General features: G+C 40.1%; 1 pseudogene; it reads left to right on the forward strand.

The window, feature by feature from the left end:
• The first annotated feature begins 19,086 nt into the window (after nt 1-19,086).
• On the forward strand, nt 19,087-23,727 carry LOC122723080 (annotated as a pseudogene).
• Nucleotides 23,728-72,089: the final 48,362 nt, after the last annotated feature.

The raw sequence follows: 72,089 nt of genomic DNA on the forward strand, positions 1-72,089 counted from the left end.
AATTAGATAGACTAGAAGAAAAAATAGATAGAAATCATGAAGAAATTACAAATATAGAACACATAGAGACACCACAGGCACCATCTCCTGTAATACCAAAACCAAATACTATCTACTTATCTCAAAGATACAGTAATCCAAAACCATATGATATAATAGATCCAGCAATAAAACCCATTAAACAACCTTTCACAAAAATGATACCTCCATCACAAAATCCCATAGAAATAGTAACTCTAAAACCAAAGACAGAATTAAACGACATGTCAAAATACTTGCAGAAAATTATAAGTGAACAAAGTACTGCCCAAAAACCCAGCATGACAGGAGGCATTAAAATAAAAGAACCTACACAAAGTAAGATATCAAGTGAGAGTACTAACAAAGATAAAAATAAAATAACAATTTTAACTGAATATAATGAAACCTCTTCATCCGAAGATGACATTATAAACAATCCTTTAGAAGCATCAGACTCTGACCAAAACAATGATATTCCTTTAAATACTATAGGCAAAAGACAATATGAAACTAGACCAGATGATTTAAAAATATTAGATAGAAAACAAAAACATTATAATGCAAAAAGTATTTATGAATGGAATATAGATGATCTATCAGAAATAGAAATAATATAAATAACCAAAGAAATGGTCATAGTAGGAAATATTTATAAACAAAGAGTCGGCATTACAGAAAAAGATGCCGCTGAAAATATAATACTAGGATTTACAGGAGAGTTAAGGACATGGTGGGACAAATTATTAAGTAATGAAATAAAAACAAATATACTAAATGCACGAAGAATAGATAGCACTACTGGAGAACCCGTTATTGACCCAACAACAGGACAACCGCAAGAATTTGTATTAGCTTACCTTGTCTATAATCTTATATCTCATTTTATAGGAGACTTAGATTTATATACAGAACGTAATAGTGAAATTTTACAAAACCTAAAGTGTAGAAAGTTAGAAAATTTTAGATGGTATAAAGACAATTTTCTAAAACGTGTATATGCATTAGCAGAACCAAATGCCTATCATTGGAAAGAGAAATTTTTAACAGGATTACCAAGATTATTTACTACCAAAGTCAAAGAAACAATTGAACAAAAATTTGGTCAAATATCATATGATGATTTAACATATGGCGATTTAATAACATGTGTCAATTTAACAGGAATAAGATTATGTAGAGATATGAAACTACAACAAAAATTAAAAATGGAAAATAGACAATCTCGGAAAGAATTAGGAAATTGGTGTGAACAATTTGGATTTGGAACCATACAAAAACAAAAACATAAAAGATATAAACCTTTTAAAAATAAAATATATAAGCAATACAAGTACCCTAGGAAATCATATAATAAATATAATAAACAGATGACGAAAAAACCTTTTACAAAGCGACCCTTTAAAAGAAATAATTATAAGAAAAACAATTTTAAAAGATCCAATGATAAATCCAATATCACTTGTTATTTATGTAATCAAAAAGGACATTATGCAAAAGAGTGTCCTGCAAGAAGAAAAATACATGAATTAGGTTTAGAATTAAAAATAGATAATATAGAACAATTGCTAGAAAAAATTGACCAAAGTAAATTATCTTCCTCAGAATTAGATGATGAATATAATAGTGATACTTCAATAGACACAATAAGTAGTTCAGATAGTAACCATGATTGTCAAGGAGAACTTTGTACTTGCAACAATAAAATAAACGTTTTAACAGAATATAAACAAGTATTAGAACAAATAGAACAAGTACAAGATTCCAATATTAAACGAAAAATGTTTAAAAAATTAACAAAATTAATGAATGAAGAAATAAGACAAGAAACTGCACCACCAACTAAGTTTGAAGATATGGAACAATTATTTAAACAGAAAAAATCCATAAAAACAATTTCTTCTATGGATCTACAATCAGAAATAAAACAATTAAAATCAGAAGTTAGACAATTAAAATTAAGATGTGATTATTTAGAACAAAATCAAAAATTAACACAACCTGTAGAAAAAGAAAAAGGACAAACATCAGGGAAAAATAAAATAAACGAAGAACAAAAACCCCTAGTCATAACCTCCGACAGTGAAGGAGAAACAGCATTAAAATTTAATGATATTACAAGAATAAAATATCAAAAATGGTATGTAAAAATAAATTTAATAATAAAAGATTTTACATTAGAAACCATAGCTATGTTAGATTCAGGTGCAGATATGAACTGCATAGATCAAGGAATAATACCAAGCAAATACTTTCATAAAACTAAACAAACTTTATCTGCAGCTAATTCAACTAAAGTAAAAATAAATTACAAAATACCTAGTGCACATATTTGTAACAATGGAATATGTTTCAAAACCAGTTTCATGTTAATTGAAAATCTCAATACACAAATTATTCTAGGAAATCCATTTTTACAAATGTTATACCCTTTTAAAGTCACACAATTAGGATTAGAAACCAATGTATTAGGACAAGATATTATATTTAAATTCTTAACACCTATTAATTACCATGATGTTAATTCAGTCCAACAAGAAAACATAAGTAAAATCAATAATTTAGAAAATCAAATAAAATTTTTAAAGAAAGACTTACATTCTATTAGAATAGAAGAACAGTTAGAAAATCCAAATATTAAACAGCAAATTAAAACACTCCAAGACCAATTTGAAAAAGACCTATGTTCCGAATTACCAACAGCATTTTGGAATAGAAAACAACACATAGTAACTTTACCATATGAACCAGACTTTAAAGAACAAGATATACCAACAAAAGCAAGACCTATACAGATGAACCAAGAAATGTTAGAATTCTGCAAAAAAAAAATTCAAGATCTATTAGCAAAAAAGTTAATTAGACCAAGTAAATCACCATGGTCATGTGCAGCCTTTTATGTAAATAAAAATGCTGAAATAGAAAGAGGTGCACCACGATTAGTAATTAATTATAAACCATTAAACAAGGTTTTAAGATGGATTCGATACCCCATACCAAATAAACAAGATCTCTTAAATAGATTATATAAAGCAGAAATCTTTTCAAAATTTGATATGAAATCAGGTTTCTGGCAAGTACAAATAGATGAAACAGATAAATACAAGACAGCATTTACCGTACCCTTTGGACAATATGAATGGAACATTATGCCATTTGGCTTAAAAAATGCACCAAGTGAATTTCAAAAGATCATGAATGACATTTTTACACCATATAATTTTATAATAACATATATTGACGATGTTTTAGTATTCAGTGAAAACCTTAACCAACATATGAAACATCTACATATATTTTATAAAATCATAAAAAGAAATGGTTTAGTATTATCCAAACCAAAAATGAAATTATTTCAAACAAAAATTCGATTTCTGGGTCATGAAATTTATCAAAATACTATAGTACCAATCCAGAGAAGTATAGAATTTGCTGACAAATTTCCAGATATAATTAAAGATAAAAATCAATTACAAAGATTTTTAGGATCTTTAAACTATATTGCTGACTTCTTACCTAACTTAAGAATATTATGTAAACTTTTATACAATCGATTGAAAAAGAATCCTAAACCATGGACAGAAGACCATACAAAAATAATACAAGAAATCAAAAAACATGTAAAAACATTACCATGTTTAAATATCTGTAATCCTAATATTCCCAAGATTGTAGAAACAGATGCATCTGACCAAGGTTTTGGTGGCATATTAAAACAAAAGATAAATAATAAAGATCATATTATAAGATATTATTCAGGTGTTTGGAATCCAACACAAGAAAAATATTCTACCATAAAAAAGGAAATTTTATCAATTGTTTTATGTGTTACAAAATTCCAAAGTGATTTACTAAATCAGAAATTTACTATTCGAGTTGATTGTAAAGCTGCTAAAGATGTTTTGACCAAAGATGTAAAAAATCTCGCAGCCAAACATATATTTGCTAGATGGCAAGCATTTTTGTCTATTTTTGAGTTTGATATTGAACATATTAAAGGAACTGATAATTCCATAGCTGATTTTCTAACAAGAGAATTTTTGCAGGGAACACCATGAATAAAGGCAAGAATACAGATGAGGCACCCAAGATTTCATTAAGACAAAAGACCAATGAGACACAAAAAATAAATGTCAATTTATTTTCAGGACAAAGTCCTAGACCAAATGTAAATGCATCATCTTCAGGACTAAGTCCTAGACAAAATACATACATGCATAGGCCCATGTTTACTAGCAGTACTAGTATAATAAATAGGCCTCTTAGCCCAATGTCCAGTGCTCTCATCACCAGACCAAGTTCACCCCAATCCAGCTCACAATTTACCTTGTTAAATAAATTTTCTCCTTTACAACCTCAAAAATTAATTACTCCTTCGACCTTTAAACAAGCTGTTATTGGCCAAAGCTCAAGCCCAACATATTCACCAACACAAGCATTGCAAATAACCCAACCTGAATATAGTTACAAAACCATTGAAGATGTTATTTTAACCATTGAACCAGAATACTGGTTACAAAATCCAAACCTTAATGTTTATCAACTTTGTGAGTCCATATTTCCAAAAACCCATTTTTATATCCCTGATAATTTTGCCAAAAACCAATCCTTTTATGAAACCATACTTGTTCAAACAAATTCTATTATTATGTATAATAATTTTGATCCTCATATTAAACATAAAATCAGATATTGTAAAGTACGAATAATCAGAGTATTGACTATTTCTGATTGGGGCCAAGAACCCCATAAAAGTAAAGATATTTCTTTATCTCATGGACAAGTGACCAAATTTAATTATTATGATTACCAAACTGCTTGGGAACGCACGTTCCTAAAACAAAATGATCAATTATCAATTTCATTTTTCTTTTACATTTCTGATGATTTTTCCTACCCTATACCATATTGGTTCCACCAATGGTGGAATAAGTTTGGCCTTGACCTAATCATTGTACCAGAACCAATTGTATCAGCCCAAGACCAATTTTTTGAAAATTCGCAACTACCAGAAAATATCCTTCTATCTCCTAAATGGCTGATTTATTCTCACCTTTTCCACATTCCATGGATTTACATGGCCGAATACCAGATTAAAGACTATACCCTAAACAATTTCCAAATACCCAATTTAGTTCGCAAACACAAGATTAAATGGTGGCCTAAAACAGATCTCGCCAATTGCGGACCAAAAGCTGTTGACCATTTCTTTGACTTACAACCCCAATATGCCAAAAAATTAAGTCCAATTCAAGTTACCAAACAGGAAACATTTTTTGCCAGAAAATAACAGATAATGGCCCAAATGGCTAAATGTGTCTCCGAAGAAGAATATGACAAATTACTCGAAGAAATAAAAGAAACAAGAAGCTCTGTCTCCTCTCCAGTGGATTTATCCACCGACAATGATGATTTTTTCACGCAAGCAGAACCATAGGACCCATATTGACCAAGAAAGGAATACAAGATGAATCAGCAAAGAGACAAAAATGGCCGACAACATGGCCCACCATGACTCAGCAAAGCATTCAGACAAAAGCTCAGACGTAAGCAATGACGTCACAAGGCACTCACCAATAATGCGGCAGACAAAAGACAAATCATGGGACCCACACCAACACAATGGCAGACCAAGTGGCAGACAAAACAAAATGGTGGACCCCACAACGCACTTACCCAGACAAATGGCAGACAAGATTACTGTGGAATGACTCAGTGTTCACACTACTGTTCACATTACTGTGGATGACCGCTGAATTCCATTTAATAAATTTTGAAGTCCGATGCCTATAAAAGCAGACGTCCAGACCAGTTGAAGGACACACCAAAATTTCTATCACAGAAATTTATTCTCAAATTCTCTCATGTATTCTAAGATAGTTGTATTCTCAATTTGTAAGGACACTGTTGTTTACTACAACACAGTGGTAGCAGTTTATTTTTAAATATTTATTGTACAAAGTAAGTTGTATTATTTTCAGTCTTTAATACAATTTGTATTATACCAACTGTTACTTTGTAAGACCGTGTTGACGGCAACTATTTCTCTCTCTCTTCGATCATCACTCTGAGTTATTTCTGGGAACTCCAGGATAACGTTGCAGGAACCTTAACCAATTAAAATCAATTGCATTCATGATAAGTATGCTCTGTGGTTGCGGTTTATACTGATCTTCCACATCAGAAATTGTGTTGTTCATTTGACATGATTAATCAAATATTAATTAATTTTTATTTAGCAGATTATTATTTAATGACAGGATATTATTATATAATTATAAACCAATATTCTTTAGCAATCATTTATTTAAATTTAGCTAATTATTTTCTTAATTTAGCCAATTATTATTTAGATCTATAAAAATGAGATTTATAAAATCAGCATTAGAAAATCATACCTGGGAACGTAAAATGGTATCAGAGCCAGTGAAGGCTCTATGGATCTTAAACAATTCAAATTAAAGTTTTAGGGTTGAAACTGTGTCACGAAAACCATAAGTCAGGCAGAGAGTGGTAAGACCTGCAGTGTGAGTAGAGAAGGAAGTGTATGTGCCAACCCTAGAAATTTAAGATGAATATGTTTAGGAGAAATAGATCTTTGAGGTCTAGGAGACCAGACGACGAACTCATAAATGATTTAAATATTAATATAGATCATAATCAGACAATATTATCAAGAGAACATGTATGGAATGACTATCAATTAACAAATTGGAAACCTCCAAAGACACCAGTAGATACAATTTATAAAACAGGTATATTAGATTTGAAATCAATTAGAGCAATTAAAACAAAAGAAAAAGTTATACCCTTATATGCTGATAAACAATCTATGAGCTTATTAAGTCAAAAAACAATAATAAAATATTTAAACCAAGGTTATAAATTTATGCACATAGGATTAGTACAAATTGCTATAAAACCATTAACTGTTGAAGGATTGAATACCAGTATGCATGTAGCTCTACGCGACTGTAGACATATAAATTATAAAGATTCACTATTAGGATTATTTGAAACCAGTCTAACAAATGGACCAATTTATTCAAATTGTTTTCCAAATTTTACCATATCATTAACAGACCCTCATATAATGAAAATTTTAACATTAGATATTCTAACTTATAATTATAATATGTTAAAAGGATCTCACATATATGAAATATTTTATAGATTGAATTATAAAATAATGAATACAGGATTATGTCCTAATGCTATAAACCATAAAAGGATAGATGGAGAAACAATATTTTGGGAAATTGATCAATCCAAAGCAAATATAACCATCCCCAGAACTATCCAATGGAAAGATGTAACTTTACCAGAAAGCTGGAAATATCCAGTCAAGACAATTCCTAATCAACCTTTTAAAGAAAATAAAGAAATAGATTATATTATACAAAATGATGATGGATCATTAGAATTAAAATATAAGAGATCAAACTCTTTTAGACAAACAACTCCGAGTATATACCAACCCTCTCGACATTCTTTAGATACATCTCGTAGAAGACATAGTATAGAAATACAACCAGATAATAGTATATCAGAAGACTCTACTATTCATTATCAAGGACCTTTTGTTGGAGAAACTTCTGGAACTAAACCATTAGAAGAAACATTTGACCAACATACCAAACCACAACATACTACGCAAGGTATTAAAATACAAGAAGGTGTATTTCGACAAGGACAATTTAGCCAACCTTATGAAGATAGTACTTTTTCTATTAATACCTTAACTCAAACCTTTGAAATTGATAAAGACCAAATTCAAGCTGACTATATGTCAGATCAAAACCGGGGGAAAAGGGACCTCTTTTTGCAAACCTATTCCCGCAAAGAACAAAGTTTAATTAAAAAACAATTCTTTACATTCTGTAATCAAGTAGAGAAAACTATACCATTCTTTACATATTTAAAATATTTCCATGACAAAAAATTAAATGTATTAGAAAAGAAAATACATAAATGGCACAAAGTAAATAATGAAGGAGGAGTTAGTGATCTAGCTCATGAATGTGAAAGACCACCATTAGACAGAGTATTTTTTAAAAAGAACCAAATAGCTCATGGCATGCAACCAATAGTAAAAACTGACAATATTGAGGAAAACAATATAAGAGAAATTAGCCTACAAAACAATTGGACCAATGTATCATTACATATCATAGGCCAACAATTAGATAGACTAGAAGAAAAAATAGATAGAAATCATGAAGAAATTACAAATATAGAACACATAGAGACACCTCAGGCACCATCTCCCATAACTCCAAAACCAAACACTATATATTTATCTCAGAAATATAGCAATCCAAAACCATATGATATAGATCCAGCGAAAAAACCCATTAATAAATCTTTTACAAAAATGATACCTCCATCACAAAATCCCATAGAAATAGTAACTTTAAAGCCAAAAACAGAATTAGAAGACATGTCAAAATACTTGCAGAAAATTATAAGTGAACAAAGTACTGTCCAAAAACCTAGTATGACAGGAGGCATCAAAATAAAAGAACCTACACAGAGTAAGATATCAAGTGAAAGTACTAACAAAGATAAAAATAAAATAACTATTTTAACTGAATACAATGAAACCTCTTCATCAGAAGATGACACTATAGACAATCCCTTAGAAGTATCATACTCTGACCAAAGTAATGATATTCCTGTAAATGCCATAGGAAGACAATACGAAAAAAGACCAGATGATTTAAAAATTTTAGATAGAAAACAAAAACATTATAATGCAAAGAGTATTTATGAATGGAATATAGATGACTTATCCGAAATAGAAATAATACAAATAACCAAAGAAATGGTCATTGTCGGTAATATTTATAAACAAAGAGTTGGCATTACAGAAAAAGATGCTGCTGAAAATATTATATTAGGATTTACTGGTGAACTAAGAACTTGGTGGGACAAATTATTAAGCAATGAAATAAAAACAAATATACTAAATGCACGAAGAATAGATAGCACTACTGGAGAACCCGTTATTGACCCAACAACAGGACAACCGCAAGAATTTGTATTAGCTTACCTTGTCTATAATCTTATATCTCATTTTATAGGAGACTTAGATTTATATACAGAACGTAATAGTGAAATTTTACAAAACCTAAAGTGTAGAAAGTTAGAAAATTTTAGATGGTATAAAGACAATTTTCTAAAACGTGTATATGCATTAGCAGAACCAAATGCCTATCATTGGAAAAAGAAATTTTTAACAGGATTACCAAGATTATTTGCTACCAAAGTCAAAGAAACAATTGAACAAAAATTTGGTCAAATATCATATGATGATTTAACATATGGCGATTTAATAACATGTGTCAATTTAACAGGAATAAGATTATGTAGAGATATGAAACTACAACAAAAATTAAAAATGGAAAATAGACAATCTCGGAAAGAATTAGGAAATTGGTGTGAACAATTTGGATTTGGAACCATACAAAAACAGAAGCATAAAAGATATAAACCTTTTAAACCTAAAATTTATAAACAATACAAGTATCCTAGGAAGCCATATAATAAGCAAATTACGAAAAAACCTTTTACAAAGCGACCCTTTAAAAGAAATAATTATAAGAAAAACAATTTTAAAAGGTCTAATGATAAAACCAACATAACCTGTTATTTATGTAATCAAAAAGGACATTATGCAAAAGAGTGTCCTGCAAGAAGAAAAATACATGAATTAGGCGTAGAATTAAAAATAGATAATATAGAACAATTGCTAGAAAAAATTGACCAAAGTAAGTTATCTTCCTCCGAATTAGATGATGAATATAATAGTGATACTTCAATAGATACAATAAGTAGTTCAGATAGTAACCATGATTGTCAAGGAGAACTTTGTAATTGCAATAATAAAATAAATGTTTTAACAGAATATAAACAAGTTTTAGAACAAATAGAACAAGTACAAGATTCCAATATTAAACGAAAAATGTTTAAAAAATTAACAAAATTAATGAATGAAGAAATAAGATAAGAAACTGCACCACCAACTAAGTTTGAAGATATTGAACAATTATTTAAACAGAAAAAATCCATAAAGACAATTTCTTCTATGGATCTACAATCAGAAATAAAACAATTAAAATCAGAAGTTAGACAATTAAAATTAAGATGTAATTATTTAGAACAAAATCAAAAATTAACACAACCTGTAGAAAAAGAAAAAGGACAAACATCGGGGAAAGATAAAATAAACGAAGAACAAAAACCCCTAGTCATAACTTCCGACAGTGAAGGAGAAACAACATTAAAATTTAATGATATTACAAGAATAAAATATCAAAAATGGTATGTAAAAATAAATTTAATAATAAAAGATTTTACATTAGAAACCATAGCCATGTTAGATTCAGGTGCAGATATGAACTGCATAGATCAAGGTATCATACCAAGTAAGTACTTTCATAAAACTAAACAAACTTTATCTGCAGCTAATTCAACTAAAGTCAAAATAAATTACAAAATACCTAGTGCACATATTTGTAACAATGGAATATGTTTCAAAACCAGTTTCATGCTAATTAAAAATCTCAATACACAAATTATCCTAGGCAATCCATTTTTACAAATGTTATATCCCTTTCAAGTAACACAATTAGGATTAGAAACTAATATATTAGGACAAGATATTATATTTAAATTTTTAACACCTATTAATTACCATGATGTTAATTCAGTTCAACAAGAAAACATAAGTAAAATTAATAATTTAGAAAATCAAATAAAATTTTTAAAGAAAGATTTACATTCTATTAGAATAGAAGAACAATTAGAACAGTCAGACATTAAACAACAAATTAAAAACCTTCAGGAACAATTTGAAAAAGACCTATGTTCAGATTTACCAACAGCATTTTGGGATCGGAAACAGCACATAGTAACTTTACCATATGAACCAGACTTTAAAGAACAAGATATACCAACTAAAGCCAGGCCTATTCAAATGAACCAAGAAATGTTAGAATTTTGTAAAAAAGAAATTCAAGATTTATTAAACAAAAATTTAATTAGACCAAGTAAATCACCATGGTCATGTGCCGCTTTTTATGTCAATAAAAATGCTGAAATAGAAAGAGGAGCACCTAGATTAGTTATCAATTATAAACCTTTAAATAAAGCTTTACAATGGATTAGATACCCCATACCCAATAAACAAGATTTATTAAACCGATTATATAAGGCACAAATATTTTCAAAATTTGACATGAAATCTGGATTTTGGCAAATCTAGATAGCTGAACAAGACAAATATAAAACTGCTTTTACAGTACCATTCGGACAATATGAATGGAACATTATGCCTTTTGGATTAAAAAATGCACCAAGTGAATTTCAAAAAATAATGAATGACATATTTAATCCTTATAATTTTATAATTACTTACATTGATGATGTTTTAATTTTTAGTGAAAACATATACCAACATATTAAACATTTATACATTTTTTATAAAGCTGTAAAGAGAAATGGTTTAGTATTATCCAAACCAAAGATGAAGTTATTTCAAACAAAAATTAGATTTTTGGGTCATGAAATTTATCAAAATACCATTATACCCATACAAAGAAGTATTGAATTTGCAGACAAATTTCCAGACATAATTAAAGATAAAAATCAATTACAAAGATTTTTAGGATCTTTAAACTATATTGCTGACTTCTTACCTAACTTACGAATATTATGTAAACCTTTATACAATAGATTGAAAAAGAATCCTAAACCATGGACAGAAGAACATACAAAAATAATACAAGAAATCAAAAAACATGTAAAAACATTACCCTGTTTAAATATCTGTAATCCTAATATTCCCAAGATTGTAGAAACAGATGCCTCTGATCAAGGCTTTGGTGGCATATTAAAACAAAAAATAAATAATAAAGACCATATTATAAGATATTATTCGGGTGTTTGGAATCCAACACAAGAAAAATATTCTACTATTAAAAAGGAAATTTTATCAATCGTTTTGTGTGTAACAAAATTTCAAAGTGACTTATTAAATCAAAAATTTACTATTCGAGTTGATTGTAAAGCTGCTAAAGATGTGTGACATGTCGTTTAATTCTGTCTTTGGTTTTAGAGTTACTATTTCTATGGGATTTTGTGATGGAGGTATCATTTTTGTGAAAGGTTGTTTAATGGGTTTTATTGCTGGATCTATTATATCATATGGTTTTGGATTACTGTATCTTTGAGATAAGTAGATAGTATTTGGTTTTGGTATTACAGGAGATGGTGCCTGTGGTGTCTCTATGTGTTCTATATTTGTAATTTCTTCATGATTTCTATCTATTTTTTCTTCTAGTCTATCTAATTGTTGGCCTATGATATGTAATGATACATTGGTCCAATTGTTTTGTAGGCTGATTTCTCTTATATTGTTTTCCTCAATATTGTCAGTTTTTACTATTGGTTGCATGCCATGAGCTATTTGGTTCTTTTTGAAAAATACTCTGTCTAATGGTGGTCTTTCACATTCATGAGCTAGATCACTAACTCCTCCTTCATTATTTACTTTGTGCCATTTATGTATTTTCTTTTCTAATACATTTAATTTCTTTTCATGAAAATATTTTAAATATGTAAAAAATGGTATAGTCTTTTCGACTTGTTCACAAAATGTAAAGAATTATTTTTTAATGAGACTTTGTTTTTTTTTAATTTTCTATTTTAATTTTTGATATTTCAATTTCAAGTATACTAATATTTTTTAAAAAATATATTTATAATCTAAGTTATTCATATTTATTTTTTATAATAACTTTTTAATAATAATTAATAATAATTATTTTTATTTATTTTTATTTATGCGATTAAAATTATATATTAAATTATTTAAATTTATGAAAAATAAATTTTAAAATTTTTTTTTAAAAAAGAGTACTCTGAATAATGGTTAGATTATTTAATATTTCATAAATTATTTATATATAAAAAAATCTAAAAAAGAATGAGTTTAATAAATTATGAGTTACATTAACTTTATTTAAAAAATAAATCATAAATATATATAAAATTAAATAGTATTTATGTGGGTAATAAGTTAAATTATTCAAAATAAAAAAATAAAAAAGATTATAAATATATATAAAATTAAATAGTATTTATGTGAATAATAAATTATATTATTCAAACTAAAAAAAATTAAATGGAAAAATTTTATTAACAAATAATATAATAAATTATACTTATTATATTAAAATGTAAAAAATCAAAAAGTCATACATTAAGTGATAATGTTATTGTTTTATATAAAAATAAAATTATAAATATATAAAAAATTATAAATTTGTGCTATATAAGACAAGCAACCTTTTAACATAAGGAATAAAAAACATGTAATATTAATTATAATTTTTTTAATTTATTTTTTAATAAAAAATATATATATATATATTAAAATTTTTATTTTATTGTGATTAATATATTATATTAAAAGGCTATATAGAATTAAAAGGTGTAATAATGAAAAATTAAAAAGTTATATATAAATTATAATAATAAAAATAATAAATTACATTTACTATAATCTATTTTAGACTCCAATTATATATATAGATAGATAAATTAAACATAAATAAGGCTGAATAGGATTTGAAAGGTGGTGAATTTAGTCTCTTAAAGAACATGTGGTATTAAGCATAATTTTAAAGAAATTTGAGGAGGAGGATGATTAAATAAATCTTCATGTTTTGATATGACAACTTAACTATAGATCTTAAAATCTTCATGTTTTTAATAGAATTTATTTTCTACGCCTTTTATTTGTTTTAATTACGTAATAATGTTTAAAAAATAAAATTTGATAATTATTGCTCTAACATGGAAGCTCAAGGAAATCCAAATAAAGGAACGCAGCTAAGAATATGGATTGGACCATGTTCCAGCCTCTTCTCCCCGCATTTCCAAAAGCCAAATTAAGGTCGGTCAGTGCTCTCAAAGCCCAATAACTCTAACCATAATAGATTTAAGAAATGAGTTTCAAAATAATTTAACATATATAATTCATTTTGTAAATGGAAAGTTAACTACATGGAATTACCTTAAATAAGATTTAATTTATCTATTAAAAAAAAATGAAATTCTAGATAAATTCTAGATAAATTAAAAAAAATAAGATTTAATAGATTTATCTTATTAAAAAAAATAAGATTTAATTTAATTTATCTATTTAGATGAAACCTTTTTCCATGACCTCCTGAATGGAAGCATGTTAGACATGTCCTAATGTTATTAACATACGGTTATTACTAAACCTATGTACCAAGAACCATTTCCAAAACTTAAATAATTGTTAAGGCTCTTCAAGTCAACTAGAGTAAATTATTTCATTAATTTACTCAAACTACACTTTATTTTTTATTTTTTTAATAAATCAAGTTGCTCCATGAGCTTAAATATATATATTTATACACTCCATGCATTCTATTTGGAGGTCTTAAATAATTTAAATTCAATATATTATAATAATTATCAATTTCCAAGTCATTGCCCTTCCTTAGCTCTTACTCCAGGTAGACTTTAATTCACAATTCTTTCCAAGTAATCTAACATTCCAAGTTTATTCCCATTTTTAAAAATACTGTCAAAAGAAGTCTCTAATTTAATAACCCAAGAAATAAAGGAAATCAACTGTCTCCACCATGTCCTTCCAACAACAAGTTTTTCGCCAAAAGAGAATATATGCTATATTCCTAGTCATATCAATTTAATTTATTTACATTAATAAGTAAAAATTTCATCTACTTCTAATAAATTAATTTTTTAAGAGATTAAATTGAATTAAAATTAATACTCATGACAATTTATCCCCCACATGAAATTTCAATTTTTTTTGGAGACCCAAAAAACAAAACTAATTAACAGAACAGTTCTTAGGCAAGAAAAGCCCTGTTAATCCCATTTGAAGACCGCAAGCACCTCACTATGATACGGACCAACAAATATAATCACATGAGAATCAAAGAAATAATAATATATTGGTGCTTCCTAATGGAGCAGTAATAAGGAGTAAAGTTAAGAAGCTTGAAACAGTTATGAACTTACACATATAAGAACGAGTAACATAAGAATTGACTGAGCTTGCTACCGGAAAATGCCTCGTGGAGCTTAAAAATACAACTAAGTAACTCACCTTACTTGAGGTGTGTAATAGAGATGGCGCTGCTTAATTTATTTAGCATTGTTATGATAGACTTGCTATGTTTTATTATTTAAACACTTGTTTTATTTAGACTTGTATTCTGGCCATATTTTTTTTTTAAGTTTTAGAGTGTTGGGCTATGTTTTGGACTTATGTTTTAATACTTATAAGTTTGATGTGTTATTTTAGTGTATGGTTGAGTTTGGACCTTATGTGTGGTTCGGCCAAATCTAAGAAGAGTGTCTTAGAATTTTTTTTTTCTCTCCTTACTATATAAGGATAAGAAATACTTGTAATGCCTTTAGCGTGTATTGCTTTGAGCGAGAGTGAGGATTTACTTTCATCAATTGCATCAAGAATTTTAGCTAATTTATCAACTATTTATTGCGGTGTTTGTTAGATTCTAATCTAAATCCTTTTATCATCGGTGTTTCAACTTCTCTAAGTGTGGGGTGCCATAGATGGGTTTATCAAATCTTTGGATTTCATATCTACTTGTGCGTATAGGTTTCCTAACTTGGGATGAGCAACAATCGGAGAAGAGAGGAGAGAGATAGAAGCCAAAGAATCTTTTCTCTTTTCAAATCATACAGAAAAATAGAAAAAATGAAAATCATGCATAACCAAAATTTATTTTCGAATTCAGAATGGGTGGAAGCATGTTTGACATTTTGAGTGATTAACAAGCATGTTGTTAGACACAGTTTGTTGACATGACACAGTTATTTGACACTTAAAAGTGTCTACCAAGCATGTTATTAAACACAGCTTGTTGATGTGGCATAGTGTCGAACAACTCTACCACATTAGTAAACTGGCCATTTCAGCAGTGATGTGGTACTTTTTTTAACATTAAATTTATATAATACTTTTTTATTAAATTTAGTTATTAAAAAATAAATATTTAATATTAAATTCTTTTATTCTCGTTAATTGAAAAATTATTGTCCTTATATAAATCACTGGATAGTTTTTTCAACAAGTTCGATCAACGAAATGAAACCTTCTAATTTTTAGAATAAAAAATTTTAATGTTAAAAAAAATTTAAAGTCTAACAAAACTTAGTATGGAACAAGTATGCCCCATCAGTACAAAGTCATTTCAGCATAAGTGTCAAATAAGTCTCTCTTATTCATAAAAACTTCTTGCTTCAACTATAATTAAAGAAGAACATCGGTAAGTTTCATTATGTTTTTTTTTTAACATTCAATTTATTTTATATATTTTTTGTATTAAGCTTAGTTATTAAAAAATAAATATTTAATATTAAACTTCTTTTATTCTCAGAAATTAGAAGATTTCATTTCGTTGATCGAATTTGTTGAAAAAAACTATACAGTGGTTTATATAACAAAAATAGTTTTTCAATTTCTGAAAATAAAAAAATTAATGTTAAATATTTATTTTTTAATAACTAAGTTAATATAAATTTAATGTTAAAAAAAAAATACCACGTCACTCCTGAAATGGCCAGCTTGCTGAGATGGACACTTATTCGACACTATAAGTGTCGAACAAGTGTGTTACATTAGTAAGTCGATTGTTAGACATTTGAACAACATGTTTGTTTGATACTCAAAATGTCAAACATGCTTATTTGATAGTATGACTATTGAACAAGCATGCCATCAACCTAAATCCGAAAATAAATTTCTATGATGCATGATTTTCAATTTTTTTTGTTTTTCTACATGGTTTGAAGAAAAAAAAACTCCAATGAATCAAGCTCCAATATCAACTTGGGACAACCCATACTCCAAGAAAAACAGAGGCCATATAAAAAAGCACATAACTCAGCGCGCCTCCATAGACCTACAAATTCCTAAATGATAATATGCATAATTATGCAGCTTTATTATTACAAATTATCTAGACATTGAGTTTGATTTCATTTAAAATAGATTGATTTGTTTAAATTTCATTATCTTGGTAGGATTGGAGGATAACAGAGAAATATCCAATTGGGAACCCACGTTCCGAGATAAAAGGTGGCCACAATCAAATTCATAAAAGAATACTCTAGATAAGCTGTGTTATGGACTGCGTTATGGGCACAAGCATACTTGACAAACAAAGCCAGCTTCAAAGCCGGGAACCACCAAACAGATAATTCTTATCTGCCAAACTGTACTCAATTTTGATTTTAGATCCTTATATTGGGTTAGGACTCTTAGCACTATAAAAAGGGGGGCATTCTGATGTATCGATCATCTCATCTTATCTTTCATCTCCTATTTTTAGCCATGAACTTGTGTGGCTAAATTTCTCCTTTCAGTTAGAGGATAATTAAAAGTTCCAGTTAAACGGGTTGTGAGATTGATGTAATTTTATAGTTTTCTCAATTATTAGTATTTATATTATTCCTGTGTTTATTGCTTAATATCATTCTGTGGGTTGTTGCATTAAGGCGCCATTGCTCAATTGATAGAATGGTAGACTGCTATTCAGGTTAGTTAAATCCGTAATTGTTTAACTAAACTGAGATAAGTAGTGAATTAGGTTGCGTAAGGCCTTCCTAAGGAATAATATAATCTAACCTAAATGAACCGAGCGTCTCGCGTTTGTTAGTTAGAATCAGGTTCTTTTAATTCTTAATGCAATAATTGGATTAAATTCTAGGAGCGTCTCCTACGGTTGTCCGAGAGTTAGGGCTAGTTAACGAGCGTCTCTTAATTAGTTTAAAATTAAGAAAGGATTGGATACCTGAAGCGTCTTCAATATCTATAACTGGTTTACTAATTAATTCGAGATTATTTTGTATCCGTGATCAACCCATAAAAACTGGAACTAAAATTATTCCTTTAACTGAATCTGTCTTATCTTGATTCTCTCTTTTAAAATTGGTTCTTCCTTTAAATTGATTTTATTTATTCCTTTATATTCAAAACCCCTCCCCATTTTATTTTATTCTATTTTATTTTATTTTATTTTATTCAATAGAATTAATCTATTTAACCAGTCTCTGTGGGATCGACCCTGCTTACCATTATCACAAATTTTATTTTAAAGCAGGAATTTATTTTTGGTGGTTTTGACGCCCATCAAATTTTGGCGCCGTTGCCGGGGATTGGTTCTAAATTGTTTTATTAATTCTTTTTGAATGACACGTTCTAATCTTGCAGGTAGCCTCGAGTTCAACCCAGAAATTGAGAAAACCGCAAGGAAACTGAGAAAAGAGGCTAACCAGGGAAACAAAGATCTCTCATCATCCAGCATTGAGGAACAACTCCCTATTGAAGCACAGGTTGCTGCAGTTGAAGAGGAGGTCACAGTTGAAGAACAGGTTGTTGTCGACGAACAGGTCGTGGGCACGGAGGAAACAGCATCTGACTCGGACGATACCTCTGGTGAGTCTGACGTGGAAGAGCAAATGGCTGAAGAACAACCAATACAGGATGTTGACAATGTGGATGACCCTCAACCCCTTTGCATCGTGTATCCTGCACTAAATGCACCACTTGAGCTGAAATCAAGATTAATTCACCTCCTTCCCATCTTTAGAGGAATTGAAAGGGAAGATCCTCATAGACATTTGAAAGAGTTCCATGTGGTATGCTCCAGCATGAGACCACAAGGAGTTACAGAAGAACAAATCAAGCTAAGGGCATTTCCTTTTTCTTTAGCTGACAATGCAAAAGACTGGTTGTACTACCTACCTCCGGGTTCAGTCACTACATGGGGAGAAATGGTAAAATTATTTTTAGATCGATTCTTCCCCATTTCTAGAGCATCTGCAATAAGAAGAGAAATATCAGGAATTAAGCAAAAGGAAACAGAAACTCTCCATGACTATTAAGAGAGATTTAAACGTCTATGTGCTAGCAGTCCTAGGCATGAAATCTCAGATAAACAACTTATGCTTCATTTTTATGAGGGACTCACAACCATGGAAAGACGTATGATAGATGCTGCAAGTGCCGGAGCGATACGCAAAAGAACACCCCGAGAAGTTAGGGAATTGATATCTACGATGGCTGCAAATTCACAACAATTTGTACCTGTACAAGACTCTCATAAGAGAGTTTCTGAGGTAAGCAATTATTCTGTTGAGTCTAAACTTTCTCATCTAACCAATTTAGTTGAAAATCTTGTTGCAGAGAGGGTACAACAAGCCAAAGCTTGTGGAATTTGTGCTAATACGGGTCATCCCACTGATATGTGCCCATCACTTCAAGAGGACGACCAGCATGTGGATGCTGTCAACGGGTTTCCAGGTCCTCCACAAAGAAAGTACGATCCTTTTTCAAATACGTACAACCCAGGATGGCGAAATCACCCGAACTTTAGCTATAAACAACAAAATTCTCAAAGTTATCAGCCTAAACAGTTCCAGCAGCAAGCATCTTCATCTAATTTAGGTATGTCCTTGGAAGATATTGTTAAAAGTTTGGCCATTAACACTCAACAATTTCAACAGGACACTCAGACGAGTATTCGCAATCTGGAAACACAACTCAGTCAATTGGCGGTATCGGTGAACAAATTGGAAAATCAAGGTAAATTGCCTTCTCAGACTATAGTGAACCCCAAGCAGAATGCAAGTGTCGTTACACTCAGAAACGGAAAAGAATTGCAGGATAATCCTCGACAGGTAAGTCGTGGGCACGACCGCAGTAGCTTAGAAGCTGAGGTGACGGTACCTGAACAAGACAAATTAGCTTCAGCTCCCATACAACCTGAACCTCTAATCATTAAACCTCCTTTTCCTGAGAGATTGGCCAAGTCCAAACGAGAGAAAGAAGAAAAGGAGATCCTTGAGACATTTCGTAAGGTAGAAGTTAATATACCTTTACTTGATGCAATTAAACAGGTACCTCGCTATGCGAAGTTCTTAAAGGAGTTATGCACAAATAAGAGGAAGCTGGTGGGCTACCAAAAGGTTTGTATGGATGAAAAGGTGTCTGCTGTTTTTCAAAGTAAAATGCCTACCAAATGCAAGGACCAAGGTATGTTTGCTATATCTATCAAAATTGGCAAAGTTGGGGTTAAAAAAGCAATGTGTGACTTGGGTGCATCCATAAATGTAATGCCATTGTCCATTTATCAATCTTTAAATGTTGGCCCTTTGAAAGAAACTGGAGTAGTGATACAATTAGTTGATAGGTCTGTTATATATCCCGAGGGAGTTTTAGAGGATGTGCTGGTACAAGTTGGTAATTTAGTATTCCCTGCTGATTTTTACATAGTCCATATGGATGATGATAGGACCTCTAATACATCTGATCTTTTGTTAGGTAGACCTTTCTTAACAACTGCTAGAACAAAAATAGATGTTTTTGATGGCACACTTACCATGGAGTTTGATGGGGAAATTATAAAATTTAATGTATATGACAGCATGAAATACCCAAATGACCTTTCTAATGTGTGTGGTGTGGATATCATCGAACCTTTAGTCCAGAAAGTATTTGAGTTGCAAGGTGAGGATGAACTACAAACTGTATTGTGTGAAAACCTGAGTAAAGCTAAATTGGCAGCCATGAGTACTGATTTTGTCTTACACGGAAGGTTGGAAGATGTGGTCCATGAACTTGAAGCTAACAAAATTAAAAGTAATGTCTCTTCTTTAGGATTGCCCACTGCTCATTCTAAACTTTTACCATCTGTTGTGCAGGCCCCACAGTTAGAGCTGAAACCGTTGCCGACTCACCTGAAGTATGCATACCTTGGGGCAGGAAGTTCTCTACCCGTAATTATCTCCAACAAGCTGACACCATATGAAGAAGAGGAGCTGATTCGAGTTCTAAAAGAAAATAAAGGTGCAATTGGCTGGACTATAGCTGATATAAAAGGGATTAGTCCTTCCATTTGTATGCACAAGATTTTACTGGAAGACGATAGCAAGCCCACCAGGGAAGCTCAACGTCGTCTGAATCCTCCTATGATGGAAGTGGTAAAAAAAGAAATCCTGAAATTACTTGATGCAGGTGTGATCTACCCCATTTCCGATAGCAAGTGGGTGAGCCCAGTCCAGGTTGTCCCTAAGAAAACAGGCATTACTGTGGTGAAAAATGAAGATGGAGAATCAATACCCACCCGCGTCCAAAACGGGTGGAGGGTTTGTATGGATTATCGTAAATTAAATACGTCTACAAGAAAAGATCATTTTCCACTTCCTTTTATTGATCAGATGCTTGAGCGTCTAGCTGGAAAATCTCATTATTGTTGTCTTGATGGATATTCAGGCTTCCATCAGATTCCTGTGGCACCCGAAGACCAAGAGAAGACTACCTTCACCTGTCCATTTGGCACCTTTGCCTATCGACGAATGCCATTTGGGCTTTGCAATGCACCAACCACGTTTCAGCGATGTATGGTTAGTATATTTTCAGATTTTGTAGAAGACATCATAGAAGTTTTTATGGACGATTTCACCGTATATGGTAACTCCTTTGATACATGCTTAGCTAACCTTGAAAAAGTCCTTAAAAGATGTTTAGAGTCTGATTTGGTGTTAAACTATGAGAAATGTCATTTTATGGTAGATCAAGGGCTAATATTGGGGCACATTGTGTCAAAAAGGGGAATTGAGGTTGACAAAAGTAAGATAGATATTATTAAGTCACTGCCCTATCCCGTTAATGTGCGCGAAATTCGTTCTTTCCTTGGACATGCAGGTTTTTATCGACGATTTATTAAGAATTTCTCAAAAATAGCTTAGCCACTTTGCAGGTTATTGCAACAGGATGTTGAGTTTACTTTTGATAATTCTTGCAAGGAAGCTTTTGATGCACTCAAAGAGGTATTAATCACTGCGCCCATAATACAGCCCCCTGATTGGAGTCAACCTTTTGAAATTATGTGCGACGCGAGTAACCGGGCTGTGGGCGCGGTCTTAGGCCAAAGGAAGGAAAAAGATCCTCATGTTATTTACTATGCGTCCAGAACACTTGATAATGCCCAATGCAATTACTCAACCACAGAGAAAGAACTGTTAGCTATAGTTTTTGCTTTAGAAAAATTCCGTTCATATCTACTTGGTACTAAAGTAATTGTTTACTCTGACCATGCAGCTCTAAAATACCTTTTCAAGAAGAAAGATGCAAAGCCCAGATTGATTCGATGGATTCTTTTGCTTCAAGAGTTCGATGTTGAGATCCGGGACAAGAAGGGATCTGAGAACTTAGTTGCTGATCATCTTAGCCGACTGCCATTGTTGGTTGAAGACACTGTACCACTTAATGATGACTTCCCGGATGAACACCTGTTCTCCGCATCAGAGCAAGTTCCATGGTACACAGATATAGTTAATTATTTGGTCTCTAAAGCCTTACCCGATGACTTAACCAGAGCTGAACGGGAAAAGATCAAACATGATTCCAAGTATTATACTTGGGATGAACCTTATTTATGGCGCATATGCTCAGACCAGATTATTAGGAGATGTGTCGCGGGTCATGAAATCCATTCCATTATGAATTTCTGTCATGCCCACGCATGTGGAGGCCACTTTGGTCCAAAAAGAACAGCTCGTAAGATCCTTGAGAGTGGATTTTATTGGCCTTATATATATCATGATTCCTACATATTCTGTAAGTCTTGTGCTAATTGTCAAAAAACTGGAAATTTAAGTCGTCGTGACCAGATGCCCCAACAACCCATCCTTATCTGTGAAATATTCGATGTTTGGGGTATAGATTTCATGGGGCCATTCCCATCTTCTTTTGGTCATACATACATACTGTTAGCAGTTGATTATGTTTCTAAATGGGTGGAAGCAAAAGCTACCCATACTAACAATGCTAAAGTTGTTGTGGGTTTTGTCAAGTCATATATCTTTAACAGGTATGGAGTCCCAAAGGCCGTAATTAGTGATCGTGGAACTCATTTCTGCAATAAGATAGTTGCAGCACTTTTTAAGAAGTATGGTGTCCATCATCGAACTTCCACCGCCTATCATCCACAAACAAACGGGCAAGCAGAGGTGTCCAACAGAGAAATTAAGTCTATTCTTGAAAAGACTATCAGTCCTAATCGCAAAGATTGGAGTCTCAGGTTGGAAGACGCCTTATGGGCATATCGCACAGCTTTTAAAACACCCATTGGCATGTCTCCTTACCGCCTCATCTATGGCAAGCCCTGTCACTTACCCGTAGAGATTGAACATAGGGCTTTTTGGGCAGTGAAGCACTGCAATATGAGTATGGATAAAGCTGGTGTGCATCGTAAGTTGCAACTACAAGAGCTGGAAGAAATTCGAAATGATGCTTATGATAATTCTAGAATATACAAAGCAAGAACCAAGGCATTGCATGATCAATTCATTTCTAGGAAGCAATTTTCAGTTGGTCAAAAAGTTTTGCTATATGATTCTAGACTGAAATTATTTCCTGGTAAGTTACGAACTAGATGGATTGGTCCTTTTATTGTTACTAATATTTTTTCTCACGGTGCTATAGAGATAAGGAGTATGGACACCACCAAGTCATTCAAGGTCAATGGTCATCGTTTGAAACATTTTTATGAGAATTTTGAGCCACAACAGGTTGAGGAAGTTAATCTCAGTGGTTTTCCTCCATTTCCTTAACTAACTTGCAGAGAAGTGAAGTCTAGCTAAGACTTTAAATTAGAACTACTCTTTTTATTCTCTAGATTTAATTCTGTTTTCTTTTTCTTTAAATAATATAACAAAAAAAAATTTTTTTTTTCTTTGTTGGACCTTTCATTTCATTCAATTTTATTGTGTTTTATTTATTTATTTTATTTATTTATTTATTTATTTTTCTTATTATTATTATTTATTTTATTTATTTTTATTTTCAATCATCTTCTCCGGCGGTAAGTGTTTATTTTTCCAGAACAGAGCATTCTACAGATAGGTAATCTTATATTTATGGGTGTGTTTTGGAAACACGAGGTGGAATTAGGGTTAAATTTATTTATTTATTCTTTTCCCTTTTTACCCTTTATTTTACCCTTTTTACATCTACTTTCCCTTTTGTCTCTTCTCTCTTATAGCCGCAAATCACCCATGGCTCCCAAACGACGCTCCACTGCCACCGCTGACAGCCGGCGAGTTCGTACCTTCACCGGTCGCAACCCGCCAACACCCACTATCGCCACCACCTCTCCATCGCTGACGTCCGCCACCGTCCGCGTGCAAGCTCCACTCGATTCCATTGCCGCCGCTCATTCTCCGCCGTCTCGCGTCGTGCAATCTGCCTTGAATAAAATACACGCGCCCATCGTGGACACCAACCCACGTGCCAAGCCACCACCTCGCGCTAGTCCACAACCCTCAGCCACCACCAACGGTGAACCACATTCTGACTTGCATCACTCCACTTCCACCTCTTCAGCAGACCAGTCTCCTACCGATAATCCGACTGTGGTAAATACTTCTGTTGCTGGTACCCGGACATGACTTGGGAGGGGCAGACATCACTTACCTCCGGCTCCATCACGATTGAACGCTAATCTTCAATTTACAAATGCAAACGAAAGAGCCAGGTATGCCTTTGTTTCGACTCTCCCTATTGTACAAGGTAAAATCCTTCATGCTCCTACTGTACAGATATTAAATTTAAATGTGGATGTGTTGATCGCGGGTATTGGTTGGAATAATTTTTTTGCCATTACTTGTCCAATATATTATGAACTTGTTTGGGAATTTTATTCCACCTTCTCTGCTGATTCACTAACAGATTGCACATTAGATACAGCTGGGATTGTTCAATTCAGATTAATGGGACAACGATTTGCATATTCACTCACTGAATTTAACAGGGTACTTGGGTTAATTGATAATGAATCTGTCCACTCAGAACTCTATTTATATGCTTACACTGATATATGTGATGCTTTTAACCCATAAATAGTACATGAGCAACTCACACACCGACCACCAGCATCTTTTAATCCTGCCAAATCTAGTGATTCCTATTTACATTCACCGGCATTGGTTTATTTACATCGTCTGCTTGCATATTCTTTCTCAGGAAGAAAGGATTCCCTTGGAATCCTATCTAAAACTGAATTATTTTTTCTCTGGTGCATGACTGAGGGCATAAGGGTCAATCTGGGTTGTTTTATTGCTTCACAAATACGCATTGCTGTTAGTCGTCGCAGACCTTTAATTCTCGGACACATAGTCACCCACATTGCTGTGCAAGAAGGCTTAATTGACTTACAAAATATTCATTTGCACAAAGCTTGTGACATGGTACCTTTAGATTTAATGAGTCTTGATGACATGGGTTTACTATGCAAAACTGGTGCTATATTTTCTATTTGTCCTCCAGGTCCCATCATCCCGCGATCCGATCGAGTCTTCAAAAAAGGAAGTGCTTTACGTACAGCTCCTGTTGCCTCAACCATGGCTAATCCTCCATTTGACGCTCAACAAGCTTTTCAGGCCCTCGACACCAGAATTGATCAGATGGAGAGTCGATTCGAAAACATCTTGGAGCGTGTTGCCACTCATCTAGCACGCTTAGCAAACAACATCAACGACATGCGGGTTACAATTCGATCTCAACACCGACAGTAGCAGTAGGCATCCTGACATCTCTCCGGGTCATATTCTAAACTCTCTCTTTATTTAATTATTTATTTATTTTTGTTGTGACCCAAGTGTGGGGGATTAGCTGCATTTATATCTGCTTTGGTTGTCTTGTTCTTTTATCACATTGAGGACATTGTGGTTCAAGTGTGGGGGAGAGTTTGTCCACTTGTTTTAGTTTTAATTGACCTTTTTGTTTTATTTGATTTGTTTATCAACTTAAAAAAAAATAATAATAATAATAAAATAAAAAAAAACAAAAAAAAATATAATAAATAAAAGTTGACTTTCAGAGTTAAATTGAATTATTTTAGGTAGCTGGCATAAATATCATTTTCTTATCTTTTTATGCAGATCATTAAGAGATTCTAGCATTTTCTTTATGGTTTGAAATGTGCAAACTTATATTTAAGTGAATTAATATTGCTTAATAAAAGACCAATAGTGCATTCTGAAATTCTACTTTAACCTACTGCAGTGAGTCTTGATACTACTATCCAGGAAACTAAGTTAACAAAAAAAAATAACAAAAAAAAAATTATTAATTTTTTTTTTGAGTGGTTTACCAACATTAACTGGTTCAAATGGTACGGCATTTGATCCCCTTAAGCAAGGGATGTCTCTTGTGGATGGAAAAAGTTAGTGGTTGGGAGAATTATACCCCGTAGGGGCCGTCAATAATTCGAAACATACCACTAATAATATGGTTTACCATCACTGGTTGGTTTGGGTGGGTCGGACCCATTCCCCTTAAGTAAGGGATGTCCCTTGTGAATGGAGAAAATCAGTGTTGGGAGAGTATACCCTCATAGGAGCCGAAAAAATCTCGAACCAAAACCATAGGAAGGAAAAAAAAAATATAAAATAAATAAAACTGGATTCCTGGGTTCCCTGGTGAAAAATTATAATTTTAAAAGACTTTCTTGGTTGGTTGGGTATATGTTTCTTTATGCACTAATTTAAGAATTTCATGGAACTTAATTGCATGATCACATATTGAGTTTGCTACATTTCAGCTTTTGAGGATTGTGTTGGTATTTCTTTTATGATTTGTATACATTGATGAGATTTTGCTATGAAATGCAGGTTGTTTGAAATAAGTTGAGTTAACTTTGTGAGCCATTTGATTATGGGTAGCTTTTGTGGGTTAATGAGTACATACTTGAGGGCAAGTCTGATCTAAGTGTGGGGGATTTGATAATATGCATAATTATGCAGCTTTATTATTACAAATTATCTAGACATTGAGTTTGATTTCATTTAAAATAGATTGATTTGTTTAAATTTCATTATCTTGGTAGGATTGGAGGATAACAAAGAAATATCCAATTGGGAACCCACGTTCCGAGATAAAAGGTGGCCACAATCAAATTTATAAAATAATACTCTAGATAAGCTGTGTTATGGACTGCGTTATGGGCACAAGCATACTTGACAAACAAAGCCAGCTTCAAAGCCGGGAACCACCAAACAGATAATTCTTATCTGCCAAACTGTACTCAATTTTGATTTTAGATCCTTATATTGGGTTAGGACTCTTAGCACTATAAAAAGGGGGGCATTCTGATGTATCGATCATCTCATCTTATCTTTCATCTCCTATTTTTAGCCATGAACTTGTGTGGCTAAATTTCTCCTTTCAGTTAGAGTATAATTAAAAGTTCCAGTTAAACGGGTTGTGAGATTGATGTAATTTTATAGTTTTCTCAATTATTAGTATTTATATTATTCCTGTGTTTATTGCTTAATATCATTCTGTGGGTTGTTGCATTAAGGCGCCATTGCTCAATTGATAGAATGGTAGACTGCTATTCAGGTTAGTTAAATCCGTAATTGTTTAACTAAACTGAGATAAGTAGTGAATTAGGTTGCGTAAGGCCTTCCTAAGGAATAATATAATCTAACCTAAATGAACCGAGCGTCTCGCGTTTGTTAGTTAGAATCAGGTTCTTTTAATTCTTAATGCAATAATTGGATTAAATTCTAGGAGCGTCTCCTACGGTTGTCCGAGAGTTAGGGCTAGTTAACGAGCGTCTCTTAATTAGTTTAAAATTAAGAAAGGATTGGATACCTGAAGCGTCTTCGATATCTATAACTGGTTTACTAATTAATTCGAGATTATTTTGTATCCGTGATCAACCCATAAAAACTGGAACTAAAATTATTCCTTTAACTGAATCTGTCTTATCTTGATTCTCTCTTTTAAAATTGGTTCTTCCTTTAAATTGATTTTATTTATTCCTTTATATTCAAAACCCCCCCATTTTATTTTATTCTATTTTATTTTATTTTATTTTATTCAATAGAATTAATCTATTTAACCAGTCTCTGTGGGATCGACCCTGCTTACCATTATCACAAATTTTATTTTAAAGCAGGAATTTATTTTTGGTGGTTTCGACGCCCATCACTAAACGAAGCATAAAACCACCAAGCCACAAACTGTTGTGGTCACGAAGGACCCCTCCACCCCATGCACGCCCCAGCTTTCCCTTGCATGTCCCATCCGTCTCCAACTTCCACCAACCAAACATGGAGTAGTCCATGAAATAGGGATCACAGTTTTCGTATGAACAAGCTGGTCCCTATAGCAGGACTGCTAAGCAGAAGAGTTTGCATGAATCTGTTACTTAAGACAAGCCAGTTTAGAACGAAGAGTGGAAGAGTGACTGTGGAAAACCCAATTGTTCCTCTACTTCCGTAACCACTATGCCGTACAGTCTTGAAGAACCAAGGAAATTGCATAATCTAGCAAGATCACCATACGTTTGGGTAGCTAGAATTAGGTCTCTCTTTTTCTTAATGCAATTGACAGTTAAATGAATCTAAAGCCCTAAGGACGTTCTTTGGCAACTTGTTGATTAGTGATTAATTAAAGAATGTTTTCTAGTTAATCTATGCTTAAGGAGGGATATAGTGGTGAGAAGTGTCTTACACCCCCCATAACTAATTTATTGAGTCAAATAAAAGAATATAAGTATCAATGATCAATCCCAACAACTGATTCTTTAACAACTTTTCTCATTATTGAATCTCTTTCACTTTATTATTTGCTTTACTTTATTGCTTTTAAATCTAGTTTAATTCATCAAACCTCAAAACCCCCCTTTATCATTTTTATTTATTTATTTACTTGATATTTGATAAGAAAAATAGGTGAGTATCAATTCTCTATGGATTCGATCATTTTGCCACTATCTACAGTTGTAAAATTATGGATAACTAAAAAGGTTATTTTTGACCGGCCTCGACAACCGCACAGTCAAAAATTGGTACCGTTACCGGAGAATTGATTTATCTAACATATTTTTCTTTTATGACCAAGGCTGGACGCAAAGATACTCTACTCTATGATCCATAAATTGAGCGTACAGCAAAACAACTAAGGAAACAAGCCAATTCGAGGAGCCAAGCCTCAAAACCATCCTCATCAACAGTTGCTGTCCGAGAAACAACACCTGTTGAAGGTGCTGCTGTTCAAGAGATAACACGTACTGAAACTGCCACCGCTGAACCAAAAATTACTGAACCAGCCGAACCAGTAAGACCTTTTACAGAAATAGAATCAGCACCTGCTGAAATAGAATACAACACTGCTGAGTTTGTCCAAACAGCCGCTGAGATGGCTGAATTCAATATGCAACCTGCTGCACCTGTTCGAAGACCAGCTGAACCTGCTGTCTTTGCTGAGATTGAACCAGAAAATCAAGCAATAAGGGCACCAATTCTAATAGGTAAATGCAATTGGAGGATTCAATAACCAGCCAAGACATGATCCATACTCTAACACCTACAATCCAGGTTGGAGAGAGTATCCAAACTTCAGCTATGCTAGGGCCAACAACTACCAAAATTATCAAAGAAATCCAGCCCAAGCTCCACCTCCAAAATCCAACATGCATCTTGAAGAGATGATGAAGTCATTGGCAAACACTGTGCAAAGTCTCCAACAGCAAATGGGTCAAATAGCCACCTCCTTAAGCAAGCATGAATCTCAAGGGAATTTACCTTCCCGAACCGAGGCTAATCCCAAGCAAAATACAAGTGCAATCATGTTGAGAAGTGGGAGAGAGCTTCATAGTGATATGGCTGATGATAAAGGTTCACAATCGCAAAAATAAGTTGCTGAAGAAAATCTGCCAGAAAGTGAGCCAGGAGATCTGTTTGCCCAAGCAACCGGGCAAATAGACAGACAACATGCATAGCAAGACAAAAACTATTTGCCCAAGCAGTCAAACCAGGCAGAAAACTGTCTGCCCAAATAGACTGGACAAACAGAACCAGTGGACCAGCAGAATGCAAACCAGCAAGCAACATTCAAGATCCGACCTCCCTTTCTAAAAAGGTTTGAAAAATCACAAAATGAAAAAGAAGAAAAAGAGATTCTTGATACCTTTAGGAAAGTGGAGATCAACATGCTAGATGTTGTGAAGCAAATATCGAGGTATGCAAAATTCTTGAAAGAATTATGCACAAACCGAAGAAAGCTTGCTGAAAAGGAAAAGGTAAGTGTAGGAGAGGTTGTGACATCTGTCATAAAGAGGAAACTTCCAGCCAAGTGCAAAGATAGAGGAATGTTTGCTATCTATTGCAAAATTGGAAATGTGGGCATCAAGAAGGCCATGTGTGACCTAGGTGCATCAATTAATGTCATGCCTATTTCTATCTATAACTCTTTGAATGCAGGAGCACTCAAGGACACTAGAGTGGTCATACAATTGGCTGACAGATCCGTGGTATATCAAAAGGCATTCTAGAAGATGTTCTGGTCCAAGTGGACTAGCTTGTCTTTCTATCAGACTTCTATGTGATTGATATGGAGGAGGACAATAGCAACACTACCTTAGACATCTTACTTGGATGACCCTTCTTAAGCACGACCAAAACTAAGATAGATGTGCATGGTGGCACATTGACCATGGAATTCGAGGGGAAGTAATAAAATCTAATGTTTATGATACCATGAAATACCCCAATGACATGTTCCTTGTTTATGGTTTAGATATCATTGATTGTTTGAGCTAAAAATTTTTGAAATGAATCAAAATGATATACTAAACGATGATTTTTGCCCAAATAGACATAAGAGAAGAACCAGACAAGCTGCTATTTGCCCAAACAAGTTCAACATCCAACACAGACAGACTATGGACTACCCATACCACTCCAACAAGAAGAATACAGTTTGCCCAAACCAGTTGAGTAGATAGCCCAGAAAGAGTGCCATTTGACAGATCAAGTAGCAGGGAAGCAAGGGGAAGATTGTTGTCTGTCCAAACAGTGAGAGAGGGGAGAACCCAGTTCGACTAGATTACTAGCAAAGGCAGACTGCTGTTCGCCCAAACCACCAGCAAAGGAAAAGCAAGCAGATGCTTGTTTGCCCAAACAAGCTATGCAGATGATACAAACAGAAAGTTGTTTGCCCAAACAGTAGGATAAGGCAAAATCTTGTTTGCCCGAACAGCAGATCTCCATACAATAACTTCTAGAATATGCAGAAGATGAAAGTGACTTCCATGAACATTCATTCTATGCCCAAATTGATGAGCCATGGTACGCAGACATTGTAAATTATATAGCCATAGGTAACCTACCTTCTGATATGCCTAAGCACACAAAAGACAAAATAAAGAAGAGTACAAAATACTATGTTTGGGATGAACCATACCTATGGAAGCACTGTTCTGACCAAGTGATAAGGAGGTGCATCCCAGATCAAGAGATAGCCTCAGTCCTTACATTCTGCTATTGATACAGTTGCGGTGAACACTTTGGACCACAAAAGACAACCCACAAAATCCTCGAAAGTGGACTATTTTGGCCTAACATTTTCTGAGATGCCTATTTGTTTTGCAGATCATGTGCACGATGTCAGCAGTCTGGAAATCTGAGCAACAAAAATCAAATGCCTCAAAATCCTATTATGGTTTGCAAGATATTCGATGTATGGGGTATAGACTTCATGGGGCCATTCCCGCTGATAGAGCATAATTTAGTCCATTTTATCATGATATTATTGATGTTAATTTACATGTTTTCTACTTAATTTAGTGCTTTTGATATTATTTTGCAGAAAATGGTGTAAAGAGACATTTTGGAGAAAATACCCTTAAAACTGCCTTAATTGGAGCAAAGGAGAGCAAGCTTGCCAAGTTGCAATCAAGTGAAGCTAAATAAGGAAAGTGCTAAATAAGGAAAGTAGCAAATAAAGAAAGTACATTCAGCCAAGGCAATTTGAAATTCAAATTTCAAACATTCAAGAAGCCTTTTCCTTATTCAAGAAGCCAAATCTCAAGTTGCCATGAATGAAGAGCCAAATAAGGAAAGTATTTTGAATTTCAAAACTTCAAGATTCATATTCAAATTTTGAATTTCAAAATCCAGCTTATTAAGGAAGCTAAATCCAAAGATCACATTCTTGCCAACTCATGCTTTGCACATTCAAAATTTAAATTGCAAAGAGAGGCTCCACCTTCCTTATTTGTGCATGGGCGGCAAGGAAAGTGTGAAGGAGCCACTTGGGCAGCTTGAGCAGTAACTTGAAGACACATGGGCAGCAAGTAAGAGCAAGGAACCCACTCCTTGCTTTTGAAAACCAAGCACACGCCTCCCCCACTTCACATGTGCATGGGCGGCACAACTTGTGCAAGCCATCCTTGGGCAGCCTTTTGGGCAGCATCTTGACAAACTTGGACAGCAAGCATCAGCTAGGGCAACACACAAATCATATTTAAAGGGCCTTAAGGGCTGCCACACTGCAGATTGGAAGACAGCACACCATTCGACCAAGACAAGGAGAAGTGGCCGGCGCTCTCCCTTCCCCATCCCCAATCCGATTCTTCATCTCTTGTTCTTTCCTTTTATTTTCTATTTTGTTTCAGCCATGAGTGGCTGAAACCTTTTATTCTAGTTGAAGATTGGTTGAAACTAAAGTTGTTTTATGGATTGTGAGGGCTGAAACCTTTTATTCTAGTTGAAGATTGGTTGAAACTAAAGTTGTTTTATGGATTGTGAGATCTGAACATAAACTGTTTGTCTTTGGTTTGTTCAATATTCATACAATTTGGTGCTTGAATCTATTATTGCTTTATTGTTTTGATCAAATTAGCCACTTGATTCTTGATTGCAAAGTATTTAATTGTTAGCTTGGATAATTTTAAGTCCGTAATTGCTTGAATTATTCAAACATAAGAACACTTGGTGTAACAACTAAGAAATTGTATGATCTAGCAACATCTCATGCGTTTGAGTAGCTAGGATTGGATCTCTTTTTTTCATTTAGCGATTAACAATTGTTTTGATGCCTAAGGCCCAAGGACGTTCCTTAGCAATTTGTTAATTAGTAATTAATTAGAGGACGTTCCCTAATTGGTTTAATCATAAGGAGAGACATGGTAGTGAGAAGCGTTTTCCATTTCCATAACTAATCTATTGAATGAATCAAAAGAACATAAGTTTCAATGATCAATCCAAACAACTGAAGTGGATCCAACTCTTAAACTAGACCTTTCTCATATTAGATTTCCATTTTATTTTCATATTCTGCTTATTTAATTGCTTTCAGTAGTTGCTAATCAAATCAATCTCAAAACCCAGCCCCCATTTTACTTTTATTGCACTTTATTTCTATTCCGCTTTCAGTTACTTGCTTTCAGTTAATTCTCTTGGTCTTGCTGAGAAAAATAGATAAGTTTTCAATTCTCTATGGATTCGATCCTTTACTACTATCTGCAGTATTAATATTATTGATAACCAAAAAAGTTATTTTTGATCGGCTTCGACAACCGTGAGTCACCCGCCATCCTTTGGATATACTTATATAATCCTCGCAGTGGATTATGTATCCAAATGGATAGAAGCCAGAGCAACAAGAACCAATGATGCAAAGGCAGTAGTGGATTTTGTGAAGACTAACATTGTAACAGCCCGGAAACCGAACTGCCACCGGCACTAGGATCCAGATCGACTTAAGGTCGCCGGGACCCGTAGTAAGCCTGCTATCCTGTCTGTATACCTGTGACATCCCATACATGATCATACATTTGCTGTAAAAACATAAAACTTTTCTTCATTCTCAGGCTTAACCTGTGCATGCACATACTCTGTTCTATACTAATCCCTACTAGAGCTCCTCATGGCTCTAGGCGGATCACACTCATAATGTTAAGCCTGGTTTTGCTCATAAACATACAACAATAAATGTAAACATAAACTGATCATGTGAGAAGAACAAGGGATTACAATTCTTATAGTCAAGCACCATTCTATACACTGTACATATACATGTCCACACTAGCTATTACAATACTCTGTACTCTTCCTGTACCCTGCTGAGTTCTCTCTGACCTCTGAACCTGCACAACTGGAGTTAGGGGAGAGGGATGAGCTACGCTAGCCCAGTGAGTAGAATAGGTAAATAACAGGTGATAAAACATGCTCTCATGGAATGCAACACAGAATCACATCACCTCGGCCGGACGGATCAAAACTCCCTCTATCTCATCTGGGGTACCAAAGTACCATGTGCCTGGTCCCCGTAGGGCTGTTCCAGGTCTTTATGCCTGGTCCTCGTAAGGCTGTTCCAGGTCTTTCCTCTGAGGGCTAATGAATCCTCACGAAGTCCGTGCCGTCTCACATAAGCAATGTACAAGGAGCCATGCCAAGTACAAGGATAAATGCAATGCATCATCTTTGTGTACACTAATGCACTCACCCTAAAGCATATTCATGATGCATGAAGCATGATAAAATATCAGTTCTCATATTAAAACATTAAGTTCAATTCCACTCACCTGGTTATCTCTGAACTGACTCTGCAGGTTCTGACACTGGACTCACTGCTGACCTCCCTGATTCCTCTGGTCCGTACCTACACAGGTGGACTCAAATGAGGGACTAAACGCACTCAAGAACATCTCTACGAAACTCCCCAAAACCCCTCTAAACAATCCTCAAACCATCACAGAAAACATGCAACAGAAAGCTGGACAGGGCACTTTCGGCGGCAGGTTCGGCGGCCGAAACCCCACTCCAGAGACGAAACTCATGCATGTTCGGCGGCACCTTCGGCGGCCGAAGGTCTCGTCCAGAGACGAAACTCACACACTTTCGGCGGCCGAACTCCCTCTTTCGGCGGCCGAAAGTCCCTTTCTAAACCGAAAGCCTAGCTTTCGGGGGCAACCTTTGGCAGCCGAACTGCCTCCACAAAGGGTTCGGCGGCCGAACCTGGTTTTGCCCGAAGGACAGAACCCTGCTCTGTTTCATGCAAACTTTGCCCAAAAACCTACCAACATGCATATCAACTACTCCCAACTAGCATATACACATATATATGCACAAAGGGGTCTAAAACTACCCTAAAACCCCAAACAAACATAGCACATAACACTTAAACAGGCTGGAACACCACAAATCACCAAAAACCTCACCTAACCCTAAACATGCAAACTACCCATACAAACTTCATAAAACCTTTCAAAATCATCAAAGAAGCTCAGGATCTTCACTTACCTCTTACACAACTTGAGGATAAAGGATCCTAACGTGGAGATATGAAGAAAAGCTCTTCCAAAGCTCCAAGCTTCAAAACTTGCTTCTTTTGCTCAAAACCTTCATAAGTTACCAAAACTCTTAAAACTCTTGAAAGATTTGATGAAAATCATGGAAAACAGGAAAGTCAACGTAGGAGAGGCTGAAACTCACCTCTGGCTGCAAGTGGAGGAGAAATAACCTCCTTCCACCGACCCTTGGCCCTTTTATAGGTGGCTGGCCAGACCACCTTCGGCAGCCGAACGTGAAGCCGCAACCATGCAATGTTCGGCGGCCGAAAGTGACCTTCGGCGGCCGAACCTTTGCATTTCTCCCTTGTTGCCTTTCTTTCAAAACTCAAGTCTTTGGAACATGAAAACAAGTGAAAATACCTTAAAAAAAACATATGTATTACCCTTCTTGAGGGTTCCGACACCCGAGATTCCACCGGACGATAGGAATTCTGATGCCGGACTCGAGCCGGGTATTACATTCTCCCCCCCTTAAGCACATTCGTCCCCGAATGTTCTTACCACAACATAAACACAGAGAAAAGGGGAAAACTAACCTTAAAACAGATATGGGTATTGCTGGAGCATGGACTCTCGAGTCTCCCAAGTGCACTCTTCTAGGTTGTGGTGGTTCCACAAAACTTTCACCATTGGTATCTCCTTGTTTCTCAGCTTTCTGATCTGGGTGTCAAGGATCCGCACTGGCTGCTCTACATAGGTGAGATCACTTAAGATTTCCACCTCAGGTTCACTAAGAACCTTCTCTGGATCTGACACAAACTTTCTCAACATAGAAACATGGAATACCGGGTGAATTCGTTCCATAGAAGCCGGTAAATCTAGCTTATACGATACAGGCCCGATCTTCTGCAAGATCTCAAAGGGACCAATGTACCGTGGGGCCAGTTTACCCTTCTTTCCAAACCGAACCACTCCCTTCATCGGAGACACCTTAAGCAATACCATATCCCCCTCCTGGAACTCTATTTGCTTCCTACGGATGTCTGCATAACTTTTCTGTCTGCTTACAGCTGTTCTGATCCTCTCTCTGATGATAGGCACTAACTTGCTGGTTATCTCAACTAACTCTGGCCCTGCAAGAGTTTTCTCTCCTACCTCTTCCCAGCAAACAGGTGTTCGGCACTTCCTCCCATACAAAGCTTCATAAGGGGCCATCCCTATGCTAGCATGATGGCTGTTGTTGTAGGCAAACTCCACCAGAGGTAGATGCTGCCTCCAAGAACCGCCAAAGTCTAACACACACATTCTCAACATATCTTCAATGGTCTGGATGGTTCTCTCAGACTGACCGTCTGTCTGTGGATGGAAAGCAGTGCTGAAATCCAACCTTGTGCCCATTTCAGTTTGCAGACTCCGCCAAAACCTGGAGGTGAACTGAGGTCCTCGATCTGATACTATCGACACTGGAACTCCATGCAACCTGACTATCTCGTCTACATACACTTGTCCACAGAGTAGTTACTCCTGACTGGAATGAAGTGAGCAGATTTAGTGAGTCTATCCACAATCACCCAGATGGAGTCTAGTCTGTTAGACGTCGCCGGTAAGCCCACTACAAAATCCATCGCTATGTTTTCCCATTTCCATTCTGGAATCGGCAGTGGGTTAAGCATTCCAGCCGGCTTCTGGTGCTCTAGCTTCACCCTTTGACATGTCTCGCAGGCTGACACGAACTGTGCCACTTCTCTCTTCATTGCTGGCCACCAATACACCCTTCTCAGATCTTGATACATCTTGGTGGCTCCCGGGTGAATGCTATACCTCGCATTATGAGCTTCCCTCATAATGTCTGCCTTCAAACTGTTATCATCTGGTACACATAACCTCTTACCGTGCCGAAGAATCCCCTCACTATCAAATCTGAACTCTGCACTGTTGCCCGACTGAACAGTCCTGGCAATCTTCACTAACTCGGGGTCTTCGTGCTGTTTCAGAGCCACTTGCTCTAGAAACACTGGTGTCACTCTCATCTGTGCGAGTAAAACACCTGTACCAGATAACTGCAACTGTAACCCTTCTTCCACGAGCTTGTAGAAATCCTTCACCACCGGTCTTCTCTCTACTGCAATGTGGGATAAACTGCCAAGTGACTTTCGGCTTAAGGCATCAGCTACAACATTAGCCTTGCCCGGATGATACTGGATCTTGCAATCGTAATCACTGAGCAATTCTACCCACCGTCTCTGCCTCAAGTTTAACTCTCTCTGACTCAAGATGTGCTGCAGGCTCTTATGATCCGTATAGATCTCACATTTTACCCCATAGAGGTAATGCCTCCACATCTTAAGTGCAAAGATAACAGCTGCCATCTCCAGATCGTGTGTCGGGTAATTCAGCTCGTGCTTCTTCAGCTGTCTAGAAGCATAAGCTATCACTTTGTCATTCTGCATCAACACACAACCTAATCCCACTCGGGATGCATCACAGAACACTGTGAAATCTTCATCACTAATCGGCAGAGCTAACACCGGTGCTGAAGTTAATCGTCTCTTCAACTCTGCAAAACTCTCCTCACATTCCTCTGACCACACAAACTTCTGATTCTTTCTGGTCAGTCTGGTCATAGGAGCAGCTATCTTCGAGAAGTCCTGAACGAACCTCCGATAGTAGCCTGCCAAACCCAAAAAACTCTTGATCTCGGTCACTGTAGTGGGTGTAGGCCAGTTGGCTACTGCCTCTACCTTTTTGGGATCTACTGCTATACCGTCCTCTGATACAACATGTCCTAAAAAGGAAATGCTCCTTAACCAGAACTCACACTTGGAGAACTTGGCATACAAGCCATGCTCTCTCAAGGTTTGCAGCACTATCCGCAGATGCTGGGCATGGTCCTCTGCAGTCCTGGAGTACACCAAGATATCATCAATAAAGACGATCACAAAACGATCCAAGTACTCCCTGAAAACCCTGTTCATGAGATCCATGAATGATGCAGGGGCGTTAGTCAACCCGAACGGCATCACAAGGAACTCATAATGCCCATATCTGGTGCTGAAAGCAGTCTTGGCTACATCTCCTTCCCTGATCTTCAACTGGTGGTATCCGGATCTCAGATCTATTTTAGAAAAACAACCTGCTCCTGCCAGCTGGTCGAATAGATCATCGATCCTGGGTAAAGGATACTTGTTTTTGATAGTGACTTTGTTCAACTGTCTGTAGTCGACACAAAGTCTAAGAGGTCCATCCTTCTTTCTGACAAACAACACTGGAGCACCCCAGGGTGAGGTACTCGGGCGGATGAAACCCTTAGCTACCAAGTCCTGTAACTGCTCTTTCAACTCTCGCAACTCTGCTGGTGCCATCCGGTAGGGAGGAATAGAGATCGGTCTGGCATTGGGCATCAACTCAATCTCGAACTCTATTTCCCTATCCGGTGGTAGTCCTGGAAGCTCTTCAGGAAACAAATCTGGGAAGTCTCTAACAACTGGTACTGAGGATGGTTCCCTAATCTGACTGTCTAGCTCTCTCACATAAGCTAGGAACCCCTGAAACCCCTTCCTTAACATTCTACGAGCCTGGAGGGCTGATATCAAACCCCTAGGTGTCCCTCTCCTGTCTCCTCTGAAGACACACTCTGACCCATCTTGGTCTCTAACACTGACTACCTTGTCTCTACAGTTCAGGGTAGCATCATACATAGATAACCAATCCATCCCTAGAATGACATCAAAATCTGTCAACTCTAGAACCACCAGGTCGGCTGGAAGGTATCTACCCTCTATGCACACTGGACTGAACCGACAGACTGACTCTGCCAAAGATGGATCACATTTGGGTCCACTGACCCATAGAGGACACTCTAACTCAGACACCATCAGACCCAACCTCTCTGCAGCTCTAGAAGAAATGAAAGAGTGAGAAGCACCGGGGTCCATTAAAGCATACACCTCTGAACACCCAATGATGAGATTACCTGACACCACCGTGTTCGACGTGTCTGCCTCCTGCTGAGTCAGGGTGAAAATCCGTGCTGGGGCTGACGGACCTGCACCTCGGGAACCCATCCTTGATGAAGAGGCTGCCCCTCTTCCTCTTCCTCTGCCACTGCTTGGTGGTACGGCTGAAGCTACTGGCTGTACTACACTGCCCGTACTCATCTGCTGGGATGGTGCAACTAAAGTCGCCTGAGGACATTCCCGTGCATAATGTCCCTCCTGCCCACATCTATAGCAGGCTGTGGATCCCAACTGACAAGCTCCTCTATGCTGTTTGCCACACCTCTTGCACACTGGAAAATCTGCGCCAGAACTGGAGCCACTACTCATTCCCAGACCCGACTTAAGCCTGTTCCAGAACTTGCCTCTCTTTCCTCTGAATTTCTCCCATCTCTTCTTACTTGCACTTGTTGTACCCTGTGAGGAGGAACCTGGTTTAACACCAGAAGACTGTGCCTTGACTACACCTTGACTTATGGCACTGGCCTCCATCTTTCTAGCAGCATCCACAATAGAGTGGAAACTTTCCTTCTCCGCATGAAGAATCAAAGAGAAATACCTGGGATGAAGCCTTGTGGCATATCTCTTTGCCTTCTTCTGATCTGTATCATATGCCTGACCGACATATGGCAACAATTCCAGGAACTTATCTGTATATTCATCAACGCTCATCTCTTCCGTCTGTCGCAACTGCTCAAACTCCACAACCTTTAGTTCCCTGGAACTGTCAGGAAAAGCCCATCCAGCAAATTCGTTGGCGAACTCTTCCCATGTCATACTCTCAAGTTTCGGGTCCACATAGTTCTTGAACCATTCTCTAGCTTTCTTACACTTTAACGTGAACCCTGCCATCTCAATGGCTCTACCGTCATCTGCTCCTAACTCACTTGTTATCATTCTGACTGCACTGAGATACTCAAAAGGATCATCTCCTGTATTGAATTTAGGAGCATCCAACTTTAAGTACTCGGTCATCTTCACCTTACTTCCCCCTGAAGAACTGGGTTGCTGTGCTTCCACACCATGGGCTACTGGTTCAGGAGGTGGTGGTGGAGGAACTGGTTCCCTCACTTCAGGTTGTACTGGACTTGGATGAACAGGTGGGGGTGGATACATGTGATATGGTGGATAAAAGGAAGGATAGGGCATATATGGCATGTAGGGTGGATATGGGGCAAAACTGGAGTAATCCGACGTGCCTCCCATCGGACACTCTGGGCCCTGTGGAAAGGGTGGATAGCCAAACCCCGAGGCCTGAACGCCTCCCTGGGACTCCCCCATACCTTCTTCTGACCTTCCTACACCCATGCTTGCATCTCTACTCTGATCCTCTTCCCTCACACCTCTTTCTTCTACTGACCTTCCCCCTCTGCTTACTCCTCTCCTGCTCTCGTCAGAAGACCTTCTAGGGTCTCGTGACGTTCCTTCCCTGCTTGACCTGTGAGATCTTGCCCTTGGAAAGGCAGGTGGACGAGCAGCTGTACCCTCACTTACAGGTGGGACTCCAGTCAATCTCGCGGATCGACGAGTTCCTCGCATCTTCACTCTCTGGAAAACAACAAATCACCTAACACATCAGCAACACCTCAAAAACATGCACATGCATAACTCAGGGCATTGCCCATCAACATAACATCCTATCCTCGTGGACATATTTTCCTATGGTGCTTGACCTGCTAAACCTCTCTATGAGCCCAACTCTCTCTCTATAGGTCCGACCATATGAACCTAGGGCTCTGATACCAATCTGTAACAGCCCGGAAACCGAACTGCCACCGGCACTAGGATCCAGATCGACTTAAGGTCGCTGGGACCCGTAGTAAGCCTGCTATCCTGTCTGTATACCTGTGACATCCCATACATGATCATACATTTGCTGTAAAAACATAAAACTTTTCTTCATTCTCAGGCTTAACCTGTGCATGCACATACTCTGTTCTATACTAATCCCTACTAGAGCTCCTCATGGCTCTAGGCGGATCACACTCATAATGTTAAGCCTGGTTTTGCTCATAAACATACAACAATAAATGTAAACATAAACTGATCATGTGAGAAGAACAAGGGATTACAATTCTTATAGTCAAGCACCATTCTATACACTGTACATATACATGTCCACACTAGCTATTACAATACTCTGTACTCTTCCTGTACCCTGCTGAGTTCTCTCTGACCTCTGAACCTGCACAACTGGAGTTAGGGGAGAGGGATGAGCTACGCTAGCCCAGTGAGTAGAATAGGTAAATAACAGGTGATAAAACATGCTCTCATGGAATGCAACACAGAATCACATCACCTCGGCCGGACGGATCAAAACTCCCTCTATCTCATCTGGGATACCAAAGTACCATGTGCCTGGTCCCCGTAGGGCTGTTCCAGGTCTTTATGCCTGGTCCTCGTAAGGCTGTTCCAGGTCTTTCCTCTGAGGGCTAATGAATCCTCACGAAGTCCGTGCCGTCTCACATAAGCAATGTACAAGGAGCCATGCCAAGTACAAGGATAAATGCAATGCATCATCTTTGTGTACACTAATGCACTCACCCTAAAGCATATTCATGATGCATGAAGCATGATAAAATATCAGTTCTCATATTAAAACATTAAGTTCAATTCCACTCACCTGGTTATCTCTGAACTGACTCTGCAGGTTCTGACACTGGACTCACTGCTGACCTCCCTGATTCCTCTGGTCCGTACCTACACAGGTGGACTCAAATGAGGGACTAAACGCACTCAAGAACATCTCTACGAAACTCCCCAAAACCCCTCTAAACAATCCTCAAACCATCACAGAAAACATGCAACAGAAAGCTGGACAGGGCACTTTCGGCGGCAGGTTCGGCGGCCGAAACCCCACTCCAGAGACGAAACTCATGCATGTTCGGCGGCACCTTCGGCGGCCGAAGGTCTCGTCTAGAGACGAAACTCACACACTTTCGGCGGCCGAACTCCCTCTTTCGGCGGCCGAAAGTCCCTTTCTAAACCGAAAGCCTAGCTTTCGGGGGCAACCTTTGGCAGCCGAACTGCCTCCACAAAGGGTTCGGCGGCCGAACCTGGTTTTGCCCGAAGGACAGAACCCTGCTCTGTTTCATGCAAACTTTGCCCAAAAACCTACCAACATGCATATCAACTACTCCCAACTAGCATATACACATATATATGCACAAAGGGGTCTAAAACTACCCTAAAACCCCAAACAAACATAGCACATAACACTTAAACAGGCTGGAACACCACAAATCACCAAAAACCTCACCTAACCCTAAACATGCAAACTACCCATACAAACTTCATAAAACCTTTCAAAATCATCAAAGAAGCTCAGGATCTTCACTTACCTCTTACACAACTTGAGGATAAAGGATCCTAACGTGGAGATATGAAGAAAAGCTCTTCCAAAGCTCCAAGCTTCAAAACTTGCTTCTTTTGCTCAAAACCTTCATAAGTTACCAAAACTCTTAAAACTCTTGAAAGATTTGATGAAAATCATGGAAAACAGGAAAGTCAACGTAGGAGAGGCTGAAACTCACCTCTGGCTGCAAGTGGAGGAGAAATAACCTCCTTCCACCGACCCTTGGCCCTTTTATAGGTGGCTGGCCAGACCACCTTCGGCAGCCGAACGTGAAGCCGCAACCATGCAATGTTCGGCGGCCGAAAGTGACCTTCGGCGGCCGAACCTTTGCATTTCTCCCTTGTTGCCTTTCTTTCAAAACTCAAGTCTTTGGAACATGAAAACAAGTGAAAATACCTTAAAAAAACATATGTATTACCCTTCTCGAGGGTTCCGACACCCGAGATTCCACCGGACGATAGGAATTCCGATGCCGGACTCGAGCCGGGTATTACAAACATATTTTCTAGGCATGGATTACCCAAGGTGATCATAAGCAATAGAGGGACTCCCTTTTGTAACAAGGTGGTGGAAAACCTTCTCAAAAGGTACCATGTTATACATAGAACATCCACAGCCTACCACCCTCAAACGAATGGGCAAGCTGAAGTATCTAATAGAGAAATCAAGGTCATTTTAGAAAAAACAGAGTGCCTCAGTAGAAAAGATTGGAGTGTATGGTTGGAAGATGCCTTGTGGGCATACAGGACAGCCTACAAGACGCCCATAGGGATGTCTCCTTACAGATTGATCTACGAAAAAGCCTATCATCTTTCAATTGAGCTTGAATATAAGGCTTACAGGGCTGTCAAGAATTGCAACATGGATCTTAAGGAGGCTGGAACCCATCGGAAGTTACAACTACAAGAATTGGAAGAAATAAGACGAGATGCATACGAGACTTCTTAGGACTATAAAGCCAAAACCAAAGTGTAATACCCGTCTAGACCCTGACATCGAAATTCCTACCTTCCGGTGGAATATCCGTTGGAATCCAGAATTCTAGGATGACGGAGCCTTCTAGAAGGGTAAAATAAAGGTTTTCTAAAATGTTTTTATATGTTTTATGGTTTTAATGAAGAAAGAAATTGAGTTTTGAAAGAAAAAGCCATGGAGGGAAAAACCCAGGTTCGGCCGCCAAACATGGGGGGTTTGCGGAAGCACCTTTGGCCCCCGAAGGTGGTCTGGCCAGCCACCTATAAAAGGCCCCATATCCGAAAATGGGCGAATTTTCTCCCTCTATTTTTGGGCATAGGTGAGATTTCGCCCTTCCATGGTTGATATTGCGTTTTCCTTCAATCCCTTCAAGTTTTTGATGAGTTTTTACCTTTGTTTTGAAGATTTTAAGCTAAGATCAAAGTTTTGAAGCTTGGAGACCCCTGGAGCTAGTCCCTCCATATCTCCAAGTTTAGGATCACATCTCCTCTCGATCTTCAAGTGGTAAGTGTAGATCCTCATCTTCTCTTATGTTTTTAAGTAAGTTTCATGAAGGGTTAAGGGGTTTTGATGCATGTTTAGGCTAGTTGTAAAATGTTAAGGTTTATGTTAGTTAATGATAAATGTGATGTTTGTTGGGGTATAGGCTAGTTTATGCCCCTATATGCTTGATAATGTGTTTATGCATGCTTTTGAGTGTTGAGTATAAGTTGGAGGGTTTTGGGAGGCTAGATGTGAGAGGCGAATCGGGTTCTGCCATTCTGAAGAACCCAGGTTCGGCTGTCGAAGCCATGTTCGGCCGCCGAACCTGCCTGTGGAGGCAGCTTTAAGCCGCCTAAACTCGCCCCCGAAGGTGCCTGACTTTCAGATCTGGAGGGACCTTCGGCCGCCGAACCTGCCGCCGAAAGTCCCCTGCCTAGCCTTCCTTTGCCTATTTTGCATGCATGTTTTATGATGTTTTAGGGGGTTTTCGGGGGGTTGTTTAGAGTCATGTTAGAGTATGTTTGGTCCCTCATTTGAGTCCACATGTATAGGATCGGACCTGAGGAACCGAGGTGATCAGCAGTGAGATAGCTACTTCAGAGTTTGTTCAGAGTAAGCCAGAGGTGAGTAGAACTAAACAAATCTTTTATTTCAAGAAATCAAATGTTTTAAGCATGTTCATGCATCATGTATATGGAATAGGTTGGCTGCATTAGATCTCACGAATATACCGCATTGCATAATTAGCTGTTGATGTGGATGGACAATAATTGGCTGTTGATGTGGATGGACAATAATTGGCTGTTGATGTGGATGGACAATAGGACGACCCATTAGCCCTCTAGATATTATGTTATGTAATGAAAGACCAGGGCTGCCATTCGACGCCCCTGGCACAGAGCTTATATTATGTAATAAAAGTCTTGAGGAGCTCCACCGAGGGTCGGGCACAGAGTAGAGGGATTTTTGGGTCAGTCCATACGTGATGTGAATTATTTATGTTGTGATGCATTCCATAAAAGCATATGTTTATTAAATTATTTTTACTGTTCTGCTCACTGGGCTCTTGTAGCTCACCCCTTTCCCCCTAACCCCCAGGTTGCAAGTTCAGGATAGACCGGGAAGTCGTCAAGGTTGAAGGTTGTGTTAAGTGTAATAGATTAGTAATGAACATTGTAATACCTGGCTAGACTCCGGTATCGGAATTCCTACCGTCCGGTGGGATCCCGGATGTCGGAAACCTCTAGAAGGGTAAAACCATGTTTTCACAAAATTTTTTAATGTATTTGATGATTTTAAGTAAGAAGGAAAATGAGTTTTGAAAGGAAAAGACCATGGAGGCATTTCCAGGTTCGGCCGCCGAACCTCAAGTTCGGCCGCCGAACCTCAAGTTCGGCCGCCGAACATTGGATGGTTTAGGGGGGCAAGTTAGGCTTCCGAAAGTTTCAAAGGTTCGGCCGCCGAACTTGCATGAGATTTGGAGGCACCTTAGGCTGCCGAAAGGTGGTCTGGCAGCCCCTATAAAAGGACCCCATGGCCGAAACGGGCTGTAACGACCCGAAAATCCGGACCGCTACCGGCGCTAGGATCCAGATCGACATAAGGCTGCCGGGACCCGTAGCAAGCCTACTATGCATCCTGTACAGCTGGTATAATCCCATACATGATCAAACATATCTATAAAACATTTAAAACTTTACCTTTAACCAGTTTGACCTGTGTATGCACTATGACAGAACTCATAGAACCCCTAGGGTCAGCATACCCTATGTCAAACTCAGTCCATCACATGTAAAAACATAAAATGAAACTCATGTACAAAGGGATTATCCAACTCGGGCCAAGCACAATACTATAACTCTGAACATATAACATAATATCATTCTGCAATACAATTCTTTTTACAACAATACATAACCTTACGTTTCATCATGTCCACTACTATTCTATTACATAAACATGACCATGGACGTAACCCGCTGATCTCCTGACTATCTCTGACCCTGCAAATCTGGGGTTAGGGGAGAGGGGTGAGCTAAAAAGCCCAGTGAGCAGAAACCATAAAAGAAAACAGTTCATTTTAACGTATGCTATCATGGAATGCATCACAACACAAACATATCACATCAAGGATGAATTTGTCCAACTATACCAGGGGCGATGAGGCCACACCTGGTATTCGCTTACATAACTCATGTCATCACATGTCCAACTACACCAGGGGCGATTAGGCCTCACCTAGTGTTCGCTTACATAACATAGTACCAGGGGCGACCTGGTCTTTCTATCTCATCTCATACCATGTCATATCATATCGTACTGAGGGCTAGAGGATCATTCAAGATTCATCCACATTAACAACATATTATGCAATGCATCATATTCGTGGGTTCTAATGCGAAACAACCTAATACATATATCATTGCATTTTATGATGCATGGATCATGCTCTAAAAATATTTAATTTCTTAATTTAAAACATTAGGTTTAGTTCCACTCACCTCTGGCTGACTCTGACAACACCGAAGCAGCTGAACTCACTGCTGGGGTCCTCGGTTCCTCGGGTCCGAACCTACACAGGTGGACTCAAATGAGGGACCGAACATACATAAACATGACTCTAAAATACTCCCCAAAAACCCCCTAAAACATCATGAAATGATCATAGAAATACATGCATGAAATGGCTGAACAGGGCACCTTCGGCGGCAGGTTCGGCGGCCGAAAGTCCCTCCAGAGCCGAAAGTCAGGCACTTTCGGCGGCACCTTCGGCGGCCGAAAGTCCCAGACAGAGACGAAAGTCTCTTTTCGGGGGCAACTTCGGCAGCCGAATGCTGCCTCCACAAAGGGGGTTCGGCGGCCGAAACTCCCTTCGGCTGCCGAACCTGGTTTCTGCCAAAGGGCAGAAACTTGGCTCAAATAAGCCTCTTGCCTCCCAAAGCCTCAAATTATGCAAAAACTAGTTCTAAAACATGCATACATATCATACATTACACCTAGGGGTCTCAAACTAGCATATACCCCAACTACAACACTTCAAACACACAAAAAAATCAACATACATTGTTCATCAAAACATCAAAACCCATAAACTCATCAACAAGCCTAAACATGCATCTCTACCCATAAAACAACTTAATGCTTGTTTAAAACACATAACAAGGGTGGATCCGAGCTTACCTCTTGAAGAAACGAGAGGAAAGGCGATCCTAGCTTGGAGATGGAGAGATTGAGCTCTTTGAACCTCCAAGTACCCAAAACTTGCTCTTTACTCACAGATCTTCAAAACAGAAGTTAAAACCCGTGAAAATCATGGAAGATCTAAGGAAAACACTCAAGATCGAGGGAGGGGTGGCGGAGACTCACCTTGGCCGACAACGGGGAGAAAAAGCTCGCCCGTGCGGACCTAAGGGACCCTTTTATAGGTGGCTGGCCAGGCCACGTTCGGGGGCCGAATGTGCCTCCGCATGCATGCCATGTTCGGCGGCCGAACTTGAGTTTCGGCGGCCGAACCTGGACTTCCCTCACTCATGCTTTCGGGGGCCTAACGTGCCTCCAAAACGCATGCACGTTCGGCGGCCGAACTTGACTTTCGGCGGCCGAACCTGGGTTTTCCTCCAAAGACTTTTCATGTAAAAATTCATTTAATTTCATACTTAAAACCATTAAAAACATGAAAACATTTCATAACAACATACTTTTACCCTTCTAGAGGTTTCTGACATCCGAGATTCCACCGGACGGTAGGAATTCCGACACCGGAGTCTAGCCGGTATTACATTCTTCCCCCCTTTAAGAACATTCGTCCTCGAATGTTCAAACAAACAAACAGGCAACTCAAAGCATAGCATCTAACATACATAAGCAAGCAAGCAACAAGCAAGCAAAACCTAAAAATCCCTCTCCTAATAGAGAGACACGGTCATTGCTGGAGTATAAACTCTCGGTCTCCCCGGTGAACTTTTCATCTTAAGGTGATTCTAAGGGGCTTTCACCATCGGGATTTCCTTGTTTCCACACTTTCTGACTTGTGTGTCTGCCGTCCGTACTAGCTGCTCAACATAGGTGAGATCCTCTACGGTCTCCACCTCTGGTTCCTTTAAGAACCTCACTTGGACCCGACACAAACTCATATATTGTGGAAACATGGAAAAACGAATGGATCTCTTCCATTGAGGTGGGTAAATCTAACTCGTGGGATACATTCCCAAATCCTTTGCAGGATTTCAAAGAGTCCAATGTATCTGAGAGCTAATTTACCTTTCCGCCCATAACGAATCATCCTCTCTTTAGGAGACACCTCCAGCAGACCTCGACTTCCTCGAGAACCTAAACACGCTTCCACTGCGCACTCTGATAAAACTCTTCTTCTCTTCTGAAACTCTACATGCCTCTTGCGGACGACTTCATACTCTCCTGCTGACTCACAGCAGTTCTGATTCTTCTCATCTTCTGACTATTGGCTTTCTTCTTACTGTGCTAAGGGATGGTATAAGCTGTCAAGTGGTTTCCGATTGAGGGCATCTATCGAAATATCTGCCTCAGCCGAATATACCGAACCTTGAAGTCGCGAATACCACGCAGTTTTTACCCATCTCCTATACCTCATGTTCTTCTCCCTTGACTCAAGATGTATTGCAAGCTCTTTCGATCTGTAAGGATCTATCCACATACCTTATACAGGTATCGCCTCCACATCTTGAGTGCAAGTATTACCATTGCCATCTCTGGATCGTGTGTAAGATGATTCAACTCATGCTTCTTCAGCTACCTAGAAGCATAAGCAATCATTCTACCACTTTACATTAACACACCACCTAGTCCCACACGGGACGCATCACAGGACACTGTGAAATCTCCATCGCTGGAGGACAGAGCTACCACTGGTGCTGACATCAACATTTCCTTTGGCTTTTCAAAGCTCTCTTCAATCTGAGTAAACCACACAACCCTCTGGTTCTTCTTGATCCATCTGGCCATAGGAGCTGCAACTATAGAGAAGTTCTAGATGAACCTCCATTAGGTAACCTGCCCAACCCAAAAGTTCTTAATCTTTGTCATTACCATGGGCCTGGGCTAGTCGGCTACAACTTCAACTTTCTCAGGTCTATTTCACTTTCTTTTCTCCGACACGCATGACCCAAGAAGGATATGCTCTTCGACCAGAACTCACAGTGGAGAACTAGGCATCCAAGCCATGTTCTCTCGGGATCTGCAATCCTGATTTCAGATGATGGGCATACTCTTCTGCATTTCTGGAATTCGCCGAGATACCGTCAATGAAGACAATAACGGAGTGATCCAGAAACCGACTAAAACTCTGCTTATGAGATCCATGAATGATGTAGGGGCGTTCATTAACCCGAATGACATTCCTAGGAACTCATAGTGCCCATATCTGGTTCTAAACACTGTTCTCTGCACAACTTCTTCCTTGATCTTAACTGATGGTACCTAGACTTCAGATCTATCTTGGAAAGGCAACCAGCTCCTGCTAGCCGGCTTAAAATAGATCGTCGATCCAAGGTAACAAATACTTGTTCTGGTAGTGACTTTGCTTAACGACTTGTAGTCGATACAAAGTCCTAGGGATCCATCCTTCATCCTCATAACAACACTGGAACACCCCAAGGTGAAGTGCTCAGTCAGGTGGAAACCCTTAACTACCAACTTTTACAACTGATCCTTATAACTCTTATAACTCTGTTGATACCCTCCTGTGGGGAGGAAAAGAGATTGGTCCAATTCTATGCATTACTTCTATTTTAAACTCTATCTCCCTGACAGGTGGTAGTCTTGGGAACTCATCTGGGAAAATATCTAAAACTTTCTAACAATGGGCACTGAGGCGGGCTCCCTGACCTGACTGCTATACTCTCTCTGAAGAGCTAGAACCCCTGACAACTTTTCCTGAACAACCTACGAGCCTGTAGGGCTGATATCAAACCTCTAGGTATCCCTACTTAGTCCCCCTCAAGGACTACCTCTGATCCATCCTGACCTCTGGACTAGACTACCTTGTCTCTGCAGACTTAGGTAGTACCACTAGTAGAAGAACCAATCCAACCCTAGAATGATGTCAAACAGTCAAATCTAGAACCGCTAGGTCAGCTGGAAGGCATCTACTCACAACACCCACTGAGCTATACTGGCAGACTGACTCTGCCACTGATGGATCACACTTGGGTCCACCGACCCAAAGGGAATACTCTAACCCATAAGCTATCAACCCAACCTATCTACGGCTCTCAGAGCAACAAGGAGAAAGAAACATCAGGGTTCATAAAAGCAGACACATCAAAACACAAGGGAGTGAAAATTACCTGTCACCGCCATGTCCGATGTGTCAGCCTCCTGCTGGGTCATGGCGAAGATCTGCGCTGGAGCTGATGGACCTTTCCCAAGGGAACCTGCTGAAGAAGGGGCTATCCTCCTGTCTCTGCCTCTACCACTGCCCTGCGTCATGGATGGAGCTCCTGGGTGAGCTACACTGCCTGAAACTGTCTGCTGGGACCGTGTCACCAAGGTCGCGGTGGGACACTCACGTGCCATGTGCCCCTCTTGTCCGCACCTAAAACATGCCGTTGTCCCCACCAGACAGACTCCCTTGTGCGGCCTACCGCACCTCGTACATCTGGAGCTACCCGAACCAGAGCTCGAACCATCACCTAAACCCATACCAGACTTTATCTGATCCCAGAACTTGCTCTTCTTCGATCGTCTGAGGCCTCTGCCTCCCTTCTTACTTTTTGTGATAGCCTCGCTCAGAGGGGAGAGATTAACCTCACTTGTCCCCGGGGTTTGGAGACCCGAAGACTGTGCCACAGACTGCTTAACTGTCCCTTGGATAATGGCACTAGCCTCCATTCTCCGTGCCATATCCACTATAGCATGGAAGCTCTCCCTTTCTGCTGATTGAACCAACGAGGAATACCTGGAGTGAAGCTTCATAACATATCTCCTAGCCTTCTTCTGGTCTGTGTCAAGACCTGGTCCTGCAAACGGCAACAACTCCAGGAACCTGTCTGTAAACTCATCTACACTCATCTCTTCTGTCTGCCTTAGTCGCTCAAACTCAATCATCTTCAGTTCTCTGGAACTATCTGGAAAAGCCCATCCTGCAAACTCATTGGCAAACTGCTCCCAGGATAAGCTCTCCACCATTGGGTCCACATAGTTTTTGAACCATTCCCTTGCTTTCTTGCATTTCAATGTGAACCCTGCCATTTGAATGGCTCTACTGTCACTTGCTCCTAGCTCATATGTTATCATCTTTACCGTTCTGAGGTACTCAAAGGGGTCATCGCCTGCTTCGAACTTGGGGGCATCCAACTTGAGGTAAGCTGTCATCTTTACTTTACCCCCAATCGATGAGCTAGGTTTGGGTATCTGGACATCAGGGACTATTGGTTCTGCTGGTGGTGGAGGAGGTGCAGCATTCCCTGAATTAGGGTTTGCTGGACTTGGGAAAAAGGGTGAGGATGGAAACATGGGGTACTGTGTGTACGGTGGGTAAAAGGGAGGGTAGGGCATAAAGGTGGGATATGGGTTATAGCTAAAGAAATCCGACGTACCTCCCATCGGATACCCTGGCCTTTGTGGGTAGGGTGGGTACTGTGGTGGAACAAAGCCCGAGGCCTGAGTGCCTCCTTGGGACTCTCCCATATCCTCTACTGACCTACTAATGCCCAAACTGCTATCTCTTCTCTGATTATCCTCCTCTGTTTCCATCACATCCGCTGACATAACTTCATGAACTGATCTCCTCCGACCTGCATCAAAAGACCTTCTAGGGTCCCTTGATGTACCTTCCCTGATTGTCCTACAAGACCTTGCCCTCTGCAGAGCAGGGGAATGGGCATCCATGCCCTCATTCTCTGGCGGAGCTCCAGTCAATCTAGCAGATCGACGAGTTCCTCTCATCTTGACTTCTGAAAGCATAACATAGCACATAAACATTAGCATCTTATGGTTCATGTGGAAACACATGAACCTGCATCACATACATATCATAGCATTAATGCACATGCTCATCATCATGGCATTTCACATCATCATACAAGACAGGACTCCATATCCTATCCTAGTGGACATGATCTTCCTATTGTGCTTGCCCTACTATAACCTCTATGAGCCCGACACACTATAGGTCCGACCATGTGAACCTAGGGCTCTGATACCATTCAGAAACGACCCGAAAATCCGGACCGCTACCGGCGCTAGGATCCAGATCGACATAAGGCCGCCGGGACCCGTAGCAAGCCTACTATGCATCCTGTACAGCTGGTATAATCCCATACATGATCAAACATATCTATAAAACATTTAAAACTTTACCTTTAACCAGTTTGACCTGTGTATGCACTATGACAGAACTCATAGAACCCCTAGGGTCAGCATACCCTATGTCAAACTCAGTCCATCACATGTAACAACATAAAATGAAACTCATGTACAAAGGGATTATCCAACTCGGGCCAAGCACAATACTATAACTCTGAACATATAACATAATATCATTCTGCAATACAATTCTTTTTACAACAATACATAACCTTACGTTTCATCATGTCCACTACTATTCTATTACATAAACATGACCATGGACGTAACCCGCTGATCTCCTGACTATCTCTGACCCTGCAAATCTGGGGTTAGGGGAGAGGGGTGAGCTAAAAAGCCCAGTGAGCAGAAACCATAAAAGAAAACAGTTCATTTTAACGTATGCTATCATGGAATGCATCACAACACAAATATATCACATCAAGGATGAATTTGTCACCCATAGCCCTCTACATACCGTAATATGTCCAACTATACCAGGGGCGATGAGGCCACACCTGGTATTCGCTTACATAACTCATGTCATCACATGTCCAACTACACCAGGGGCGATTAGGCCTCACCTAGTGTTCGCTTACATAACATAGTACCAGGGGCGACCTGGTCTTTCTATCTCATCTCATACCATGTCATATCATATCGTACTGAGGGCTAGAGGATCATTCAAGATTCATCCACATTAACAACATATTATGCAATGCATCATATTCGTGGGTTCTAATGCGAAACAACCTAATACATATATCATGGCATTTTATGATGCATGGATCATGCTCTAAAAACGTTTAATTTCTTAATTTAAAACATTAGGTTTAGTTCCACTCACCTCTGGCTGACTCTGACAACACCGAAGCAGCTGAACTCACTGCTGGGGTCCTTGGTTCCTCGGGTCCGAACCTACACAGGTGGACTCAAATGAGGGACCGAACAGACATAAACATGACTCTAAAATACTCCCCAAAAACCCCCCTAAAACATCATGAAATGATCATAGAAATACATGCATGAAATGGCTGAACAGGGCACCTTCGGCGGCAGGTTCGGCGGCCGAAAGTCCCTCCAGAGCCGAAAGTCAGGCACTTTCGGCGGCACCTTCGGCGGCCGAAAGTCCCAGACAAAGACGAAAGTCTCTTTTCGGGGGCAACTTCGGCAGCCGAATGCTGCCTCCACAAAGGGGGTTCGGCGGCCGAAACTCCCTTCGGCTGCCGAACCTGGTTTCTGGCAAAGGGCAGAAACTTGGCTCAAACAAGCCTCTTGCCTCCCAAAGCCTCAAATCATGCAAAAACTAGTTCTAAAACATTCATACATATCATACATTACACCTAGGGGTCTCAAACTAGCATATACCCCAACTACAACACTTCAAACACACAAAAAAATCAACATACATTGTTCATCAAAACATCAAAACCCATAAACTCATCAACAAGCCTAAACATGCATCTCTACCCATAAAACAACTTAATGCTTGTTTAAAACACATAACAAGGGTGGATCCGAGCTTACCTCTTGAAGAAACGAGAGGAAAGGCGATCCTAGCTTGGAGATGGAGAGATTGAGCTCTTTGAATCTTCAAGTACCCAAAACTTGCTCTTTACTCACAGATCTTCAAAACAGAAGTTAAAACCCGTGAAAATCATGGAAGATCCAAGGAAAACACTCAAGATCGAGGGAGGGGTGGCGAAGACTCACCTTGGCCGACAACGGGGAGAAAAAGCTCGCCCGTGCGGACCTAAGGGACCCTTTTATAGGTGGCTGGCCAGGCCACGTTCGGGGGCCGAATGTGCCTCCGCATGCATGCCATGTTCGGCGGCCGAACTTGAGTTTTGGCGGCCGAACTTGGACTTCCCTCACTCATGCTTTCGGGGGCCTAACGTGCCTCCAAAACGCATGCACGTTCGGCGGCCGAACTTGACTTTCGGCGGCCGAACCTGGGTTTTCCTCCAAAGACTTTTCATGTAAAAATTCATTTAATTTCATACTTAAAACCATTAAAAACATGAAAACATTTCATAACAACGTACTTTTACCCTTCTAGAGGTTTCCGACATCCGAGATTCCACCGGACGGTAGGAATTCCGACACCGGAGTCTAGCCGGGTATTACACGGGCGAGTTTTCTCCCCATTTTCGGCCACGGTGAGTTCCTGCTCTCCCATGGTTCATTTTTGACGATTTTCCTCCGATCTTTCATGTTTTAACAAGCTTTATGTTGATTTGAAGATATTTGAACAAAAAAGCGAGTTTTGGAAGCTTGGAGACCAAAGAGTTGAGATCTCTCCCATCTCCAAGTTGGATCGTCTCTCCTCTCGTTCTTCAAGAGGTAAGAGTAGATCCATAGTTCCTTTAATGTTTTAAGTAAGTTTTATGAAGTTTCTTGGGGTAGAAATGCATGTGTAGGTTTATGTGGAGTTTATGGGTTTACTGTGCGTTTATGAACAATGTATGTTGGATATGCATGTTTGATGTGTTGTAGATGGGGTTTAGGATAGTTTGAAGCCCCTAGGAGCTTGTATGCTTGGGTATGCATGTTGTAGAATAGGAAAATGCATGATTGAATGAGTTGGGGGGCGTTTATGCATGTTGAGCTGAGTTTCTGCCCTATGGGAAGAACTCAGGTTCGGCAGCCGAAGGCTCTTTCTGCCGCCGAATCTGCCTTTGGTAGCATGTATCGGCTGCCGAAACCTGCCCCCGAAAGTGGACTTTCGGCTCTGGAAGAGAGTTTCGGCCGCCGAAGGTGCCGCCGAACATGCATGAGTTTCGTCTCTGGAGGGAACCTTCGGCCGCCGAAAGTGCCGCCGAAGGTGCATGACTTTCGGCTCTGGAGGGCCTTTCGGCCACCGAACCTGCCGCCGAAAGTGCCCTGTTCAGCCCTCCTTTGCATGATTTATGTGATTGTTTTAAGGTGTTTTAGGGGTTTTTTGGGGAGTATTTTAGAGTCATGTTTATGTATGTTAGGTCCCTCATTTGAGTCCACCTGTGTAGGTTCGGACCCGAGGAACCGAGGACCCCAGCAGTGAGTTCAGCTGCTTCTGAGTCTGTTAGAGCTTCAGCCAGAGGTGAGTGGAATACCTTATTTTGTTTCAAAGTAAATAAATAAATTCTGAGCATGATACACGCATCATGAATGCCATGAGATATACTAGGGTGCTTGCATTAGAATTCACGAATATGTTGCATTGCATAATTTGATGATGATGTGGATGGATGTTGGATGATCCTTAGTCCTCAATATGATACGATGTAATATGATGCGATGTAATATGATACGGTATGGTATGGTATGGAAGTCCGGTTGACCCATTCTACGTCCCGGCACTATGTAAGAGAAAGACCGGTTGACCCATTCTACGTCCCGGCATGTTGGAATGTAGAGGACTATTGGTGACAACACCATCCTTGATGTGATTTGTTTGTGCTGTGTTGCATTTCATGAAAGCATGAAATATAAATTGAATATGTTTAATTATTCTGCTCACTGGGCTTTATAGCTCACCCCTCTCCCTTAACCCCCAGGTTTGCAGGTACAGGGTAGACCAGGAGGTCAGTAGGAGTAGAGTCATGTGTTATGTAATAGCTAGATGTGGACATGAATATGATGCAATGAAAAAGTATAAGTATAGAAATGTAATGTACTGATGTTTATGGAAGTTTAGAGTTGTGCTTGACCATAGTATTGTATTAATCCCTTTGTGGTACATGATCTTAAATGTTTAATGATGATTATTATAAACCAAGCTTAATGTATGTTATGTTACCCCATTGGAGTATTTGATGAGGACTCCAGTGCGAGGTTTTATGTTATGATTTATGCATGCACAGGTTAAGAATGAATGAAAGAAAGAATGAAAGAAAGAATGAAAGAATGAATGATTAAATGAGAAAGTTTTAAATTTTTATGTAATTACTGATCATGTATGGGATTAAACAGGTATTCAGGATGAATGTTTGGCTTGCTACGGGTCCCGGCAGCCTTAAGCCGATCTGGATCCTAGCACCGGTAGCGGTCCGATTTTCGGGTCGTTACAGATTGGTATCAGAGCCCTAGGTTCATATGGTCGGACCTAGAGTGTCGGGCTCATAGATGTTCTAGAAGGTCAAGCACAATAGGAAAATCATGTCCACTAGGATAGGATGTAGAGTCCTGTCTTGAATAATGATGTGAAATGCCATGATTATATGCATGTGCATTAATGATATGCTATGTATGTGATGTATGTGATGCGGGTTCATGTGTTTGCACATGAACCATTTGATGCTAATGTTTATGTGATGTGTGCTGTTTTTCAGTAAATAGGATGAGAGGAACTCGTCGATCTGCACGATTGACTGGAGTACCACCAGAGGATGAGGGCATGAGTGCCTGTAACGCCCCGGAAATCCGGACCGCTACCGGCGCTAGGATCCGGGTCGACTTAAGGCCGCCGGGACCCGTAGCAAGCCTGACATATAACTTGTAAACCTGTATAATCCCATACATGATCAACAACATGCATAAAAATTTAAAACTTTTCTTCATACATACTGTCATCAACTAACTCAACCTGTGCATACTCTGATCATATACATAACATAGTCCCTCTGTGGGACCTCATCAAGCCTTAAAGGCAAAACAACCTGTGTTGAGTTAGTTTTCATAAACATCATAACATAAGATCATGTATATACAAAAGGGATTAACAATATATTATGGTCAAGCACAACTCTATCCTCAATGACCTCATTACATAACATCCTGAATATTTTTTACATTTCATCATAATACAATTGTCATGTCCACAATCTAACTATTACATACATACGACTTTTTCTTCTTGCCTTCTCTATCTATCCCGTACCTGCAAACCTGGGGGTTAGGGGAGAGGGGTGAGCTACAAAGCCCAGTGAGTAAAACTGTAAAAAGAATATTTAAAACATGCTATCATGGAATGCGTCACTGCACAAATAAATCACACCACGGATGGACTGATTCAAAAATCCCTCAACTCCATGCCCGGCCCTATTATGGGCACCACAGGACTTCGTATTGCCCGGCCCTATTATGGGCACCACAGGACTTCGTACTCGGAGTTATTGCCCGGCCCTATTATGGGCACCACAGGTCTTCGTATTGCCCGGCCCTATTATGGGCACCACAGGACTTCGTATATAGAAGGCTAATGAATCATCCTAATGTCCATCCACTATCATCTATCACAACAATACAATGCGGCATAGTCGTGAATTCTAATGCAAACAACCTATAATATGATCATGATGCATGAAGCATGATAAAAGCATTTCATTTCTTAATTTAAAAAGGTTAAGTTAGTTCCACTCACCTCTGGCTGACTCTGACAAACTCTGTAGCAGCTGGCTCACTGCTGGGGTCCTTGGTTCCTCGGGTCCGAACCTACACAGGTGGACTCCAATGAGGGACCAAACATACATAAACATAACTCTGATATATTCCCCAAAAACCCCCCTAAACGTCCTGAAAACATCACATGAAAATATGCATGAAATGGCTGAACAGGGCACTTTCGGCAGCACCTTCGGCGGCCGAAAGTCCTGGACAGAGACGAAACTCAGGTAGGTTCGGCGGCACCTTCGGCGGCCGAAAGTCCCAGACAGAGACGAAAGTCTCTTTTCGGGGGCAACTTCGGCAGCCGAAAGGCCTGCCTCCCCAGCCATGTTCGGCGGCCGAAAGTGCCTTCGGCTGCCGAACCTGGTTTCTGCCAAAGGGCAGAAACTCGGTTCCTTTGTGCATTTTCGCCTCCAAACTCACCAATCATGCATATATCTCAACGAAAACATGCATACAAGTTCCTAGGGGCCTCAAAACATTAAATACCCCAACTACAACACTTCAAGCATACTCAAACATGTCACATTGTTCATAAATCGCATAAAACCTAACATTTGCTTAAAAACTCATACAACCCTATACATGCCATTCTACCCCATAAAATCACTTAAAACTTACTTAAAACACATGAGGAGCTTAAGATCGGCTCTTACCTCTTGAAGATCGAGAGGGAGACGACCTAAACTTGGAGATCCACGAAAATGAGCTCCTGAGTTCCCAAAGCTCCAAAACTTGGTTTAAAAGCTCAAAACCTTCAATGCAAGCTTAAAACTCAAGAAAAATGGTAGAGATTTGGAGGAAGAACACAAGAGTTGCAAAAGGAAGGTCGGAAGCTTGCTGTGGCCGGAAATGGCAGAAAGCTCGCCCATTTCGGCTAAGTGCCCCATTTATAGGTGGCTGGCCAGGCCACGTTCGGGGGCCGAATGTGCCTCCGCATCCATACAATGTTCGGCGGCCGAACTTGACTTTCGGCGGCCGAACCTGAACTTCCCTAACTTATGCTTTCGGGAGCCTAACGTGCCTCCAAAACGCATGCATGTTCGGCGGCCGAACTTGAGTTTCGGCGGCCAAACCTGGGTTTTCCTCCAATGCTATTTTCATGCAAAAACTCATTTAGTTTCATACTTTAAAACCATTAAAAACATGAAAACATTTTATAAAACATGTCTTTACCCTTCTAGAAGTTCCCGACATCCGAAATTCCACCGGACGGTAGGAATTCCGATACCGGAGTCTAGCCGGGTATTACATTCTCCCCCCCTTAAGAACATTCGTCCCCGAATGTTCCTCACTAGCACACATAGCATGGCAAAGAACATAACACATATACAAGGCACATAAACACATAGGGATCTAACCTTAAAAGAGATGAGGGTACTGCTGGAGCATAGACTCCCGTGTCTCCCAAGTGCACTCTTCCATATTGTGGTGGTTCCACAGGACTTTCACCATCGGGATTTCCTTGTTTCTTAACTTTCTGATCTGGGTGTCTATGATCCGCACTGGCTGTTCAACATAGGTGAGATCCTCTTGGACCTCTACATCAGGCTCACTAAGAACCTTGCTCGGATCTGACACGAACTTCCTCAACATTGAAACATGGAAAACCGGATGGATTCTCTCCATCGAAGCAGGTAAATCCAGCTTGTACGACACATTCCCAATCTTTTGCAAGATTTCAAAGGGTCCGATGTATCGTGGGGCTAGTTTACCTTTCTTCCCGAAGCGAACCACTCCCTTCATTGGAGACACCTTGAGCAATACCAGATCCCCCTCCTGAAACTCTAACTGTCTTCTGCGGACGTCTGCATAGCTCTTCTGTCTGCTTGCAGTAGTCTTGATTCTTTCTCTGATTATGGGTACCACCCTGCTGGTGATCTCTACTAACTCAGGCCCTGCCAAGGCCTTTTCTCCAACTTCCTCCCAGCAAACAGGTGATCTGCACTTCCTTCCATACAAAGCTTCATATGGAGCCATCCCGATGCTAGCATGATGGCTGTTGTTGTAGGCAAACTCCACCAAAGGTAGATGTTGCCTCCAAGAACCGCCAAAGTCTAGCACACACATTCTGAGCATATCCTCGATAGTCTGGATGGTCCTTTCTGACTGTCCATCAGTCTGGGGGTGGAAGGCAGTACTAAAATCCAACCTAGTACCCATGGCATTCTGCAGACTCCGCCAAAATCTGGAGGTGAACTGGGGCCCTCTATCTGACACTATCGAAACAGGAACCCCATGCAGCCTGACGATCTCATCCACATACACCTGCGCCAACTTGTCCACAGAGTAGCCACTCCTGACAGGAATGAAGTGAGCAGATTTGGTGAGTCTGTCCACAATCACCCATATGGAGTCCAATCTGTTGGACGTCGCCGGTAACCCCACTACGAAATCCATAGCTATATTCTCCCATTTCCATTCTGGGATAGGTAGCGGGTTAAGCATTCCAGCCGGCTTCTAATGTTCCAGCTTCACCCTCTGACATATTTCGCAGGCGGACACAAACTGTGCCACTTCTTTCTTCATAGTTGGCCACCAATAAACCTTCTTCAGATTTTGATACATCTTGGTGGCTCCGGGGTGAACGCTGTATCTTGCATTATGAGCCTCTCTCATAATGTCTCCTTTTAGCCCTATGTCATCTGGTACACATAGTCTGCTCCCATAGCGGAGGATCCCCTTGCTGTCGAATCTGAACTCACTATTATTGCCTGACTGAACAGTCCTGGCAATCTTCACTAACTCCGGGTCCTCATGCTGTTTCTGAGCCACCTGCTCCAGAAACACGGGTGTCACTCTCATCTGGGCCACCAAGGCACCTGTACCAGACAACTCCAACTGTAGACCTTCCTCAATAAGCTTGTAGAACTCCTTCACCACTGGTCTCCTCTCTGCCGCGATGTGGGATAGACTGCCTAGTGACTTCCGGCTTAGGGCGTCTGCCACGACATTCGCCTTACCCGGATGATACTGAATCTTGCAATCATAGTCACTCAGCAGCTCCACCCACCTCCTCTGCCTCAGATTCAGATCCCTCTGACTCAAGATGTACTGCAGGCTCTTATGATCTGTAAAGATCTCACATTTCACCCCATAGAGGTAGTGCCTCCACATCTTGAGTGCAAAGATTACTGCTGCCATCTCAAGGTCATGTGTGGGGTAATTCAACTCATGCTTCTTCAGCTGCCTAGAAGCATAAGCGATCACCCTCTCATTCTGCATCAGTACACAACCCAGTCCCACACGGGACGCATCACAAAAGACTATAAAGTCCTCATCACTAGATGGCAGAGCTAAAACTGGTGCTGAAGTCAACCTCTTCTTAAGCTCTTCGAAACTCTCTTCACACTGGTCGGTCCACAGAAACTTCTGATTCTTCCTGGTTAGTCTGGTCAGAGGAGCTGCTATCTTTGAGAAGTCCTGAACGAACCTCCTGTAGTAACCTGCCAAACCCAAGAAACTCCTGATCTCCGTCACTGAAGTGGGTCTAGGCCAGTTAGCCACAGTGTTTGTCTTCTTGGGATCCAGGTACTGGTTAAACACTCTGTTCATGAGATCCATGAATGCTGCAGGGCGTTAGTTAACCCGAACGGCATCACAAGGAACTCAAAATGCCCATATCTGGTCCTGAAAGCCGTCTTTGGCACATCCTCATCCCTTATCCTTAGCTGATGGTACCCCGATCTTAGATCTATTTTGGAGAAACAACCCGCTCCGGCTAGCTGGTCGAATAGATCATCGATCCTAGGCAATGGGTACCTATTCTTGGTAGTGACTTTGTTCAACTGCCTGTAGTCGATACAAAGTCTAAGGGATCCATCCTTCTTCCTCACAAACAAGACCGGAGCACCCCAAGGTGAGGTACTCTGTCGGATGAAACCCTTTTCTACCAGCTCTTGCAATTGCTCTTTCAACTCCTTTAACTCGGCTGGAGCCATCCTGTAGGGAGGGATAGAGATCGGTCTAGTTCCAGGCATCAACTCTATCTCGAACTCTATCTCCCTAGCAGGTGGTAAACCTGGAAGCTCATCAGGAAAGACATCCTGAAACTCTCTGACAACTGGCACCGAGGCCGGCTCCCTGACCTGACTGTCTAGCTCTCTCACATGAGCTAAGTACCCCTGACATCCCTTCCTAAGCAACCTACGAGCCTGAAGAGCTGATATCAGACCTCTAGGTGTGCCCCTCTTGTCTCCTCTGAAGACGACCTCTGACCCGTTCTGATCTCTGAACCTGACTACCTTGTCCCTGCAGTCCAAGGTAGCACCATGGGTAGATAGCCAATCCATCCCTAGAATGACGTCAAAGTCTGTCAAATCTAGAACCACAAGGTCGGCGGAGAGGCATCTTCCCTCAATAAAAACTGGACTGTACTGGCAGACTGACACTGTCACTGACGGGTCACACTTGGGTCCACTGACCCATAGGGGACACTCTAACCCAGAGACTATCAGACCTAACCTCTCAACGGCTCTCGGAGCAATAAATGAATGAGATGCACCCGTGTAACGCCCCGAAAATCGGACCGCTACCGGCGCTAGGATCCGGGTCGACTTAAGGCCGCCGGGACCCGTAGCAAGCCTGACATGTAACCTGTAAACCTGTTTAATCCCATACATGATCAACAATCATACATAAAAATTTAAAACTTGTCCTCATACGTACTGTCATCAACTAACTCAACCTGTGCATACCCTGAACATATACATAACATAGTCCCTCTGTGGGATCTCATCATGCCTTAAAGGCAAAACAGCCTGTGTTGAGTTAGTTTACATAAACATCATAACATAAGATCATGTATAGACAAAAGGGATTAACAATACATTATGGTCAAGCACAACTCTATCCTCAATAACCTCATTACATAACATTCTGAATATTTTTACATTTCATCAATTGTCATGTCCACAAACTAACTATTACATACATAAGACATACTTCAAAACTCTGGCTAACCTTCTGATCTACCCTGTACCTGCACATCTGGGGTTAGGGGAGAGGGGTGAGCTACAAAGCCCAGTGAGCAGAATAGTATAAAACAATATATTAAAATTTCATGCTTTCATGGAATGCAACACATCACAACAAATCACATCTCGGATGGTATTGTCACCTATAGTCCTCTACATAGGTCCAACTGTGCCGGGACGTAGAATGGGTCAACCGGTCTTTCCCTTATCATAACATATCATATGGACCAACTGTGCCAGGGACGTAGAATGGGTACAACCTGGACTTTCTCTTACATCGTGCCAGGGACGTAGAATGGGTACAACCTGGACTTCCATACCATAACATGCCATAACATCAATCATATCATATGAGGACTAAAGGATCATCCAATAACCAATCCACATCAACATAAACATCATAAATGCAATGCAACATATTCGTGAATACTAATGCAAGCAACCTATTATATCTCATGGCATTCATGATGCATGGATCATGCTCAAAATTCATATTTCATTTATTTAAAACTTAAGGTTTATTCCACTCACCTCTGGCTAGCTCTGACAAACTCTGTAGCAGCTGGCTCACTGCTGGGGTCCTCGGTTCCTCGGGTCCGAACCTACACAGGTGGACTCCAATGAGGGACCAAACATACATAAACATAACTCTAATATACTCCCCAAAAACCCCCCTAAAACATCCTGAAACAATCACATAACAACATGCAAGAAATGGCTGGACAGGGCACTTTCGGCGGCAGGTTCGGCGGCCGAAAGTCCCTCCAGAGCCGAAAGTCAGGCAGGTTCGGCGGCACCTTCGGCGGCCGAAACTCCCAGACAGAGACGAAACTCATGCATGTTCGGCGGCACCTTCGGCGGCCGAAAGTCCCAGACAGAGACGAAAGTCTCCCTTCGGGGGCAACTTCGGCAGCCGAAAGGCCTGCCTCACCAGCCATGTTCGGCGGCCGAAAGTGCCTTCGGCTGCCGAACCTGGTTTCTGCCGAAGGGCAGAAACTTGGCTCCCAAATGCATTTTCGCCTCCAAACTCACCAATCATGCATATACCTCAGTTAAAACATGCATACAAGTTCCTAGGGGCCTCAAAACATCAAATACCCCAACTACAACACTTCAAACACACAAAAACAACATACATTGTCCAAGACATCAAGATTAACCCATATCTCCACATATAACCTAACATGCATTTCTACCCATCGATCTAGCATAAAACTTATTGAAAACACATAAGGAGCTTAAGATCGGCTCTTACCTTTTGAAGATCGAGAGGGAGACGACCTAAACTTGGAGATCCACGAAAATGAGCTCCTGAGTTCCCAAAGCTCCAAAACTTGGTTTAAACGTTCAAAACCTTCAATGCAAGCTTAAAACTCAAGAAAAATGGTGGGGATTTGGAGGAAGAACACTAGGTTTGCAAAGGGAAAGTCGGAAGCTTGCTGTGGCCGAAAATGGGAGAAAGCTCGCCCATTTCGGCTAAGTGCCCCTTATATAGTGGCTGGCCAGGCCACGTTCGGGGGCCGAATGTGCCTCCGCATCCATGCAAATGTTCGGCGGCCGAACTTGACTTTCGGCGGCCGAACCTGAACTTCCCTAACTCATGCTTTCGGGGGCCTAACGTGCCTCCAAAACGCATGCATGTTCGGCGGCCGAACTTGACTTTCGGCGGCCGAACCTGGGTTTTCCTCCAATGCTATTTTCATGCAAAAACTCATTTAGTTTCATACTTTAAAACATTAAAATACATGAAAACATTTTATAAAACATGCCTCTACCCTTCTAGAGGTCTCCGACATCTGAGATTCCACCGGACGGTAGGAATTCCGATACCGAAGTCTAGCCGGGTATTACACCCGGGTCCATTAATGCATACACATCAGAACACCCAATGACGAGATTACCTGACACCACGGTGTTGGATGTGTTAGCCTCCTGCTGAGTCATGGTGAAGATCCTGGCTGGAGCTGATGGACCTTCACCTCGGGAACCAGAAGAAGAGGCTGCCCCTCTCCCTCTACCTCTGCCACTGCCCTGAGTTGTGGCTGGAACTGCTGGCTGTGCCACACTACCAGAAGCTGTCTGCTGGGGCTGGCCCATAAAAGGCGCTCTAGGACAATCCCGAGCTATGTGTCCCTCCTGTCCACATCTGAAACATGCATTAGTCCCAGCTCGACACACTCCCTTGTGCGGTCTTCCACATCTCTGGCATTCTGTACCATCTGAGCCTGAGCTCGAGCCACCGCCAAATCCCAGACCGGATTTCAACTTGTTCCAAAACTTATTCTTCTTCGGCTTCTTGGTGGTACTATCCCACCTCTTCTTACCTGAGCTCTGAGAAGAGAAATCTGGTCCTCCTCTGTTTGGGGTCTTAGCCCCTGAAGACTGGGTCACTGACTGCTTCACTGACCCCTCAACTATAGCACTTGCCTCCATTCTTCGAGCCATATCCACCACAGTGTGGAAACTTTCTCTCTCAGCTGACTGAACCAACGAGGAGTACCTGGAATGCAGCTTCATAACATATTTCTTGGCTTTCTTCGTATCTGAATCTAGAGCTTGCCCTGAAAAAGGCAATAGCTCCAAGAATTTATCCGTGAACTCCTCTACACTCATGTGCTCTGACTGCCTCAGTTGCTCAAACTCAATCATTTTCAGTTCTCTAGAACTGTCTGGAAAAGCCCATCCAGCGAACTCATTCGCAAATTCTTCCCATGTCATACCGTCTAGTCTCGGGTCCACATAACACTTGAACCATTCCTGTGCCTTCTTGCACTTTAAAGTGAACCCTGCCATCTGAATGGCCCTGCTGTCACTTGCCCCTAGCTCATCAGTTATTGTCTTCACTACTCTCAGATACTCAAAGGGGTCATCCCCTGACTTGTATTTGGGAGCATCTAGCTTGAGGTAATCTGTCATCTTTACCTTGCTCCCATCAACTGAGCTAGGTCTAGGAGGTTGAGTAACTGGGGCTGCTGGTTCTGTAGGTGGTGGAGGTGGAGGTGCAGCATTCCCCGAGGTGGGGTTTGCCGGGTTTGGATAGAAAGGGGAGGGTGGATAAGCTGGGTACTGTGTGTAGGGTGGGTAGAAAGGTGGATAAGGCATGTAGGTAGGGTAGGGGTTAAAGCTGGAGTAATCTGATGTGCCTCCCATCGGATACCCTGAACCCTGTGGGAAGGGTGGATAATGGGGTGGAAAACCATACCCCGAGGCCTGAACGCCTCCCTGAGACTCCCCTGTCCCTTCTTCCTCCATGCTCACATCCAAGTTTCCATCCCTCCTCTGATCCTCTTCTGTAACCTCCCTCACTCCTGAAGAACTTCCTCCTCTATCAGTCCCCCTTCTGCTGGCATCAAAAGACCTTCTAGGGTCCCTTGACACTCTCTCTCTGTTGGCTCTACAAGACATTGCCCTAGGCAATGTAGGAGGATGGGCGCTCGTGCCCTCATCCTCGGGTGGCACTCCAGTCAATCGCGCAGATCGACGAGTTCCTCTCATCCTATTCTCTGAAAAACAGCTCAGAACAAGAAAACATTAGCATCATATGGTTCATGTGGACACACATGAACCCTCATCGCATACATCACATAGCATATCATATCATTAATGCACATGCATAAAGTCATGGCATTTCACATCATCATGCAAGACAGGACTCAACATCCTATCCTAGTGGACATGACTTTCCTATTGTGCTTGACCTTCTATAACATCTATGAGCCCGACACTCTAGGTCCGATCCTATGAACCTAGGGCTCTGATACCATTCTGTAACGCCCCGGAAATCCGGACCGCTACCGGCGCTAGGATCCGGGTCGACTTAAGGCCGCCGGGACCCGTAGCAAGCCTGACATATAACTTGTAAACCTGTATAATCCCATACATGATCAACAACATGCATAAAAATTTAAAACTTTTCTTCATACATACTGTCATCAACTAACTCAACCTGTGCATACTCTGATCATATACATAACATAGTCCCTCTGTGGGACCTCATCAAGCCTTAAAGGCAAAACAACCTGTGTTGAGTTAGTTTTCATAAACATCATAACATAAGATCATGTATATACAAAAGGGATTAACAATATATTATGGTCAAGCACAACTCTATCCTCAATGACCTCATTACATAACATCCTGAATATTTTTTACATTTCATCATAATACAATTGTCATGTCCACAATCTAACTATTACATACATACGACTTTTTCTTCTTGCCTTCTCTATCTATCCCGTACCTGCAAACCTGGGGGTTAGGGGAGAGGGGTGAGCTACAAAGCCCAGTGAGTAGAACTGTAAAAAGAATATTTAAAACATGCTATCATGGAATGCGTCACTGCACAAATAAATCACACCACGGATGGACTGATTCAAAAATCCCTCAACTCCATGCCCGGCCCTATTATGGGCACCACAGGACTTCGTATTGCCCGGCCCTATTATGGGCACCACAGGACTTCGTACTCGGAGTTATTGCCCGGCCCTATTATGGGCACCACAGGTCTTCGTATTGCCCGGCCCTATTATGGGCACCACAGGACTTCGTATATAGAAGGCTAATGAATCATCCTAATGTCCATCCACTATCATCTATCACAACAATACAATGCGGCATAGTCGTGAATTCTAATGCAAACAACCTATAATATGATCATGATGCATGAAGCATGATAAAAGCATTTCATTTCTTAATTTAAAAAGGTTAAGTTAGTTCCACTCACCTCTGGCTGACTCTGACAAACTCTGTAGCAGCTGGCTCACTGCTGGGGTCCTTGGTTCCTCGGGTCCGAACCTACACAGGTGGACTCCAATGAGGGACCAAACATACATAAACATAACTCTGATATATTCCCCAAAAACCCCCCTAAACGTCCTGAAAACATCACATGAAAATATGCATGAAATGGCTGAACAGGGCACTTTCGGCAGCACCTTCGGCGGCCGAAAGTCCTGGACAGAGACGAAACTCAGGTAGGTTCGGCGGCACCTTCGGCGGCCGAAAGTCCCAGACAGAGACGAAAGTCTCTTTTCAGGGGCAACTTCGGCAGCCGAAAGGCCTGCCTCCCCAGCCATGTTCGGCGGCCGAAAGTGCCTTCGGCTGCCGAACCTGGTTTCTGCCAAAGGGCAGAAACTCGGTTCCTTTGTGCATTTTCGCCTCCAAACTCACCAATCATGCATATATCTCAACCAAAACATGCATACAAGTTCCTAGGGGCCTCAAAACATCAAATACCCCAACTACAACACTTCAAGCATACTCAAACATGTCACATTGTTCATAAATCGCATAAAACCTAACATTTGCTTAAAAACTCATGCAACCCTATACATGCCATTCTACCCCATAAAATCACTTAAAACTTACTTAAAACACATGAGGAGCTTAAGATCGGCTCTTACCTCTTGAAGATCGAGAGGGAGACGACCTAAACTTGGAGATCCACGAAAATGAGCTCCTGAGTTCCCAAAGCTCCAAAACTTGGTTTAAAAGCTCAAAACCTTCAATGCAAGCTTAAAACTCAAGAAAAATGGTAGAGATTTGGAGGAAGAACACAAGAGTTGCAAAAGGAAGGTCGGAAGCTTGCTGTGGCCGGAAATGGGAGAAAGCTCGCCCATTTCGGCTAAGTGCCCCATTTATAGGTGGCTGGCCAGGCCACGTTCGGGGGCCGAATGTGCCTCCGCATCCATGCAATGTTCGGCGGCCGAACTTGACTTTCGGCGGCCGAACCTGAACTTCCCTAACTTATGCTTTCGGGGGCCTAACGTGCCTCTAAAACGCATGCATGTTCGGCGGCCGAACTTGACTTTCGGCGGCCGAACCTGGGTTTTCCTCCAATGCTATTTTCATGCAAAAACTCATTTAGTTTCATACTTTAAAACCATTAAAAACATGAAAACATTTTATAAAACATGTCTTTACCCTTCTAGAAGTTCCCGACATCCGAAATTCCACCGGACGGTAGGAATTTCGATACCGGAGTCTAGCCGGGTATTACAGTGCCCGTCCCCCTGCATTGCCAAAGGCAATGTCTAGCAGGTCTAGCAGGGAAAGAGCAGTGAGAGACCCTAGAAGGTCTTTGGATATGAACAGAAGCGGATCAGTAAGGGGAACAGTGCAAGGAGGAATGTCAGAGGATGTGGGGGATGATATGGATGTGGATCAGAGGAGGGATGGCAGTCTTAGAGTGAGTATGTCGGAAGAGGGCATGGAAGAGTCCCAAGGAGGCACTCAGGCCTCGGGATTTGTTCAGCCCCCTTACTACCCACCCTTTTCACATAATCCCGGGTATTCGATGGGAGGTACATCGGATTACCCCAGTTTTAACCCTTATCACTCTCAGATGCCATACCCACCTTTCTACCCACCGTACCCACAGTACCCTATGTACCCACCCCCATCTTTCTATCCAGGTACAGCGAACCCTACCCCAGGGGATGCTGCACCTCCTCCACCACCAGCAGCACCTACTGTCCCAGAAACCCAAATGCCTAAACCTAGCTCATCTGGGGGGAGCAAGGTCAAGATGACCGATTACATGAAGCTGGGTGCTCTCCAGTTTGAAACCGGTGATGACCCGTTTGTGTACCTTGAGAGTGTAACGACCCGAAAATCGGACCGCTACCGGCGCTAGGATCCAGATCGACTTAAGGTCGCCGGGGCCCGTAGCAAGCCTAACATACATCCTGTACATCTGGTGTAATCCCATACATGATCAAACATAAGCATAAACTTTAAAACATAAAACTGTAAACTTTTTCTTTCTTTCAAACACCAAGCTTAACCTGTGCATGCACAACTCATAATCATAGACCCCAACACTAGAGTTCTCATCATCTACTCTCGTGGGGCGACATACATTAAGCTTGGCTTTTCTTGCCTCATTATAAAACATACATAAGGACCATGTACAAAGGGATTAACCACACTTCTAGGGCAAAGCACAACTCTAACTATTACATTACATGATTTTACATCATAACATATTACATTTCGATACATATCTCTACCTTACATCATGTCCACTACTAGTCTATTACATAAACATGACCATGGACATAACCTGCTGATCTCCTGACTATCTCTGACCCTGCAAACCTGGGGTTAGGGGAGAGGGGTGAGCTAAAAAGCCCAGTGAGCAGAACTAAAGAGAAAAACAGTTTATTATATCATATGCTTTCATGACATGCATCACATCACAAACAATACACATCAAGGATGAATTCGTCACCATTAGCCCTCTACATCTAGAGTTCATCTCACAACAAGTCCAACAATGCTCTATGCCAGGGGCGATACGGTCACGCCTGGACTTCACATAACTCTATGCCAGGGGCGATACGGCCACCCTGGTCTTTCATGCTCTATGCTAGGGGCGATACGGCCACACCTGGTCTTTCATACTCTATGCCAGGGGAGATACGGCCACGCCTGGTCTTTCATACTCTATGCCAGGGGCGATACGGCCACGCCTGGTCTTTCATCTCATATCATGCCATACATGTCATATCGTGTCATATTATGTCATATCACATCATACTGAGGGCTAATGGATCATCCAATATTCATCCACATCATCATACATCGTAATATGCAATGCAACATATTCGTGATCTCTAATGCAACAACCTATTACATAACATGGCATCCATGATGCATGAACATGCTTTGAACATTCAATTTCTTTAATATTAAAAGAGTTATGTTCTACTCACCTTGACTAGCTCTGGACCGACTCTGAAGCAGCTAACACTGCTAAACACCTTGGTTCCTCGGGTCCGGTCCTACATAGGTGGACTCCAGTGAGGTGCCAAACATACTCTAAACAATACATAAACAACTCCCCAAAAACCCCCTAAAACATCCTTAAAACAATCATAGAAAACACCCATGAAAGGGCTGGACAGGGCACTTTCGGCGGCACTTTCGGCGGCCGAAGGTCCCTTCTAGAGACGAAAGTCATGCAGGTTCGGGGGCACCTTTGGCGGCCGAACCTTCTCTCTAGAGACGAAAGTCAGGCACTTTCGGCGGCCGAACATCACCTTCGGCGGCCGAAAGTCTGCTCCAGCTCCGAAACACAACTTTTGAGGGCAAGGTTTGGCGGCTAATCCATGCAACCATAGGCAGGTTCGGCGGCTGAAACCACCTTCGGCGGCCGAACCTGAGTTCTTCCAGAACTCAGCCCTTGTGCATACAAGCCTCCCAACCTCTCAAAACAAGCCTCCAACCTCTCAAAACCAAGCATAAACCCTTAGTCATGCATAAAGGAGCTTAACAACTAAATTAAACTCCAAAAACAACATCAGAAGCATACATAGGTAGCTTATGACCCACATAGGCCACAACCACCAAAACATCCCACAATCTCACTTGCTCTTTCCCAAACATGCATACACTCTCCCACATGCATAAACTAGCTCAAACACATCACATAAACATACATTGGGCATAAAACCCACATAAACCCTAACATGCATATCTACCCATACTCAACCATCAAAACATCTTCAAACTTGCTTAAAACTTCTTTAAAACATAAAGGAAAGCATAGATCTACACTTATCTCTTGAAGATCGAGGGTTGGTGCGACCTAAAGTTTGAGATATGGAGAACCCAAGCCCTTGAAGTCTCCAAGCTCTCCAAACCTTGATCCAAGCTTTAAAACTCTTCAAAACAACCATGTAGCTTATAAAACGTGAAGGATTTGAAGAAAAAGCATGAAAATGACTAGAGGAGGACATGAACACACCTGAGCTCGAGAATGGGGAGAAAACTCGCCCATTTTCGGTCTGAGGGCCTTTTATAAGTGGCCTGGTCGACTACCTTCGGCAGCCTAACGTGCCTCCTAAACTCATGCATGTTCGGCGGCCGAACTTGAGGTTCGGCGGCCGAACCTGATTTCCGCCCTCAAACTTTCGGAAGCCTAAAACACTCCCGAAACAGCCCCATGTTCGGCGGCCGAACTTGACTTTCAGCGGCCGAACCTGGCAAATGCCTCCTTAGCCTATTCTTTTAAAAACTCAAATCCTTTTCCATTAAAACCATAAAATCATGTGAAAACATTTTAGAAAACACATTTTAACCCCCTAGAAGACTCTGGCATCCCCAGAATTCCAGATTCCAACGGAGATTCCACCGTGAAGTCGGGATTCCGATGCCGGGATTTAGCCGGGTATTACAGAGAGGGTCAAGACAATTACAGATGAGATAGGAGCTGATGACAGTAGAGCCATTCAGATGGCCGGGTTCACACTAAAATGCAAGAAGGCCCCTGAGTGGTTCAAGAACTATGTGAACCCAAGGTTGGACAGCCTATCATGGGAGGAGTTTGCAAATGAGTTTGCAGGATGGGCTTTCCCTGACAGTTCAAGGGAGTTGAAAATGCTTGAGTTTGAGCAGTTGAGGCAAACGGATGAGA

The sequence above is a fragment of the Manihot esculenta genome, chromosome 2 (assembly GCF_001659605.2).
Source record: "Manihot esculenta cultivar AM560-2 chromosome 2, M.esculenta_v8, whole genome shotgun sequence".
NCBI classification, from domain to species: domain Eukaryota; kingdom Viridiplantae; phylum Streptophyta; class Magnoliopsida; order Malpighiales; family Euphorbiaceae; genus Manihot; species Manihot esculenta.